Below are 52,527 nucleotides of genomic sequence, written 5' to 3'. Positions count from 1 at the left end.
ACACTATATAGGTAATTACTCAAAATATGTATTAAAACATAAAACCTATATACTTGGTAACAAGTCATGGGGAGAGTAAAACATTGTGAGAAACGGCTCCCTCTAAAGTGGAGTAGTTTTCGAGAAAGAAGTAATTTTCCACGAATTTGATTTCCAAACCTCAGGTTTAGAATTTGAGGTCTCGAAAACGCACACAACTTCGTGTGACACGGGTGTTTCTTCTTTCATCATTATCTCGCAACTTCGGCGACCGATTGAGCTCAAACTTTCACAGGTTTGTTATTTTATGCATAATGTTGAGATACAGCAAGTGAGAAGACTGGTCTTTGACAATTACCAATATTGTCCAGGGTCTTTAAGCAATATAGCTGATTTTCCGACATAAAAATAATGGACAATGTTTTAATGGCTTAAAGATAACATTGTCCTTAGGAGTTTTACACAAAATTAATGTAAACACGTAAATTTTAGTCTGTTTTCAGTAGTGTCGTTTAATTTTTGAGTTGAACAATCCCGACCTTAATGAAATGAAATGAAATGAAGACAAAACTCTTTTCAAGAAACAGCAGTGTGCCAGAGATTGTTTGCCCAGCACTCGGTTTTGATCCCGACCTTACCATAAGCACATTAAGGGACATCAAAATGTTAAAGGCAGTGGACACTATTGGTAATTACTCACTTGTTAGCATAAAACCTTACTTGGTGACTAGTAATGGAGAGAGGTTGACATTAAAAAACATTGTGATTAACGGCTCCCTCTGAAGTGACTTTAGTTTTCAAGAAAGAAGTAATTTTCCACGAATTTGATTTCGAGACCTCAGATTTTGAATTTGAGGTCTCGAAATGAACCATCTTAAAGCACACAACTTCATGTGACAAGGCAGTTTTTTCTTTCATTATTATCTCCCAACTTCGACGACCAATTATTGAGCTCAAATTTTCACAGGTTTGTTATTTTATGCATATGTTGAGATACACCAAGTGAGAAGACTGGTCTTTTACAATTACCAATTTTGTCTAGTGGCTTTAAGTAATTAACATCAAAGACCTGCAATATTAAATGTATTCTGTTAACAGCAAACATTGCTCATTGTAGGCTATTGAATATAGAAATAAGCCGTACAGAAGGGGAAAAAAATACAGACCAAATCGACACTTATGTATCTTTTATAGAAGAGGTGTATACTGCTCGAATAGTCAGGGTCAGTGGTTTAGAAAATCATGAAAAATTCACAGAGACTTGTGTTGGTAATAATTTTGTCCTTTTTGTTGGGAAACAACAAACATTGAAATCCAGATAGGCCTACGCCTAAAACAAGCTGTTCATGATGTATGCACATAGTTGGCCACCGAATACACTTTCATGGCTACATTTTCTTGGCTATAAACTAATAAATTATTTAGAATCTATAGACTGTTTCAGAATCTCAATGCTCATGCCTACGCCTACTATAAAGCTACGGCGAGTTTATGTGCATAGCACCATAACTACCACTGACTGTTCACTGAGCATTCCTTTAAAACTGAGGGAGCGCCCCGGGTAATTCAACTCGTTCATCCGTCTGTTCTCAAAATTTAGAACCACGTAAATCACGACTAATTAAAAATGTATTTTTATGGTATCTCTCTACTTCTTACCTTCGAGGAAAACGTTTCCATACATCAACTGGTTATCGACTTTAGAGCGCTGCTCTTTGTGAATGTTGCAGTGGACCCCTAACCGGTAAACCAGGATACCCAATTGCTATCTTCATAAGATAGCACGTCACAAACAAATGCCGTCATCTCTCCCACTTCATAGCACCTATGAGTCATACTTGCGATGTGATACCGTAGTCACAGTTAAGAGCAGCAAACACACATACACACCATATTATGCACACCCAAGACATGCACAGACGACAATCCTATATCCCACTCAGCGTGAATAATTATTTGGCGCGAATATTATAGTCTTGCAGACCTTTTTTTCTCACGTGTGTGTGGGTGGGTCATGGTACTGAGTTAAAGGGGATTTCCGGCTTGAGCGACTTAGACAAAGAGAAGAAAATGTCAACTCAATAAAGTCACCTTTCTTGAAGACGATCTCACTGACTCAAAGGATTCAGGGTTATGTCTACTTTGAACCATGGAGGTAGACATAATTCTACCTCCATGTTTGAACTGTAAGCATTTTGTTTTTGCACCGTGGTCCCTTTCCCATCTTTAATCACACTGACAAACCTTGCAGTAAACAACTGAGACAATCTAGAAGAGTATTCATCGTGATATCTGAAATTGGAAGGATTTTATTTCTGTAACTTGTATTTTTGTTTCCTTTTTGTCTATTGTTGTTTTGCCTTTCTTGTATGTATTCTCCTTATACACAGGGAAAACAAGTTTCATGACTTTTATCATGCCAATAAATAGTTTTAACCTTGAATGAATATGCATCATAGATAGATATTGACACACTTTGTGCATGTAGGTATTTTATGTAGATTTCTTGGATTAACTTTGTTTACTGATATATTTTTACTATTTATTCATGCCATATTCTCTTGCTTGAAGAGCAACTGTCCTTTCCTCTTGTCCATCGTGCAAAGAAAATATCTTTAAAAAAAATATTATTAAATCTCGGTAAAAAGTGAACAGGTTATTCCATTATTGATGACAATCTGTGCGCCTCATCAGTCTGATTATTTTAGGTCACGGGTTTTGTTTGTCCGTTGGCATCGCAACCGTTTGGCTATTGTTTGTTTAATTTGGCTCACTTCACTTTTAAACAATACCAACAAATTAGGACACAAAATTATAATAGAAGTAAATGAACACTTTCGGTAAACGTGTCGACGGAGAATAAAACTACTTGCTGTAGCTCTCTTGTTGTTTACTCCACGTACCTCAGTGGAAGACTGGACTTGTAAGTTGTACATGAAATAAAACCAGAGTTACTGTGTAGTGGGGTAACAATGTTTCTTCAAAGCATGAATACTATTCTGTTTCATCTCTTGATATTGATGACAATGCAAAGCATTGTTATCGTCCTCTCCTCCTGTCCAACTGGCTGGGTGAAATGGCGTCAGTTTTGCTATATCTTACTGTCTGATAGGATGAACTGGATGCAAGCCGAGGCGGCATGCAAGCGACCAGGGAGCAACCTCATATGGCCTGATTCAAAAGAAGAAAACGAGGTCATCTTCGAGTGGGCAGTAAAAGGGAATGAGGGTATGTGGATCGGCTGCACAGATGCTGCTCAAGAAGGAGTTTGGCTGTGTGGAGGTCAGCCTGCAAGATTCACCAACTGATATCCAAGCCATCCACACAACGACGCAAGTTTGAACTGTGCCCGAATGACTGTATACGATAGTGGGGTTTGGTCTGATGACGTAAAATGCAAGACTGGTGGTAAATTAGCTGCATGTGAGATGCCGGTCCCTATCGTGCCAGTCTACCACACCCTGCTAGGTCCCGATGGGCGTGTCTCTCAATACTGCCCCCTCAATCACGTCATCGACAACCTGGCCGTAGAGGGTGTGATTGCTTGTGGCTGGGCGTGTACATCAGATCCTCGTTGCCGCTCGTTTAATGTTTGGCAGAGCAGCGAGAAAGAGAAGAAATGCTAACTCAATGACGTCACCCGTCTCGATGACGATCACACCGACTACAAAGATATTGAGGGTTGTGTCTACTTCGAACTTTGAAAATCATGCCAACTTTTCATTCTTCCCCAATGACGTCTCATCACTGACAAAGACAGACATTAACCGAGAGAAAGACTATCAGCGGTTTGGTATCTTTGTCTCTGCGGTTTGTGCAAATGTATAACTTTATTCGGACATCGCCCTCTTTTGAATCATCCCCCTTCAGCCCATGTTAATTTCTCTTGAGGGGGCACAGATTCTTGGGGACATATTCCCCTATGAACACCCCTTTCCCCCAAAGTACATCTGGCAATCAACAGTGTAACAATGCAACACACGGGTTTATAAACTCACATAATAATGTGAAGACAAAAAGTCCATCTATTCACATGGTGATTATAATTATGCGATAATGCACTCATGCAGAAGCATCCAATATTATTGTATTATTCTTCGTAAGAAAGTGAAGAAATTAAACGTTAGTGTTATTATATTTTGAGGCTTCTCCAAACAGTATGGTTAAATCACTTCACTGGTTCTACGCTCCCGTTGGCATAGCAATCGTTAGGTTTTTGTCTTCAAATTGTAGTCACTTGACTCTAACAAAACCAACATATTCAGAGGCTGACACAGAAGCGGTTGAACTCGATGAAGGTGACGACGGAGGATAAAACTACCTGCTGTAGCCTCGTGTTGTAGAACTACTCTTTGTACCTCGCATGTTGAACTCGATGCGTCAGTTTGTAACATAGAATCACAGAGTTAAGAGCGGCGTATAACATTAACAAATTTCTTAAAAGCATGAATACCATTCAGTTTCATCTCTTGATGTTGATGACAATGCAAAGCATTGTTATCGTCCTCTCCTCTTGTCCAACTGGCTGGGTGAAATGGCGTCAGTCTTGCTACATCTTACTGCCTGAGAAGATGAACTGGATGCAAGCCGAGGCGGCATGCAAGCGACCAGGGAGCAACCTCATAGTGCCTGATTCGAAAGAAGAAAACGAGTTCATCTTCGAGTGGGCAGTGAAAGGGAATGAGGGTATGTGGATCGGCTGCACAGATGCTGCTCAAGAAGGAGTTTGGCTGTGTGGAGGTCAGCCCGCAAGACTCACCAACTGGTATCCAAACCATCCACACAGCGACGCAGGTTTGCACTGTGCCCGAATGACTATATACTATGGTGGGCGTTGGTCTTATAGCTTAACATGCAAGAATGATAAACTTGCTGCATGTGAGATGCCGGTCTCTATCGTGCCAATCTACCACACCCTGCTAGGTCCCGATGGGCGTGTCTCTCAATATTGCCCCCTCAATCACGTCATCGACAACCTGGCCGTAGAGGGTGTGATTGATTGTGACTGGGCGTGTACATCAGATCCTCGATGCCGCTCCTTTAATGTTTGGCAGAGCCGCAAGAAAGAGAAGAAATGTCAACTCAACGATGTTACCCGTCTTGAGGACGATGACAATGACTCCAACGATACCGAGGGTTGTGTCTACTTTGAACTTTGAACATTTTGTCATGCACAGTGGTCCCTTTCCCATCCTTAATCACAGTCACCTGGAAGTAGTATTTGTCAAGATAAAGCTTTTGTCACAAAAAGATGTGTTTTGATGAGTAGAATATGAATAAACAGTTAACTAAGGTTCTACAAATTTAGTTTCCATTTTATTAACAAATTTAAAAGTAGGCCCGACCCGAGAGGGCGCTGTTCGTGACGTCAATCGAGGCGCGATATTTGAAGCACGGCGGCTCGAAGTGTTTGCTGGAAAAGACGTCGGACCGGACCACTTTGCAAACTGACCCCATTTTTAGTTGTTTTGCTGCCTCAAGCAGCAATACATCAGCAACAATACACGTTGTCGACATTGCCGGAAAAATGCAAGAAATAAATCTTTTTTCGAAACGTACAAACTCACGACTAGGACTTGCATGTACTTGCACCTTGCACGTACGTGTGTTCAATGTTCGATCGAGGCAAAGTCTGCCTCGATTGACGTCACACAATGGGTAGGCGGAGTCACCCCCAAACAACTTTATCTATTTGTTAAACATATAAATCGTTACAAACAATTACTCAAAAAATTATTTTATTGTTCATTAACATATATAGTTACTCTAATGTTTGAAGAAGAAAAACATATATTTCCAGGTGACTTTTTAATCACACTTAAACAAACAAACCATGCAATGCAGTAAACAACCGAGTAAACCTAGTAGAGTGTATTCATCGTGATGTCTGAAACTGCATTTTTAAGGCCTACCTCATGTACACTGTTTCATTGTGGACCACTATTATTTCACTCACAGACATTGTCTCATGAGGAATTTAACGTGAATCTGGGCGTGTGGAAAGCTTGTTTCCCAAAATGAACATCAGCGCGAAACACCTGGGCCCAATTTCAGCTCTGTTTACCGCCGTGAATTCGTCGCGATCACCAATCCACTTCCTACGACCAGCCCTGATTTTGAGGAGGATCCCCTGCGTGCGAATAAGTCACACGCCTGTTCCTCTTGAAAATGCACGCCCTGGCATACATTTCCGGTGTATCATTCGTTGTAAAAACTGTGTGTTTTTTCTTCTTCAGTAATTCATATTAATAACCCTGTTAACAAATTTTAGGTCTGAAAATGCAAGTATTTTGATACCGCAATTATAAATGTGCACAGCAAATGGGGGAAAAACTAGCCCCCATAAATCGGTCCAATCAACTCCGTATCCTTGGCCCAAGCACCTTTGATATAACATTCTTCCGCTTTTTGAAAGAAAAGAAAAGAAAAAACGATCTGCATCATTAAACATTCCGTGTGCTTCTGAGTTTGTAGATAGCCCAACGCCTAGATTTGTTTAAAAAAAAACATCACACGCGTTGGGTACAAATCAAAAGTGTGAACTTTCTCAAAGATCTTGAGAACTGCTCGTTTTCAGCGGAGCGCGCATATACGGCAATCTTATAGTTCCTTCAATTGTAGCTTGTACCATAAGTGGTTATGGGTAGCCGACAAAAAAACACGAAAGAATTGTTTGTAAAATGTGCTGGGGCCAAGGATACGGAGTGAATTGGAGTGAATTGGACCAATTTGTGGGGCTAAGGGAAAACATGACATTCGCGGTACATTCTTACTAGTTTACTCCTCACTAAATGTGTATTTTCCCTTCTTACTCAGCATTCATCCATAATCAAGACAGCTTAACTCTGCTTTATTCAAACACAAACGAGATTGTTCACTCATTCAGGCTTATTCAACTGTAAACTAACATTACTTTTTTGTCACCAAATCGAAATCCAAATGGCCATGGCCGGCGATCTGTTTTTTTCTTAATTCAGGAGAAGTAACCATCACGTGATGTGCAATTAATGCATCAACGGCTGTTACATGTTTATAACATGTTGGCTTTATAGATCAGTGCTCTAAAATGATGTAGGTCTGTTACAAAATAATTGTCAAAAAAAAAAAAAAAAAAAAAAAATCGGTCGTTGATGGGATTGCTGATTTTTTGTTCATGTGAATTTCTACCTGTTGGTTTTATCCCAACAATTTCCTGTGAGTAAACCTGATTTTAAACTAGCATTTAGAAGTCAGTAGTGCATCTCCATAGAAAAATTATGCTATATTCTCTCTCTGCATCTGTTTACAAACCTTTATTATTATTATTATTTTAAATCATGGCTAATAGTTTATTGGGTCTCAGTCCCCTGCAGCCTGGCCGTAACGTGGAATATACCCACACGTGCATAAAAGCAAAAAAAATCCCCGCTCATCCGTGGAATACGCTTGACGTAAGCTCAGAATTCACTGCTTCCGTAAGCGCCAAGTTATTTGCTTACGGTAAGCAGAGCCATTAAATTTGTCCCTGCACATGCCTGGCGGCAATTTGTTCCTATTTATTTGCTTCCTTTGTTTAAAAGACCGATTTAGAAGAACCAGCTTTCCAACTGAATGCACTAACGACAGTGGCAATTTCGTATACGAAAAAAATGCTGCCTGGGGCCCGGGACGGCGTGGTCTTTCATTCTGAAAAAAAAATTTAAAAAAAATCACGCCCCCTCCCCCGGTTTGGAATATCCTGGATCCGCCCCTGATTGCAATTATGGTAATTATGATGTGATTGTTGTGTTTCAATAATATTCTGCCCTCTTATAGGGAGTGTACCATGGATATTTCATGAGAAGATAAGCATATTCGTACCATTTTAACGAGTTTCAAACTTGAGTAAAAATCACTGCAGCTGTAGTTGGAACATTGATTCTGGGTTTATAGCCTATAATACCGTAGTAAAGTGTTATGTAAAACTCTCCCTGAAGGATGGATTGGAGATGCTAGTTCCAATTTTTGGCTGATTTTACCCGAAAATTACGGTTAATAAACTGTTGATATTTATACTTCAATTGATTCAATCAAGTTGCAACATTTAGTGCACGTAAAACTCTGTCAACAAAATCTGTCAATGATTTTGTGGAGTCACTTCCAAACTGAAACTGAATTACTGTCAGCAGCCTCCATCATCCATTTACAACAAATAGTGTGCATGTTTTGTGCACATTGTTAGCGGCATATGCGAAAGTTTAGGTTTATTTTCAATATTTTGGAACAGCTCCATCTGTCAAAATTCGTTTACAAACATCTTTACAAACGTGTTCAACTCTGTTGAATGAGCAAAAGATAATTATTTAAGATGTTTATTCACTCGCTGCTCGTCATGACCCAGGGTCAATTTCATGAAGATGCTTTTAAGCACAAACAAATATGCTAAGCAAAATACAATTATGCTTAACCGAATACGGTTAACAATGAAAATACAATGTCTCTTGTGCTACTTCTGACCTGTATCCCGCTCATTTCTGTTAAAGACCCTGTACACATTGGGAATTGTCAAAGACCAGTGTATCTCAACATATGCAAATAACAAACCTGTGAAAGTTTGAGCTCAAGTTGGTCGTCGAAGTTGCGAGATAATAATGGGAAAAAACCCACCCTTTTCACACGAAGTTGTGTGGTTTCAGATGCTTGACTTCGATACCTCAAATTCTAATTCTGAGGTCTCGAAATCAAATTCGTGGAAAATTGCTTCTTTCTCGAAAACTACATTACTTCACAATGTTTCTCACAATGTTTTATACCATCAACCTCTCCCCATTACTCATTACCAAGCAAAGTTTTATGCTAATAATTATTTTGAGTAATTACCAATAGTGTCCACTGCCTTTATAAGCAGGCAAGTGTAAAGCAATATTTTCTGCTTTAAGCAGCTTTATGAAACTGGACCCTGGGGGCAGCAGGGTTATTGTAAAAAGGGGTGGAGTTACATTTCCTGCAGACTGCTTTAACCAATCAGGAGGCAGTGACCATGGCAACTGGGTCACCTTTCAGCCAATCAGTTGTGCAAGCACTCTGCATGGGATAGGAATGCCACATTTGTGCATCTATTAAAAAGTGTGTTGGGTTGGGTGGGGGGGGGGGGTCTTTACTCGTTCAAGGCTCTCTGTGAGGGTGGGGGCACAACAAATACCGAGAAATGCACAAACACAATTCCTTGGAAAGACAAGTTGTGTTTTGTAGGGAGGCTGAACGAAATCTATAATTAATTGTTACACTGTAATTTACTTCAGTTAAAATCTGTACCGACAAATAATTTGTTTAATAAATTATCTCCTCTGTACAAAAAAAATGAAGACAATGCTGTGAAAAAATACAGATAAATACATTCAAAGCATCCCCAAAAAGACATGAATAAATTGTATCGTGAAATAATTCCCAAATTACTGTTATCAAGTATCGGATTTCGGACTTAACTATTAACTATGACTTAAATTAACTATTTTCAGTGAACGATTTCCCTGGTATAGCAGAGCAAATTGCTACGAAAAATGTATCAGTTGCTACTCAATATTGGCATTCAGTGTGCACAAAATCTGTTCAATCAAAATATTTTGCTCCCTGATTTCACTCATTTCTCAGAAACTATAGCATTTTGTTTTACCTTTAAAAGGTAAAACAATATTTAAAATATAGAAAGGTTTACGGTAACAACATGTAATGACTATATCTAATGAGTTGGGGTTGGTCTGAAAAGAACCGTTGGTTTCAACTCGACGTTTCGTTCAGTATGCTCTGATCGTCTTATTTAAAATGTTGCCAACTTGGCAATCTACTTTACTCCATGTAACATTGTGTTAATCTAGGAATACTTCATTGTCACAATCTTACTAATGTTCTTTTATGCATTCTCCTTTACTTTTATTTGACTCTATCTCTGTTGGCCCACTAGTATATCCCTCATCTAGATTGAGGGTTGCTCATTACACAATTAAAAGAATATTATTACTTTAACCTGGGTTCTAATTTTATAAAGCTGTTTGCCAGTTAGTAAGCAAATTTTGGAGATTACTTTAACAGAACAACATGTGTAAATGAGATATTAACATCGTGCTTGTGCGTTCACAATGGATTTGCAAAGTTACTTCGCTCATCCGGGCCCAATTTCATAAAGCCTGTAAGCAGTAAGCACACAAAATTTCTAAGCAGAGACAAGTATTGCTAAACATAAACAGGTTACCAGCATAAATTACATACGGTTTACAATGATGTGACTGGTGCCTAACTCAATTTTTGCTAAGCGAAGACATTTCTCAAGCAGTTTGTTCCTGCTTCACAGCTTTATGAATTTGGGCCTTGCTTACAAAAACCACTGGCAAGCTAGCGTGTTTTTATTACTTTGCTTACTGTAAATATTGTTTATGAAACAGAAACTCTGGTGAGGGTTGCTCTGTAAGCAGAAATTGTCTGCTTACAAGCTTTATAAAAAATTGACCTTATTTTTTACCGCAACAGGGCTCTTCATTGGCTATTTGCATTACATCACAATTAGAGTTTTTTTATTATTTTGACTGCCTGTATGTTTTTCCGTGTATCCATGGTTGAATAAATAATCATAATAATAACAAAGATGGAAGAGCTAGTCCATCATACTAGTTTTGCATCAAGTACATTTGGTCCACACCTGAGCTAGACTTGTGTACAAGTCGTTAATGGTCTGTCGCAGTGAGATAGTCGAGCTGTAGTGGTGGCGTAATGATTCAGGTTTCCGTTATCGAAAATTTCTTTCGCGAGATCACTGCTCTTGCTCAAAACTGCTGGCTGCTGACTACTTCTCCCCCATTAACCGTAGTCGTGAGCAGTAGTCTCGCGGGGGGCCAGCATTCTCGCGAAAATACCGCAAGTGTCGCAAAGAATCACGGAGAGAGTCGGAACGTTATCATTTAACGACTTGTCCACAAGTCTACACCTGACCTCACACAGTAAAATCTACTGCGAATTGGGCCCTGTTCGCTTCCTGAGCAACACAATCCGTGTTTGTCTGTATTGTTGCTGCCCTCGGTCAGTTATAAGCTTTCTACTTTGTCTAACCGAAGGTCCAGAATGTTGTCGTGACCTTCGAACTTGAAATACCCTTTGAACTTTTTCCCCTTGAGTAACCATGGTATCCACAATTTATCATCTGGCCACATGTCCTTGTATGGAATGGCGTCGTGTGGAAACCAGTGAGGCCTCATTTCTGTAATTAAAGAAGAGATGGAATCATAAGTGGATATATTATGGATGATAAAGGATTATTACAGAATTAATCAGAAAAAAACTCTTCTAAGATCACAGATTCACATAAAACTTACCTGGTCTAATGATGATGATCATAGAAAACATCCCTTGAAACATTTCTGTCCGAAATGTCATATTTGATGAGAAATAAATAAAACTAATTTCCCATTTTGAGTTTATCGCTCAGTGAGCAATTTAATCATTTTTGTTTTGAATCGGTCGATCTCAAAATTCTACAGGGTTGTCAGTTTATGTATATGGTGGATTACATAAAAGGCTTACACTGCCAGCAACTGTTTTGTTAGCAAAACCAATTATGTAATGTACCTTTAAAAATGCATCGGATAAAGAATATTATCTGTGTTTTTATTCATTCACTGACAAGTGTACTTGCCCGGAAGCTAGAGGCAGTTTAATTTTTTCTTTTAGCAGCGGGCACCTCAACCATTTACTAGATGCTATATTGCAACTGTGTATGGGTAAAAACACAAAGAATAGGGTAGACACAGTCCCAAATTTCCACACAAAGTGTAAAGTCGCCATCTTAAAGCCATTATACACTTTCGGTAAACAGTATTGTCCAAGTCCCACACTTCGTGTATCACAACTTATATATAAAATAACAATCCTGTGGAAATTTAGGCTCAATCCGACATCGGAGTCGGGAGAAAATAACGGGAAAACCCACTCCTGTTTTCGCGTGTTTCGCCGTGTCATGACATGTGTTCATAACAAATCCGTAATTCTCGCTAACGAGAATTTATATTGTTGTACCGTTTTCTCAAAAAGTAAAGCATTTCATGGACTAATGTTTCAAGAGAAGTCTTTCACCATTACCTTCTGTAAACCCTGTAAATTATTTGTAAATCTGTGAACTTTTTTTTGTTTTCTGTACCGAAAGGGTCCAATGGCTTTAACGAGTAGTAATTATCCATCATGAACAGAACCTGCTTCAATAACCTCAAATGTTCTAATAATTGTTAAGGAAATAAAAGGGTACTGATGAGGTCTTTAACAGCCGTTTAAAACCTGCAGGGTCAGGGCCGTGTGATAAAGGCCCGTGCCTTTATGGGCTAATGGCGAGGCCAGATCAGCGAAACTGTCTGAGGTATTAATGAATATAAATTTAAAAGGGCAGTGAATCAACATCTCTCCTCTCAATCAATGGATACCTTCTGTTTCTCGTGGTTCTCCCTCGTACTTGTCACCTCTGAAGACGTGGACCTCCAAGATCTGTGGCTCTCCAACAAACTCAAAGTCTAGTCTCCCTACTTTCTCAAATTCTGTCAGTATTAGTCCGCATTCCTCCTCCACTTCCCTTAAAAATAAAAAATAAAAAATGGCAACCTGAGCACTTTCTTCACAAAAATGTGCTTTTTTTTAAGGGTTACTTATTTCAAGTCAAGTGCAACATTTTACAGCAGTTAGGGTGTTCCATTTCGGGAAGCTTTTACCTTGTTTGGTTGCAACCCACAATTATAAAACAAACAAATAAACAAACAAACAAACTTTAAGAGTTCTCCCCTTGATGTTTCAAAACTGTCAGGTATTCTGGACCAAAATTTTGAAGTTTGGCCAAAGCATACTGAATTGAACAAAATGTCCTTGCAATGTTTTCTACTTATAAATATTTGGTTTAAAAGAGCCGTCTAAAGCAATCTTGGACACTTTAAATGAGTTTATCTAGAATTGGTTTTTGTTTATTTGATCGAACATCTGAAAAATGGTTCAATTATGAATTTTATAATCAGTAAGCTTCCAGACTAAACTTAAACAATCGTTTATGTGTAATCACCATTTCTCTAGAAAAAGTTAACCACTTTCAAAAATACTTGTCCATGTTGTTAAAGGAAAATGTATTCATACTATATGAAGAGTTTTCCTTAAGTCTTTCAAAACAAGAGGACAATGGGAGGATAAATAGGGAGATGGTCCTCATTCTTAAGATACAAACCTTTTGGCACCTTCTGCAATACTCTCCCCATGCTCAACTTTCCCGCCGAAACCGTTCCAACGATTGACACCAAAGCCTCGTTTCTTCATCCCTAACAAGATACGGGTGTCTTCCTTGATCATTACTAGCGTCAGCACTTTATTAGGCACTGCCATAATGCTCCATCAAAGGGTTGAGTACTACACCATCTGAGAAATTAAGCACATTAGGTTTTATTGATTGATACCCGCATCAATGATGTTAGCTGTTGACAGACAGACAGCGCTGTGACCTTTGTGGGCGTATCAGTCACACACACACAGCAGACTTGACTGCATGACAGAACCACAACGTCACTACGCAGCAGTAGGCCCCTATGCCCATAATTAAAGGTCACAGCGCTGTCTGTCATGTCAGCGGCATGTACAACAGCTAAATAAACATCATGGATGCTTGTCGGTACAAATTCTGATCCGTTCCGCCTCTGATTTTCTTCATAAATTACACCTAATAAAAGGAGGACACACATTTGCGTAATATTGTGCATGTAGTAATGAGGTGAGCATGGTGAGTGACTGACAACTGGGGAAAAAATCTAGGCATACAAATTGTTGGTTTCTCTTCCAAATATGTTTTTACTACCCTGAACTTCCGAGTAAAGCTACATCATACATGGGCGTAGTGCCAAGAAGAGAGGGAGCCAAGCATATTGGCACATGGGGCTAATGTAGAGAGCATCGGACCAATGACCGACCCCTGTGGCACACCAGATGAAACTGTGCTACTGTTAATAACAGTACAGTAGTACTCAGTACTAGTAGCACAGTGTTATTAAATTTATTAAAAAGTAACTGTTCTGTGCCAATTAACACATGCATCGATGAGTCGGGTACGTTATCGCAACTACTGCATCATACATTCAATTTTGAGCGCGCTTGTTAAATCATATTTTACTTAATTGTACTACATTCTGAAACTCCTACCTATAAAAATGTACTTCACTTTGATAAACGAGCAGATCTATCTTGCCCTTCCTTGTGTTGTCAACAACTTTCTCATTTTAAGCGCGACATAAATTTTACAAGGACGCCCTCAAGTGATTTCTTTTTGCCTCAAAAAATGTTCGGTGGAGGGCGCCCTTTAAATGACTGCTTTTCTAGCTAATTTCACTTCTGTCTCGCTCCGAAACTCAAGTCATATTTGGGAGCAAAAAAAAAAGCACATAATTATCTTTTCGGTGGGTTTTAATTCCTCAGAAACTAAGCCAGTCTACAGCTAGGGTTAATGTTTGGAGACTGAATATGCCGCTTCCTATCCAAATGTTTGGACCGCAGGTAAGCCGACATCATTTAGTCCATGACTTAAAAAATAAGTTGTCCTTTAAATTTATTTTCTTTCTTCAGTCAGAGGTCCCTTTCGAAACCACGGCTTCGGCTTTGGATTCGGCTCAGGCTAGCTTGGCCCCGCGGTTGTTTTGTGACAACTTTGCATACGCGCTCGGGTTTCAGACAAGAGGACGGAGCCTTAAGCCGGTCGAATCCAAAGAAGAAGCCGTGGTTTCGAAAAGGGCCAGAGAATCAGAAAACAGGAAAAGAACATGACGATGTTGTGAAGTAAAACGCTGAAGTGAATGACGGCAGTATGTTGTGAGGAATTCCACGAAGTAGCCCCTAAAAACAAAGCGTCCCGGTCAACTCGGTCCCAAGCCACTCGGTCCCAGTCAACTCGGTCCCAGTCAACTCGGTCCCAAAACAACTCGGTCCCAAGTCAACTCGGTCCCAAGTCAACTCGGTCCCAAGTCAACTCGGTCCCAAGACCGCAACCCAAGTTATTTGAACAATTCGTTTTTTATTTTTGACCAAACATTATTTTCTTTTCTTTATTTTTTAATAATTATGTAATTCGTACTGTTTTTATATTATTTAATTTTAAATGTAAGTTACTGGAAAAGAAATTAAAGAGGATTCAATTATTAATGTTGAGCCATACAGAAAATAATACTCTGGTTGGAAGCAAAGAGACATATGAAGACATTTTTTTTAGTTGAAAATTATTGGCCAACACAATCGGTAATTTTCAATGTTGAATACAGAAACAAATGGGTTTTGAAGGAATCGACTATTTATACCCCGAACATCGGTGCACACTTATCCCGTTTCATGTACAAAGTCAAAGGACATATTTTTTTCCAATTCAAAGAAAACATACAATTACTTCTCGTCAACCATATGGACCGAGTTGACTTGGGACCGAGTTGACTTGGGACCGAGTTGACTTGGGACCGAGTTGACTTGGGACCGAGTCGACTTGGGACCGAGTTGACTCATAAGCAAAACAAACCTTGCCCAATACTGCAATAGAGGCAAAATTTAAAGGGCTAGCTGGGGAGCTATTTTAAATTTAATGATTGGTAAAAAAGTAGCAGTTTTTTTAATCATGTTTCTTGTTTCACAGTTTGCTGTTTTGGTTTAAATGATCACAATGATTAATGGGGTTATGACAATATGATAGTTCACCGAGTTTCAGCAGTGTCGTAGTTGCCGAGAAACCAGCAGAACAAGCGCCAAATGAACAGTTTTAATACCGGTTGTTTTTTCACAAATAATTTGCCAGCAGTGGCTGATAAATAACATTTTTAAAGGAAGAAGAAAATTTCTGATTTGAATTTCAAAGAATGATCTGAAAAATTACACATGTCTTTTCTGTTCAGTGGCAAGCAAATTAACAATCATGGAGGAAGTTGCTATAGAGGTTACTTGGTATTTGGTAGTTGTCCTCCTGAAACTTCCGCTGGGGAACTTGACAAGGAGGTCTGGAGAGCAAGGGGATATAAACACCAAGCTGGCAATAACCAATCTCTCTCACAAACATTGGTTTTAAAACGTCTACGATTATGAGTTGCACAAATCAAGAAATTGTGATTCAGTAACTAGACGACAATAATTATTCTTGTCATTGTGAAATCAGCGGTTAGCTGGGGGATTCGAACCCACAACTTTGTGATTGCAAGTCCTACAGTCTTTTGAAGATTTGGTGGGATTTGGAATCTATGAGGGATTGTTGCAGATTCAGGGATGATGAGATTGTTCAGAATTTTGGCTGAATTTCAGACTTTTTGTGTGGGCCCGGTGAAGAAAATCAGACAATAGTTTTGTCCACAAATAAATAAATCCTGCTCATTGGTCTACTTCTCTAGTGCTGTGGATACTGTTTCCAAAAGCTCCTTTGAATCAATAACCACAGGGAGTACCAAACGGTAGAAATGGCATAATTTCAACATACCTTTGAATTTGTATCAAAGACCAAGTTTCAGACTTTTTCGTTTGTAATGACTCTAACCCCTGCAGATTATTCCATAATTTCAGTGTTCTTGGAAAAAAAGATTTTTCATAGATGATGAGATGCATGGTATATTGAGCTGATTGTCGTTGCCCTTTCTTGCCCTCTGCGGTTTTGATTCTAAAATGTGGTTTGCAGTAAAACCACATGATTAAAATTCTTTTGAGCTGTGTTAGTTCTGAAAAGAACTGTACATGGCTTGTACACACCCTTGCCAACTTATCCCGACTTACAGACATTGTTGAGTATCACGTAGAAGTAGAAGTAGTAGAGGACGTAGAAGTGTGACTAACGACTCAACGTTACGATCAGTCTGCTCTGAATCTGATGGCTTTGGGAGAAAAGCTCAGAGCATACAGATCAAAAAGGTTGAGTCATTAAAACCATCCATTCTTTTCAGAGTCAACACTATCTGTTGAGATATTTACAAGGTGTTCAAATCACAAACCTCTTTTATTTCTACTTCAACAATGCAAAGACTAAAATCCTACTTAATTTGAGGACATTTATAAAGTGATCAACTTGTCTTTGTTCAAGTTCAACACTAAATTATGTAAGAATTTACCCAGTTTCCCTTGTAGTTTATTGCTGGATATTTGAAATTAAAAGTTGCATCCATTAACAGTGATCCCTATCTGCTGCTGCTTCCCAGGTTGTATCGCAAACTTGGGGTCCTACTACTTGCCGTCAACTTGCTCGTTGCCGTCAACTCAACCAATATACATTTAAAAATCCACAAAAGAGGCATAGAACTGTAAAGTATCAGCTAAAAGATCATTTTCATAAGTTTTAGGTTACAGTTCGGTTATTTTTACTACATTTAATTGAGTTTTGTCCTCGTGAAAAAATGATCGCGAAGCTGCAAAGCCGTCAAAATCCATCTTGCTTTTTCAAAGGGTTTGTACAACATGGACAGCAGAGGGCGCTTTCCTGAAAACAGAATAGTCTTGGCCCAAACGTCAATTATCGATATCGCATAGTGTATTATGTACTGCGCTTCGTGTAAATTGATAGTTGACGACTTGGGTCAAGACGTAGTGGTTGAGTTGACGACGAGTTGACGGCACAAGTGAGTTGACGGCAAGTAGTAGGACCGCAAACTTGGATGTGATCCATTGCTATATGGCATTCACAGTACCGGGACTGTTGTTCTTAAAAAATATATTGACAAAACAATTAAAAGGAGACTGCCAATGTTAGTGCTAAAATAGATAGCTCAGTTGGTTGAGCACCGGCATGTTAATCTCAAGGTCCCAGCTCCATGTCCTGCTTTTAGTAATTTAGTCTTTGTTTCACCCAAAATTATTTTAATTGTATCCAGTCAGTTTCCCTTGTGGTTTATTTCTTGACGGTATTGGTTGTTTGATTATTTCTTTAGGGTCAAGTGGAGGCAATGCAGGTCGACATGCAGCCGGAGGGGAGTGACAGCCCTGAAGAATTGACCTACACAGTTGACAATCCCACAATGGTAAAACGTTATTTTGTAAAAAATGCAAACATTGTAAAATTGTTTATAAAAATACAGTAGACCCAATGCAAGAATTGAAAATGAAATGTAAAAAGCCTGGGTCCAATTTCATGGAGCTGCTTAAACAGATACAAATGTTTTAATGGTTCACCAGACAGAAATGAACAGGATACCAGTCAAACAATTAACATGTGACATGGTACCTTGGCTGGTAACCTTATTCTGGTAAGCATAATTTTGTTGTGCTTAACTACTTTTTGGGCTGAAGCAGCTCTATGAAATTGGGCCCTGTTTATACTTCACATGAGCAGCAAGCAAATGCAAAGTGAATTTGGGTGTATTGTGGTCTTGAGCAGGGTGATCCCTTTGCAGCACAAGTTTGGCTTAACTGGGATGGGTGGAGCGTGGTGTCACAGCCGTAAGGTGCAAGTGAAGAAAGAAAATAAACAAAGTGGGGACAAAAAGCTCAAGAAGTTGATAAAATCCAATAAAACTCGGTAGCAGGTTAAAAAGCTTGACTTGAAGGTTTAGAAGAGCCTGGAACCAACCTGTAGCCTCATCCCTTTGATGACAGGCAGGGCGGCTTCCTGGAAGGCGGTGGGTGATGTAGCCAGAACAGCAGCTGGAGGCAACTGGTTCCAAATCTTCACGGTGATGCATTAATTGGAAGTCCAATTTTTCCAAATCGTGACGCAAGATTATTCACTTTGCTTTTGCAAATCACAGGCAGTCAAAACCAGGCAGGGTCCAGGTTCGGAGAGCTAATTGTACCTTTTAACAATAGATAAGCACAACAAAAATATTTTAATCAAAATAAGGTTACCAGCCAAAATACCATTTACACAGACAATATACTTAACACAAACAGTATACATTACACAGATTTCGGCTTGTAATGTGTTTGTGCTGAGCAGTATTTTTTTGTGCTAAGCAATTTATGTGCTTAACAACTTAATTCAATGGCAGGAAATCTTTTAATTATTAAAGGATCACGTTGCCTTGGATCGGTCGAGTTGGTCTTTGAAAAGCGTGTGTAACCTTTTGTTATAAAATGCATATGGTTAGATAGATAATTTAATAGTAGAATATAATGATCCACGCAAGTATCACTTGAAATTGCGTGGTTTTCCTTTTATCTTGTCGACTAACACGGTCGGCCATGTATGGGAGTCAAATTTTTGACTCCCATAAATGGTCGACCATGTTAGTTCGCAAAGAAAAAGGAAAACCACGCAATTTCGAGACAAATTTGTGTGGATCATTGTACTCTACTTTTAAATTATCTTTCTATCCATATGCATTTTATAACAAATGGTTACAAACGCTTTTTCAAAGACCAACTCGACCGATCCAAGGCAACGTGTTCCTTTAAGTATATGAATATAATCAATGTTCTGTCATCTCAGGATGTGGACAGCTATGCGATGTGGTACTCCGGACTGGCTAAGATAAATCGCTTACTGTTTGTCGCTGCTCACTGTCCGACGCTGAAGATTGAAGCTTTACGGTTGGCGCTGAGTTACACCCAAACCACGTACAACACACAGATGTATCAGATCATCCAGAGGAAGTTAACAGAAGCTGTGTAAGTAAAAGAAATCTCTTCTTGTGGTCTGAAGAATGATTAGGGTTGGGACGTTTAACCGATGAGCAGTTTAACCATAAGCCAACGGTGAAATCTGTTCCCAAATTTCTTTAATGGGTTAATTAAAGACACTGGACACCTTTGGTAATTGCCAAAGACCAGTCTTCTCACTGGTTGTGCACAAAATAATAAACCTCTGAAAATTTTGAACTCAATTGGTTGTCGAAGTTGCGAGATAATAATGAAAGAAGAAAACACCCTTGTCACACAAAGTTGTGTGCTTTCAGATGCTTGATTTCGGGACCTCAAAATCTAATTCTGAGGTCTCAAAATCAAATATTTGAGTGGAAAAGTACTTCTTTCACGAAAACTACATTACTTCAGAGAGAGCCGTTTCTCACAATGTTTTATACTATCAACAGCTCCCCATTGCTTGTTACCAAGTAAGTTTTTATGCTAACTTTGTCCAGTGCCTTTAAAGGGTTTTGATACCTTTTGTAGATCAAGCTTTTGGCCATGACATGAATCCCTACTCACTGTGAATGAAGATGTTTGTAATGTTATTTACCTGTACAAGCTTCAGCTTCATTAGTTGTCTAAGTTTTTGAGAGTAATTTTGTCAGGAGTGATTGTAAATCCCTTGCACATGCTCAAATAATTTTCATCTTACTCACTGAGATGAAAACAAATAATAATAGACAATTAGGTCTGACGCTTTTAAATATTTCAAATATTTATAAAAATAACAGGTATTTTGACTTTGAGTATTAAAGGCGTTTTGTTAGCATAAAACTTTACTTGGTAACAAGCAATGGAGAGCTGTTGATGGTATAAATCATTGTGAGAAAAAGGCTCCCTCTGAGGTAACATAGTTTTTGAGAAAGAAGTAATTTCTCACTCAAGAGAGAATACTGGTCTTTGATCATTACCAAGCGTGTCCAGTGAAACATTTCTTAATCTTCCACAGATCCAGTACCTCCATTCTCCCAGACGCAGTCATAGGGGTCGTTCACAACGTACCGCCATTCGATACCCAGTGGGTTGAATCGACCAATAAGAAGGCAGCGTTGAAACTTGAGAAACTCGACACGGACTTGAAAAACTACAAGAGCAACTCCATCAAGGAGAGCATCAGGTAAGTTGCACAATGGGCCCTGGCCAGAAAATAATGCTTACAAAAATCCTGCTTAGCAATAATGAGCAGTATACCAGTCACAAGGTGTACATGTGATATAGTATTTTGGCTGGTAACCTTATTCTGATCAGCATAATTTTGTTTTGCTTTGCTTATTTTTGTGCTTGATCAGCTCAATGCAATTGGGCCCAGGGCCTTCTTTTTCAGCACTGCTTACCACAGAAGTCTGGGCTTACCGCACTGTAGAAAGCGCACGATTCTGTGCAGAATTCTGCACTTACGGCCTATAATGTTTCACAATGCACATCAAAGAACCCAGTTACACTTATTCCAGCCGGCTTATTCAAGACTTGTTCTAAATACTTTCTCTCTTTTTTGAGATAACAATACTGTCTGATGTGCAATTCTTAAAATTATATAATTTAAGACATATTTGGACACAAAATTATGCGAGTTATGAAGTTGGAGTTTACCAAATCAATATTGGATTATGAAATCATACGCCATTATTGTTATTATTTATTCCTTTTGGGTGGATTTTTTTCTGCAGGAGGGGACATGATGACCTTGGAGATCACTATCTAGACCAAGGTGACCTGAGCAGCGCCCTCAAGTGTTACTCGAGGGCCAGGGATTACTGTACGAGCGCTAAGCACGTTGTGAATATGTGTCTCAATGTGATCAAGGTATTTAAACAAATAAATAATTAACAAATAAAAAAAATTCACCGATGTGTGTTAGCACTGTATACTCAGTAATTTCCCGAGCTATGTGGAAGAAAAAAATCACAGCCATATCACTCGGTGCAATTTTCAATTCTTAAAGCCATTGGACCCTTTCGGTTCAGAAAAAATAATAAAAGTTCACAGATTTACAAATAACTTACAGGGTTTACAGAAGGCAATGGTGAAAGACTTCTCTTGAAATATTATTCCATGAAATGCTTTACTTTTTGAGAAAACAGCAAAACAATATAAATTCTCGTTAACGAGAATTACGGATTTGGTTTAAACACATGTCATGACACGGCGAAACGCGCGGAAACAAGGGTGGGTTTTTCCGTTGTTTTCTCCCGACACCGATTACCGATTGAGCCTAAATTTTCACAGGTTTGTTATTTGATATAGAAGTTGTGGTACACAAAGTGTGGGCCTTGGACAATACTGTTTACCGAAAGGGTCCAATGGCTTTAAGCAGGTTCTTACCAATTAGACCCGGTAGGTAGAGGTAGTTCGAATCCTATATTTTTAGCAGTGGGTACCGCAACGATTTCATGGATGGAGGTTTGCATTGGGATATAGAATATTTATTTGTTTTGCTGTTTTTTACCCTTGTAAAAAATGTAAAACAAAAATAATTGTCTTTATCCCGATGCAAACTTCCATTAAACTTAGATTTCATCACTTCATAAAAAAACAAAAGTCCAACCACGTTTATTTTGACACTGTGCCTGCAAAATGTATTTGTCACTTCGTAAAAACTAAAAATTTAAAATATATAGATCATTGGTTAACCCTTGCAAAAGACCGAAACAGTCAATTAATTTGTTTGTTTGTTGTTGTTTTTTGTGTATTTTTAGGTCAGTATTCACCTGCAGAATTGGTCCCATGTCCTGAGCTACGTAAACAAGGCAGAAGCAACTCCAGAAATATCAGAAAGTCATGTAAGTATGAGAGAATCTATTTCCAAATTTACTCAGTGTGTCTGCTGCCACCTGCAGTTTCAAAGTCGCCAGTCATTGACCCAGTTTGTCATTTTATAGAGCTACTTAAGCACAAAAAGGAGCTATAGCCGAAAACACAATATAATAATGCTTTACCAAAATGCAATTTCACATGTACGATTTTGAACCCATGTATACTTAGCAAAAGTTTGTGATGTTTGTGGGCGCAGAGATTAACCCATTTTTTTTCTGGTTCACGTAGCAAGCAGAAGCAACTTTGTTTACAAGTTTCCACAGACTTGCGAACTTCAGTGATTAAGTTCACTTATGAGGCATCCTTGGTCTCATTACCGGAAATATATAATAAAAACAATAAAATGCCAAGACCAGGGTTACAGAGGCCATGGCCTCTTTCACATAATTCCTTTCCTCCAAGAAATAAATCAATAAACCACTTTTATTTTGTTTCATCGACAGAGAGAGTCCAAAGACAATCTGACCATCGTCACTAAACTGAAGTGTGCTGCTGGTCTGGCTGAACTGGCTATGAAGAAATACAAGCCGGCCGCTAAATACTTCCTTCAAGCAATATTTGATCACTGTGAATTTTCAGACGTGAGTCTCTCAAATCATTGACAAAAATTTATCAGGTTTTGCCATGACTGTCTATGATTGTTTGTTGTTGATAGTGTTAAAAACTTAATAAATATATAAATGGGTTTGCTAAAGCAGAAATTACTGAAGGACCATCACTAACCTTGTGCATCTATGTCAATGTTGTTTTTTCTCTCCAAGCAACTTTCTTCACAATTTTCTTAAGAAAATGTTTGCTTCAAACACATTGGACTTTATTTAGCTGGTAAACCGCTGGCTCAGTTTGCATTGCTCAAAATACCTCCTGGTTCACTGGTAACTTTCTTGTGCCTTGCCATACGGGAATGAAACTGCAACCCTTGTATTTAATTTCTTGTTTCTGTATTTTCCCCCTGTTCAGTTGTTATCAGCCAACAACGTAGCCATGTATGGGGGACTGTGTGCTTTAGCTTCGTTCGATAGACAGGAACTTCAGAAAAATGTCATTTCCAGTAGGTCAGTATTAATGCATTAACGCTACTCTCACACTGTGGCGATATTCTTGTGAATATGAATATTTGAAATTCGTGATGAACTCGCCCCAAAAGTTTGGATTGGATAGTGAATATGTTCTCGGTCATCCCTCAACCTCTCCTTACCAATATCTTACACATAATACGCATGCTCTACCAACAGTACCAATGGCTTACCAATGCTTAAGAAAATTGATGGCGAATTAAAGCTTCACAACATTCACTGAAATTTAGGAAGCGCTTCGTATTGCTGCTCTTACAGAGTGGCGAATGTTCTTGCGAAGATGAATATTTGAATTCCGCACTGAATTTGTCCAAAATGGCAGTTGGATAGTGAATATTTTCATCTCGGTCTCACCCCTCGATTGTCCTCGGTCGGCCCTCTCCTTACAAATATATTACGAATGCTTACCAATGCTTGCCAATGCCTTTACGATTTTTGGCATCATCTATGAACCTTAAGCACTTGACGTTCCCTTCATCAGCCACCTGCTTCTTAAGAAAAACAAAAATTCTTCTTGTAACCAACCCCTCCTGTTTTATTCACACAGCTCATTCAAATTGTTTCTTGAGTTGGAACCCCAACTACGTGACATCATCTTCATGTTCTATGAATCCAAGTACGGGTCTTGTCTGAGACTCCTGGATGAATGTCGAGACAATCTCCTCCTAGACATGTACCTAGCTCCTCATGTCAACACGTTGTACTCCCAGATCAGGAACAGGGCCTTAATACAGGTAAGAGGAACGCATATTGTTGGTCAGGATTTTTCTAGAGTTCAGGATATATTTTATGAATCTCACTCCAGGCACTGGACATGCTTGGTAATTGTCAAAGACCAGTGATCTCACTTGGTGTATCCCAACATATGCATAGAATAACAAATCTGTGATTTTTTTTACTCAATTGGCCGTCTAAGTTGCAAGAGAATAATAAAAGGGAAAAAAACCTTGTTGCACAAATTTGTGTGCTTTCAGATGCCTATTAAAAGGCTTTGGGCATGAAGTCTTTTATTATAAGTTACCTCTTTCTACGATACTTCAGAGGGAGCTGTTTCTCAGCTTATGTTTCTTAACAGCTCTGCATTGCTTGTTACCTAGTAAGTTTTTATGTTACAAGTTATTTTGAGTAAGTATCAATAGTGTCCAGTGCCTTAATACAGGAATAGGAACACGGCTATTGTTGGTCAGGATTTTGCTAGACTTCAGGATATTTTATGGATTTTGCTTTGGGATCAACATTTTTTGAAAGACTACGTGAATCTAACATAGCCGACTGTTTACTGTAATTCTAAATATCTCCCTGATTGTTTAACAAAATCTCCCTGATTGCAAGATTCAGATGTTGGCAGCACTGACATTGCCAACAACGGAAGCATTTTGAGCCAAGTCTGTCAATGAATCTTATACTTTAGCAGCAGCTTGCAACAACAGAACGAATTCAAATTGCTGCTAGTTTCAGGGCAAGCTTAGTAGTCTGTTCGACAGAGGACATAAGCGAGTTGACCAATTGCAAACGACGGAAGTACCTTGAGCCAAGTCTATCCTAGCTGTGGCTTGCCACAACGTGATAGTATTCAAACTGCCTTTAACTTCAGGGCAAGCTCAGTGGCCTATTGGTAAAACATCTGCTCCAGCTGCTCTAGCTTGGCAAAGGTCAGGGTTTGAATACTACCCTTCAATATTATGTCTGTGGATTTTAAGTTTTCAAAGAATTCATGAAAGTACTGAGTATGCTTAACACACATTAGTGTATAGGTAAACAAAAGTAATATTATAATGTGTTTATAGTTATGTAGAGTATTTTAAAATATTTTTATTGTACGTTTTGTTTACTCTTGTTAATGTTAATCTTTATTCATTTGTACCTTCTGAGTATTTCAGTCCCTTTGTGTCAGCCGATATGTCCTATTTAAATTTTATTCTTTAGCACTTTCTTTTCAGTATTTCAGTCCCTACGTGTCCGCCGATATGTCCTATTTAAATTTTCTTCTTTGGTACTTCTCAGTATTTCAGTCCCTTTGTGTCAGCCGATATGTCCTATTTAAATTTTATTCTTTAGCACTTTTCAGTATTTCAGTCCCTACGTGTCCGCCGATATGTCCTATTTAAATTTTCTTCTTTGGTACTTCTCAGTATTTCAGTCCCTACGTGTCGGCCGATATGTCCAAGATGGCAACCTCGTTTAACACCACCATCCCTGAGCTAGAGGATGAGTTGATGCAACTCATTCTGGATGGGCAGATCAATGCCAGGATTGACTCGCATAATAAGGTCAGTACAGTGGGTCAGAAAGGTCATATCAGAGTCAAATCTTGAGGGTCAAATACGTCAAATCAAAGTAAGTTTTGGGGTCATGTACATCATCATTCTAGAGAGTGGGTTTGATATGTCAGATCAATGCCAGGTTTGAATCGATAGGGTCAGTATTGTGGGTCAAATTTATTTGTCAAACCAAAGTTAGTTTGGAATGACAAATCAGTTGTGTTTAGTTCAGAGAGTCATATGGATTACTAGTCAGATCTATGCTAGGACTGACTAACATGGTCGTATCAGAGTCAGTTTTGAGGGTGAAATAAGAGCAAGGTCAAGTGTGCACCATGGTTAACTAAAGGTTGACTATTTGACTCCGATTCCAGGCTGGTCGACCATTGGTTGGAACCAGCCTCATGGCCATAGTTTCTTCACTGGTCCAGATAGCCTGTTCCAAGCTAACATGTGTAAAGTAGAGGGGACCAATTGACACCATGAAAATTCCGAAGGCAATGGAGTGTTGAATACAGTGGTACCAGTTGTTGACTAGGCTTCCAAACAGTCATTTGAATGAGTGCGTCACTACGCATGTAAGTTGCTGGTCAGTAGTCGGCTTAATGTGCGCACTAGAACTTGCTCTTGGCTATGGTAAATCTGAAGGGTCAGTTTGATTGGTCAGATCAATGTAAGGATTGACTCAGAATAGTCCACGGTTGAGTCACACATGATTATGTTCCAATTCACCAGGTCTTGTAACTGTTTACTTTTTCTCGCTTTTCGTTTGTGTCACATATTCATTCTGTATAAACTGCTGTTCTATCATTTTTAATGCTGAATGTAAAAGCTTGTTTACTAAACGAGCTATTGTTTTGCTTAATACTTTTTCAATAACTATTATTGTTGTTCCTAAAATGTTATTAATTCACTTATTTACTGAATGGACCAGGGCTCGATTCCACAAAAAGCTATGATTGTCACTATTTCATTATTACGAGTCGTGTGCTAGCCATGCTCTCTGTGTAAAAAGAAATTTATTTTTTTCTTTTTTTCCCTTTTTTTTCTTCTTTTGCGATTTATATTGTTTGAACTTTCAATCTTTTACCATTCTCTCCATATATACTATGCTATTTCTTTTCAGGGGTTTGGTTATTTTTTGTTTGGTCTCTTTTTGATTTTTACCTCATTTACTTTTGAGTCGTTTACTGCAACTAGACTTTTGTTGATTCCAATTTAAATGTGTGTATTGGTTAGCCGGAATCTTGCTGTTTTGACGGTAACTGGTTTCTGTTTATTCTATCTTGTTTTAGAGTTACCTATTAACTCTTATATATTTGCCTTTATTTAGCTTAAAACTGCAGTATGGTATGTGTACGATGGTGTAATCTGCTGTGCGTGTATAGTTTCAATTGTTTTGTGCATGTTTTAGTATCATGCACCCTGCTTTTGTGATGTTATTTATACAATACATAAATATATTATATTTATGCAACGTTTTGTTTAATCTTGTCAGATTTATCTTTTTGGTATACACTCAGTTTTTTATTATTATTCAAGTGTAGCTTTTCTAATTGTGTTACTATTTACTTGTTACCATTGTATAAAGGACCCTCAGGATAGCAGTTTCTAATAAGGCTTAATATATAAATTAATTACAATCAAACAGAGACAGATTATCTAGTTGTGATATGTATGGACAAATACACACACAAAAAACAAACAAATTTGTTAATGGATGTTAAATTTGCATCAGGGATAAAGAATATTAATTTTGGTTTAACCCATTTACACCGATGTGTGTTATAACTGAATACTCTGGAAAGTACTTAGTATACAATGCAACACACTTCGGTGTATATGGGTAAAACCAAAATGAATTAACAAATTATTATTTTTATTTATTTTGGGTGTTTTTTGGTTTTAGATTCTGTATGCCAGAGACGTTGATCAGAGGAGTTCCACTTTTGAGAAGTCACTGGCCATGGGTAGGGCATTCCAGAGGAGGACAAAGGTATGTCATAAATAGGAGCATTGGGGTTGAGAAGGGGCAAGGAGATTTCTTTGATTAGTGGTAATCTTTTCTGTACATCATGTCTAAAAATAGGTTTGGTATAACAGTCTATTACACTGAGTTCAAGCTCTAGGTTCAATTTCACAGTTGCTGTTTAAGCAGAAAATGTTTGTCATTAACTGTCTGTTACACAAAATTAAGCACGATACCAGCCACATATACATGTAGATGGTGCATATGTGTCCTGGCTGATTGACTGGTAACCTTGTTTCGGTGAGCACATTCTTTTATGCTTATCTTTATTATGCGTTTTAGAATCTCTGTGCGAAATTTCATGAAGGTAGTTGTTCTTAAGCAGATAAGAAATATTGTTTAACAAGGCAGTGTGCTCGTCCTTTTCATTTAATCATCTTTTTTGTTCTTTCACAGGCGCTGATTCTTAGATCTGCAATGCTGAAGAATAACATACAAGTCAAGGTAGGCACCAATTACTCTTGATTACATGCTTCAATCTTAAACACAGACTCCCTAAAAAATTCTTTTACTTAGGTCCTGATGAGGCTTGGATTCCTAACATTATTATTAGTGTTCCATTTAAAGGCAGTGGACACTATTGGTAATTACTCAAAATATATATTAGCATAAAACCTTACTTGGTAACAAGTAATGGGGAGCTGTTGGTAGTGTAAACCACTGTGAGAAACGGCTCCCTCAGATATAAATTAGTTTTCGCGAAAAAAGTAATTTTTCTCGAATTTGATTTCGAGACCTCAGATTTAGAACTTGAGGGTTCGAAATCAAGCATCTGAAAGCATCCCTATTCGTGTAACAAGGGTGTTTTTCATTCATTATTATCTTGCAACTTCGATGACTGATTGAGCCCCAATTTTCACAGGTGTGTTATTTTATGCATATTATGTTGGGATACAGCAAGTGAGAAGACTGGTCTTTGATTACCAATATTGTCCAGTGTCTTTATTAAAGAAAATGTTAATAATTGTCAAATGTAAATTTATTAAACTGTCCCCATCTTGTTTTTCTTTCATTGGGTTTAATGCAACTAAAATGAGCCTGGAAGGGACACCTTTTTGTTTTGATATCAAGTTTTAAATCATAACTTGATATTTGAAATTTAAAAAGTTGCAACTCTGTCCCCTGGCTGCAGCTTCCCAAAATGTATCGTAAACTTTGGTTTGATCCCTGGCTACACTATAGTTACAAGTTGAATGACTTGCACCCCTAAACAAAGATATTGACTGATAGGCAGACCCCTTATGTAGAGCTAGATAGCTCAGTTGGTAGAGCGCTGGCACGTTAATCCGGATGCCGTTGGTTGAAATCCTGCGCTAGTAAATTTTTCTTTGTTCAACCCTGAATCTGTTTTATATTTTTGAGAAGTAATGTTTTTGAAGAAAGAAGAATGAATAAGATGGATGCAGCCAGAAAATAAAATTCTTTAAAAATATTTGACTTTGGTTCTTTCAAAAGGTCATCCATTTTAGGTTGCCTTTTGAGATAACCTAACCCTGGGGGTGTAAAAATTGTGTTTTTAGTTTGTGCAATTCAATTGAATTGAGTTGGGTTGAATGAATAATGACTGAGGGAAAACTATTATTTAAAGGCAGTGGACACTATTGGTAACTACTCAAAATAATTATTGGCATAAAACCTTTCTTGGTGACGAATAATGGGGAGAGGTTAATGTTATAAAACATTGTGAGAAACGGCTCCCTCTGAAGTGCCATAGTTTGCGAGAAAGAAGTAATTTTCCACGAATTTGATTTTGAGACCTCCGATTTGGAACTTGAGGTCTCGAAATCAACCATATAAACGCACACAACTTCGTGTGACAAGGGTTATTTTTTCTTTCATTATTATCTCGCAACTTATTTTATGCACATGTTGAGATACACCAACTGTGAAGGCTAGTCTTTGACAATTACCAATAGTGTCCACTGCCTTTAAGTTTTGGTTTATTCATGCTTTGGCTTGGCTTGTGAAGGGCGCCCTCACATGCCATACTCCTCAAGGATTTTAATCATTGCACAAACATTCTCAGTCTAGATTTGTTATGATCTTTCTTAATACTTCTTTCCTCCACCCAATATGTTTAACTTAGAAAACATTGGCAAAGGGCAGTTATTATTTTTTCAGTTTGCTTGAATGTGGAAAGGAATTAACTTTTAATATTTGCTGATAGCTGCTGTATCAGGGAATCTGTTAAAGGGTCTATGTACTTTTTGTAGGACAAAAAACACAATGTCAACTGAATTACACTAAACTTGCACAGTTTGAAGATAATGGTAGTAGAAAGCTTCACTGAAAATATTACTTGCTTAGGTGCTGTAGTTTTTGAGAAATGAGTAAAACAATGTCATGAAAATAATTTTCGTCTCAGTGATCATGAGACGAAAATTATTTTAGCATGTAAAAATGTATTTTAATGACATTGTTTTACTCATTTCTCAAAAACTAAAGCACCTTAGCAGCTAATATTTTAAGGTTTGCTTTCTACTATCATTATCTTCAAATGGTGTAAGTTTAATGTAAATCTGTGGACATTGTGTTGTGTGTTACACAAAGTACCCAAATCCTTTAACACATTTGTTTGAAAGGCTGTTAACTATAACATTGCTGTCCAAACTTTAAAACTCTATTCTCAAAAAACTGACTCCGATACATGATTAGGTATTGATTTTAAATCAATTTAGTGATACAAATTGTAATGTAATTAGGTTGTTATGTGTTTTTTTGGAGAAAGAAATAATGCCCCCAAATATATTTTGACTTTTCTCAAAGGATGGAACAACTCAATGTTATTTAAATTTCCTGCAAGTTAGATTTCTGGATTTTTTGTTTTTGTTTTTTTAATATAAATAAAAGCCCTTTCCCCTATAATGGTCTGCCCGTTTATCCTTGAATCAAGTTGACCACCAAATTTAAATCATTCGACTGCATGGGATGCGTATAGTGGCACAACTGTGCCGCAAACTAACTGTGTACTTTGTAGATGCATTCTGCACATGATTTCATTTATCATAGGCTGGCCTAGTTTATCCATCATTCAAAACCACGGTAGATGATATTAAATGTTCACACAGTAGGAGGATTGACTGTACTGTATAGCTACATTCACCACACGATACCATTATGCAGGCTGGTAAAGTTACTATGTCATTCAAAACAACATTAGATGCTATTGAATAGTCACTCAGACAGTAGAAGGGTTTACTGTGTACTGTGTAGACTGTAGATGCATTTACCGCATGATATCATTATTCTAGACTGGCATCTATCCTTCAAAACCTCAGTAGATGATACTGAATGGTCAGACAATAGGAAGGTTGATTGTGTATTGTGTAGATAAATTCACCACATGATATCATACTATAGTATTGTAGGTTGGCATACTTTATCCTTAAACCCACAGTGTATATTGAGTAGTCCAACAGTAGGAGGGTTATACCATAACCAACCCCTACTCAAGCAAAGCACAGTTGTTACAATTATTTCACTGAACCTTTTGTGTGTTTCCACCCACTTCCCGTCTCCTGACCTAATATAGTTTGCTAATGTGAGTGTGAACGGAGGTGAGCACATATCCATTTTCACAACCCCGAACCCTTGTTGTCCATCTAGGGGTGTGGCCATGTGACCAAGCTACAGGGGGACATTAGTAACCCCACCCAAAAGCACATGTTAATTAGTCTTTGATTAAAGTCAAAACAGATATTTTGGCGAAGATATTTTTGGTAATTCGTTCAGTAGAAGAAAACAAAATTGCTCAGGAAGTTTGTTTGTAAAGTAAATTTATCTGCTAAGCAAAAGAGTTTCAGTGCACCAGTTATAAACATTAAACTTTATATTGCCGGTAACCTGTTTCTGCTAAGCCAAAAATTGTGCTTTACTTGAATTTTATGTGTCAGAGCTGTTTAAGCACAAACAGGAAGAAATGTTCTTACCAGAAAAGAGTTGTCGGTCGAAGCACTAGGAAAACGCCATCATATGTACTGTGTGCAGCTTGTTTCCTGCTTATTTTTGCTCAGTAGGAAACTGTCAATAAGCACATTTGGCTGCCTAAAGCAGTTCCATGCGTGGGATGAGATTGTTAGCAATATTGGTACCCTCCCTATCACTTTGGAATCAACATGGCCGCACTCATATAGATATTGGTGTAGTTATGGTATTGCATGAAGTTGTTTAAGTTCAAAAGTGTCATGTTGGAGAACACTACAACTGCTAAATAAGTGCTAATTGTTGTTAACTAAATTTTGACTATTTTGGGAAACACAGAAGTATCTAGCTTAGTATAATACTGCAGGATTGAAACTAGTAGTTTGCAGTTGAACCAGTAATATTCTGTGATGTAAAATGTGTAGAACGTCAGTTTGTTTTGAGTGGATGTCTTTGCCTGTGTGTTGATTTGTTACCCCTGTGACTTTCCTTCTGGTTGGAGTTCTTTGACAAAATTCTTCCTCTCCCCAAACATTTGTCTTAGTGACTTCTTGTAAAGAATGTATTCCTGTGTTAGTACAATGCTGTGGTTTGTTGTGGTTCAGTCAGTTATTCTATCTATCTTTGCTTAAAATGTGCCAGAGCTCTGATCCTGTTTTACAGCTACTTTAGCAAGACATTTTTTTAAGGGAAATTTATTTAAACTTGTTTAAAGAATGTTTTAATTTATCATTTAATTGTAATTTTGATATTTTTTACACACTTTTTGATATTTTTGAGCACTTATTTGCAATAATAGAACAAACATCAGGCTCCAACCTCAAGGTTTTCAAATGGTTATCCAGTAGAATGAGAATCAGTATTCAGTGATGCTCTAACACACTGGGAGTAAGACTGAGTATGGCGGTAGCATCATCAACTTAAAAAAATTAAGATTTTTTTTATAAATTAGAGTGTTGAGTCTTTGCAATACATTCATTCAAACGTACTGATGAAATTTCAAATTCCCCCTGCAATTTCTAAAGCCTCCCTTCCCAAGTAACTTCACAGCTTTCCTAACCACTTTTGAATAAAACAAAATTCCTAAGCACTACTTCCTTGACTTTTCTTTAAAGGAAGAACAGAGCAGAAGTCCTTTCTGAAGCACTTAACCACCAACCTAATTAAGAATCGTGTTCGGTTTCATAACTTGGCGTCACTGTACATTATGACAAAATGTTCAGCCATTCAGACTGTCAGAAAAATTTTCATGGCCAGACTTGATTGCCGTTTTATTAAGTTCTACTCCTCTGCCAAAGTAGCAATTATTACACCAACTAGACGCATCATGTCTTAGTTCTTGGAACAGAATCGCCCTGGGATTACTTTAAGACACTTCTGCTATCATGGGTAAGATTTTTCTGCAAGTTTGAAGTAACCATTCGGGTCCATTCAACTTAAAGGGTTCTGTGTGATATGTAATGTTGTATTGCTGTGTTAGTAGTGTGTGTTTACCACAAATTATATTGTATGCATAGTTTATCTATCATTCTAGACCTTATTGGGTATTATTGAATGTTCAGACAGTAGGAGGGTCGGCTGTGTACTGTGCATTCACTGCATTACATCATATTGCAAGCTGGCATAGTTTATCCATCATTCAAAACCACAGTGGATGATATTGAATGGTCAGATGGTAGGAGGGTTGACTGTGTACTGTGTATCGTTCGCCACATGATGTTACTTACTGGCTATCGTAGTTTATCTATTATTTAAAACCACAGAGAGTGATATTGAGTGGTCAGGCAGTAGGAGGTTTTAGGAAAAATTTATGCTCTTGATTTTCCATAGTTATAAAAAAACAAGTTTAAAAAAAATTGTATTTTCTACAAACATAAACAAAATCAAACTCAGAATATTTAGACCCCCGAAAACCCAAAAGCTCAATAAAAAATTAAAATCAATATGTATGAAAGATTTTTTAATGTTTATAATTTGAGAACCATTTTTTTTATACTAAACTTCCAAGCATCGTCAAACTTTTTTATAAACACATCTAAATTTATATATTTTTTTAATTGTGTTGTTGGGGAGTGGACACTGTAACAGTTACACAAACACATCTTCAAGTGGTTGATAAATGTATGCAATATTCTAGAAACGTGATACAGAGAACTGCTTCGGGCAAAAGGGTAAAGTATCCAAGCCATATAGACTTATCCTCCCACTTACCTGTGGCGGAAAAAGGGCCCCAGGTCTAAATCAAAAAATTTATCATCCCCATTTGCTACAAATTCCTCATCACCGATTGGTCAGTGCACAAGGTCCGCTTGAGGAATTTTATGTAGAGTGCTGGTTTGTACTTCAACAGGGTGTGTGTAAATTGCCAGGGATGTGATTTCTCCGTTTTTAACTGGAAATCAGATGATTCAGTGTGTTTTGGGTTTTTTTAAACCCTCGCCCCGAAAAAAAATGGGGGAAAAAATTGTTGTTGTTGTTTTAAGCTTGTTTTAATTGTTTTCATTAAATATAAGATCAAATTCATGTGGAAATTAAGATAAAACCATAATTGAACAACCCAGATTGCAGAGTAGAGCTTTCAAAACCCAAGATAAATGTATGTAAGCAAAAGGCTTCTCACTAGGAAGCTTTCACGCTCAGCCTATCACATCCCTGAACTGCTAAGAAACCACTGTCGTGATATCCTTGTGTGTTTTTGGTCATGGTGAGGTGGATTACCCGACGATAATTGATCTATCACGGTGAGGTTGCTTCAAAGGGAACTGCGCGGTTAAATTGTCTTTACTTTTTGTGTGCTGTGTGCGATTAAATACGGCAAATTGCTGCCCGGCTATCATGAAGCTTTTAGTAGCTATGTCAATGGTTGTGTAACCTGGAATGAAAGAGATGTGATGGCTGGGGGAGGGAGTAAAGCCTAAGATAAGGTACAATTTTTGTTCAAAGATTAACATAAAACTTTACTTATAGTTGGGCAGATAGTGGAAATGTTTTGGGGGATTATGCTTTTGATGATCAACATCGAATTTGGCATGCGGTCAGAGTATGTCATGAGAAAGTGTTAGGCTGTAGGGTTGTCACGGATTTGTCCTTCAAAAAAAATATAGGAAGTATAGACCTATCTTTTTTAGCCCACAGACACAAGTGCTGCACGCTGAGCCGCCACTGCTGGGATGCTGGCAGTGCAATATTTTACACATAAAGATATGGGAAAACAATTTACCCAAGCCCCAATGATTACCTCCCGAATTCCCTATCTATACCCCAACCCCAATCCCCTACCTCCCAACTCCCCTAGCCCCTAATCCCAAATTCCCTACTCTTACCCAAACCCTGATCCACTACCTCCCAAATTCCTTACCCTCGCCCAATCACCAACCCCTACCTCAACCCAAATCCCACTCATCCCAAATCCCCTACCTTCATCCCAACTCCCATAACCAACCCCCAAATCCCATACCCTCAACCCCATCAACGATCCCCCTACCTCCCAAATCCCGTAACCTCACCCCAATCCCTCACCTCCCAAATCCCCCATCCTCATTACCAACCCCAACCCCCCAAAATCCACTACCCTTACCCCATCCCGGATCACCTACCCACCCTTCACTCCCCCTTCCCCATTTTCTGTCGCCTCCTTCCTACCTCCCAATTCTCCCACCATCATCCTCATATTCCAAATCCCCTACCCTCATCTCATGCCCCAATCCTTACCCTCACCCCCAAACCCTTCCTTAAAAATCCCCTACCCTCACAACAACCACCATCACCTACCCACCCTACACTCCCCTTCCCCCTCCACAATGCTACCTCCTCCTTCCTACCTCTCCATTCTCAACCTACTCCCTCATATCCCATTCCTCTACAACCCCCCCCCTTAATTTGCCACACTCTTTATTGATCTACAAACCTGACACTGCAACTGTACTGCAACCCCTCCGGGCTCCAATTGTGGGGGAAAACTCCAAAAGCCCTCTGGGCTTGTAGTTTAAATCTGAACAATAGAATCAAAATGGAAAAAAAGAACTAACTACACAGCTTAAGATGTAAACTGTTTTTGAACAAATAATCTTTTTTTGTTTCAAAAAGTAAAGAGAAAATCTTTATCATTTATCTTAAGAACAATTGTAAACCAATTTCTAAAAGAATTGAAAGATGTTTATCAGAATGAAAATCCACATTTGAACATTACAACAATTGAAAAATGCAAGACTGTCCAACTCATTTGTTAACTGGCCCGGGGCTAAAAATCAATGGCCTCAGACCTGCGGTCCAGTGTTAAATTTCAAGCCCTACCTGGAAATACTGAAACACATGTAGCTTCTCAATTCCTCTGTACTGAAATATTCAGAAATTAATTACAAATAGGAAAAGTTTTTTTTTTTCGTGTCAAAACATCAGGGGCTAAAAATGTCTATTTTAATCCATCCCTACCAGGAACATGTTAAGATTGCATCTGTCTGAATCTGATGAAGATTTGAAGATACAAAAAGCCTTGAATACTCATACCAAGAAAAGAATAGAAGAAGAACAAAAATAAAAGAAAAATAGTCTCAATTTATAGTCGTAGATAGGATCAGATTCCCTGGGGAATGGGAAGTGTTTGTTTATTCTAAAATGGCTTTCTCTGTATGTTTAAAGCACATCATTTTTTATTTTGAAAATGGCAATGGCTCTAAGAGAGTTCCAAAAATCATTAGCTGCATCCAATATCATGCCTGTGCTCATGTAAGCTTACAATTGTGTTCTCACAAAAATTTAATGCAGTTTTTCTGCCCAACTGCGAGAAAGAGAAATGTCAATGCAAAAGTTCCATTCTAACCTGTGAAATACATTTGCACTGGATTTTTTACTTGCTGGTAAGCAGAGCCATACAATTGATTAATATTACTGTTTAAGGACAGCATGTTTGCTTAGCACAGACAATTTTGTTTAGCAAAACTAGATTACCTGCCAAAGTACTGTGTAATAACATTTATACATTACCAGTGACTGGTTCCCAGCAAATATTTTCTAAGGAGTTGTTTTCCAGCTTAGCAGGTTAATGAAAATGAGCATTGGGCCCAATTTCTTAGAACTGCACAAGCTGAAATGGTTGCTTAACAGTTTACTGCTAAGCAAAACTAAGCAAGAAACCAGTTATAGGTGGGACCTGTGATGTGTTATTTATGGCTGGCAGCCTTATACTTTCTGCTAAGTAAAATTGTTTCATGCAAATTTAAGTGTGAAGCGCAAAAATATACACCTTTTAAGTTTTAACGCTGAACTATCGCGAGGGAACCCTGTAGAATTGCTGCCCGTCATCCTGGGTGAAATTTGACCCATTTTTTCCTGCTCCTCAAGCAGTGATGTTTTTGCGGAGTTGAGTGGTGAGGGAATTTAGACTAAATGCCAGGCCATAGGTCGAGTGCCGTCTGGGGCTCTAAAGTGCTTTGCCAAGTTACGTACTTTTTTTTCATCGACAAGTTTTAGGGCAAAGATATGTAGAGTAAATCAGACATTTTCGGAAATTGTTATGTTTTATGCATACATAAATGTTTCGTTTCATTTTTTCTGGTAGATTATTTTTTGTTGTCATTAAGGGTATGTTAACTTCTTACAGTTGATTGATGCAGTTTGAGTTAGAAAATGTAAGCCTGTTGCGTCTGTCGGTAGAGTTCCTTGACCCTCCTTCTCCTATTCAATTTACCGGTAGAGAAAATAGAACTATATGTTGCAAACTGCTTACAGCCAAATAGACTCATGGTATCTAGTTAATGAGCTCACGTTTTGACCATAGAAGAGTCTTTCTTGAGGTCTTAACTCGAGAAAGACTCTTCTGGGGTCAAACCTCAGGCCCAGGCCTGATAACTTCACGGAGGCAACGGAGGCCTCTGTGTCCCTTGGTCATTGCCTTGGTGCCCTTGAAATGCTCCAGTACAAATTTGCAATTTCATCATAGGGTGCCCTATACCAAGAAGAAAATGCCTTGGTGCCTTTGCCCTTTCAAAAACGAAGCATACAGCCCTGCAGGCCATTAACTGTTTGTTTAACTTATTACTAGTCGATTAACTAGACACGTTCTACATGATCTAGTGAAAAATCTACCCCGCATGCTTGATTAAAATTGCAAATTGAAATAAGGTTGGCTCACACAAACTTGCTCATATCTTTCCTGAAGTACCTAACGAGACAATTTTAAAGAAATCTACACTTTTGGTTCAGATTGAAATATTTCCCTGGAGGATTCCAAGGGATTCCAACTCTAAAAAAAAAAGGCCACACACACTACAGGAGCACTTTCTTGGGTCGCTTGTCATGATTATCTCTGGATTAGCATAGTAGACAAGAAAATGCCCACGCTAAGTGAGTTATTAAGTCGGGATTGTAGTGAAATGTTATTGACGAATATCCCCGAAGCGTTAGATCTAGTGACATAATTATTACCATGGAAACTGGGAGCTATTGGATTTCTTTTTTGTCAATACTGACGTAGGGTAATGATTCATTTTCGATGAAAACAGGGGACTTATATAAAATAGATGTTAAACTTGCATCGTTGGATAAATAAATTTTGTTTTTTTACCCATACACCGATGTGTGTAAGCACTGTATACTCAGTACTTTCCTGAGTCCTGTGAACAAATATCACAGGCACCTAACAGGTTAACACACACACACACTTATCCCATCGAACCCATGTCCACCACTTGTAATATATTTATCGACACGTCGCGCCGGGTGTTTTCATCTTGGCTTTTTAACTGCATCATCACTTTATAGAAAAAATGGTTCTAGTATGAGCGCCATAATCAGTAAGCTTTCAGACTGAAAATAAACAGAAAATAGAATTAGCTGTTGCAAACAACTTACCAACCAAATGGACCGATGGGATCAATGCAAAAATAAACGGTGATGTTTTTTATTCTAACCAATCCTGTGTAATACCTTTTAAATGAAAACAATCATTCAGACATAAAAGGAAACAGACAAATGACGTGTTGTTAAAAAAAAACATAGTGGCAGCTTCCATGTTGGTACAGATTAAATTCTAATCAACCCACAAACACACACACACACGTATCCCCGCGAACCAAACGTCCACCACTTGTAATATACTTATCGACACGTCGCGCCGTGGTGTTTTCATCTCGGCTTTTTAACTGCATCATCACATTTTAAGCGGCAAGACAAACAAGCAAGTCAATACTACTACCGTGATGTCAATATATATTAACGGACACGACCAGCATCCACTCTGATGTGAAGATGGGTCTGAGGACCGCGTCGGTGTTGAGTGACGGGTGAATCAATACTGGTACCCCGTCTACTATCCCCGGTTTACCAAAGCCCAGGCCGGACAAGATGAGACGACTGTTTTCTCACGAGCTTCGGAACTGTTTTGTCGAGATATATTCGTTTCCTCAGGAGATGGGATTATGTTGTATGTTCTGATGAGACCAGAGTACAAGTCGTCGGTTCAGTTCTCAAGAATGATTGATCCATTTTCGGGGGAAAAAATTAAATAATGGATTTTCGTTTTTTAATTTATTGACACAGCTGATCTTAAAAGGTTGTAGTAAGGTTTTATGATGTAGTATTATTTACCCCAAAAAAGAGCTAATGGTCTGACGTTTGGACCCAAGCAGAGTCTTTCTCAAAGGCTGAACAAATATTTAAGCCCTCGATTTTGTTAGCCTTAAAGAAAGACTCTGCTAGGGTCGAAACGTCAGGCCACTAACTATTTTTTTCTTTTATACCATAGGTCCTTTTTGGTTTGTGAGCAGTCTGTAACAACAAATCCTATTTTCCCGTATTGTTATTTGGATGTGGAAAAAGTAAAATCGATTTATTTATGTATTCATGTTTAAAACAAGCACGCCATTGTTGTCTAGAAAATCTTTCAGTACTAAGACACAAATTCCTGGATACTCGGCTGTTGGACTCAGTACTTGAATATCAGAGTACCAGGTACGAAACACTTCTTGTACTTGATGGCCCACGGAAAAACAACACACTTTAATGGGCCCCAACATTCAAATTCACGCCAGACTTGCGCCTCTACAATGAGGCTATTGACCTTTGGACACGCCCCCATAGCTGAGGTCAAATAATGCGCGACAATCAGCCAATGATGTCTCTTCTTTTCAAAGAGGGAACCATTTTTACGCTTTTGATGCATCTTTCGTTATAACGCCTACGTGGGAACTTCTTAGAAAAAAATATCCTTACCATGGGTTGAAATACAATCAATGACCTACGTGACTGCACAAGTGAAAAGACTGCTCCGCATTTACATGTAACACTATCAAAAGATCATGCTCACACATTAGAGTTGCCCTCAAATGTGCAAATATCCAAATGAAATAGCTTAACTTTACTCTAGCGCTGTTGTGAAATGTATTAAGTAATAATCATCCCATAAACCACAACAGTTTTCGCATTTGTTTCCAAAGAAAAGTCAAGCGGATTCTGATTCGTCTTGTTGGTGGAAATTTAATTTAACTTCATCAATATTGTTTTTAAGCAGACTGAATCTGTTTTGCCATCTCAAAATAGTGTTTGTGTAAATAATATGCAGTGACATAACTAGGGGCACAGGAGAGCCCCCCCTACCACTATTGATGTTTATTGCCAATTGCCCTCATTGCCCCCACCCCAACCCAGTTTGAAATCTGGACTTAAAACTCAAAATTACTCAAAAAATAAGTTACATTTTAGGAGCTTTTAAGTAGTATTTTCAGTGTTTTTTTTGTTTGTTTTTTTTTTTCACTTTTTATTTACATGACAGTCAATGAACTTGCTTTTACCTCCAGGGCAGATTATCTAGCAAAACATTGTAAATGAAATAAGAGTGCTGAAAGAGTGGCTTGTTAGGAATGGAAACTAGTTTCAATGGGAGACTTTCTGGGACGATAGAGGGCAGCAGACTTACCGGGTAAATCCATTGTTCTCAGAATTATGCGCATGTTCAGAACTACGTAGACAATGGAAATTTACCCGGTATGTCTGCTGCCGCCTAGCGTTGGAAAGTCTCCTATTGGCCGGATGTGCTCCCCTAGGAAAAAATGGTGCAGCCCCCTTTTACCCACGTTTCGTCACTCAAGTTACGTAAACAGCAACCTTTTTTTCCTGTTCTGTATTATTATTATTATTTATAATTTTGTTCAGTTAAAAGCTTCTTGTTTTCTTTTTGCTTGTTTGCCTTTCAGTTACTTTTGTTTTTTAGTTTGAGGGGTTGTATCCTTTTTTTGTTGTTATTTTACAGATTCAGCCCCAGGGTCAGGCACAGTCTTGAAATCAGAGTAAAAATAACCGGAAGTAAGTTCATTTTGTGTTTTTTTCTTTTCTTTTGCTTTTCTGTTTGTCTTCTGAGCTTTTCCCCTCTTTTTCTCCAAGAGAGTTTGAAGATATTCACTCAATAATTGCCCCCCAAAAAAATAATGGCCTGACACTTCAACCCTAGTGTAGATTTTCTTACAGGCTAAATGACAACATATCAAACATGAACATAATATTCTAATTGTTACAGAAGTAGTATAAAGTGCAAAAACATAAATAGAGAGAGGGGGGTGGGCATAAACCACCCAGAAAACAGCAAGGGGTAAAACAACGAATAAAGATCTAATGGGTTGGAGGGATGGGGCTGGTTTGACCAAGAGTTAAAAACACAAAGTACCGAATCAAAAGTGGGGAAAAGGGAGAAAAAGTAATAAATTAGTGAATGAGGCAGATATCTAAAATGGAGGATATCAGTGGGGAAAAGGAGAGGCTAAGACAAAAGGTTATTGTTTTAGTCATTTCCTTTTTTGATGTTCAGACCATGGGGTTGAATGGTCTGAAGGCGCCTTATCCTCAATTATCTCGGAGATCTCCCTTACTTAGACAAACATTCTCAGTTGTCACTCGATAATTCTTACACTTGTAAAAGTATATTTAATTAATGTCAATTTCAAAACTGTTTGCGGCCTTTTATTGTTTTTATCTCTCTATGGTATGTATTCCCCCCTGTTGGCTTTCGTGTACATGTACCTCAAAGTTAAGTGGTCCAGATTTTCATTTTACTTGAGTATGACAGATATGTTGGCCTTTCTCTCCTGTTTTGTCAGCCATTTTGTCACCTTTTGTGCTTCTCGACTCGTTTCGTGTGCTGCTGCTGAGCGATTGGACTTAATTCAATTCAGACAGAAACACAATAAATCCTTTGGGAAAGATAAAATTGAATCATTTCTTGTACAACGACTTCTTCGTTGGTCACAACTGAATGGGGATGTCGAATTCATCAGATTACATCTAGTGTTGTTTGTGTGTCACGTGGCTCAGCTCAGAGCAAGCCTTTTTGCATAGCAACAGCCAGACGTTTTTTGTTATGCAATACACAATACACATTCGTCGAAAATTGTTTAAGGGCGTTCAAGGATTTGCAGGCCTCAAAATAACCCATGGCACCCACAGCAATTGATGTGGTGCCTTGTGCTTTTGCTTGACCTTTGCAAAGCTCCCAAACCAATTTAAAGTATCCTCGGCTGTGTAGGCAGGGAACTCCGTGCTTAAGCGTATTACATAGATGTTTGCTTGTACACATGCATACTTCGTGCTACTAGGCATTAAACGCTTACCCAGCTAGGGCAGAAATTTGGCACTGGTACAGTAAGTAGAGAATGATGGTTGTGAGCGCAGAATGGGAGACTTTCTGGGACGATAGAGGGCAGCAGACTTACCGGGTAAATCCATTGTTCTCAGAATTATGCGCATGTTCAGAACTACGTAAACAATGGAAATTTACCCGGTATGTCTGCTGCCGCCTAGCGTTGGAAAGTCTCCTATTGGATAGTCGCTGAAATTGACAAAGTTAAGCGGAAACCTTGATCTGACATAGTTTGAGGGGTTTCAAAATGAAGCATTCTGTTGTCACCAAACAAGTCAGTGTACCAGACATTATTCAAATTTGAAGGGATGAAGAGGTTCATTAGAACTTTTGCGGTGATTTACGTTTCATAAATTTTCTTCAAATCTACACCCACTCCATGAATGATTTAGGAAGAAGATATTTTTAAAGTAATTTTGTTCATGATTTGACATGAGCGAAGGTATCTTCACTGCCGTCCATCCTCTTAGAGTTCTACTTTTACTGTCGGCAACGTTGGATGGAATCAATTGAAAATTGCAATCCCCTGGAGGATTTTGGGGGTTGGCAAAATTCAAAGTCACGTCGCTGTAGCCGTGGCATATTTACAATGGACAATGGAATTGAATTTGTGGAACACTGTATTGATTTTTACATTAAACGTCGAGCGTATGTGGGATTAGAAAATTTAATTTTAGCGTCAGGGCGGTTGTTTTTTTCAGTTAAAGATCCACTCAAGGTCTTCTGATAAAGAACAAACAAAATCACCAAACAAAAGCTGGGTTCGTTTCTGTGGTAAGACTTAACAAAAATATTGTGTGTGGATAGTACTCTATGGTCAGAATGTATTAATTACTTGGTCACAAGCTGTTGATAGTGTAAAACATTGTGAGAAACAATTCCCTCTGAAGTAACATAGTTTTTGAGAAAGAGGTAATTACTCACTAAATTATTTGAATCTGAGTAAGACTTCAGGCCTGAAGCCTTTCTCAGGTATCTGAAAGCCCACATATTAATTGTGCAACAAGGGTGTTTTTTTCTTTCATTATTTTCTTGCAACTTGGATGACCAATAAAGCCCAAATTGTCACAGACTTGTCATTTTTGAATATGTGTGGATACACCAGATTCTTGGTCTTTGACAACTACCAAAGGTGTCCAGTGCCTTTAAGGTTTTGTTTTACTTCAATCCCCACTCTGCCATAGACCTTTTCGCAAATACCGGGGCGCGCGCGTAAAGCTTGGAATTAGGTGCATTGTGGTCTAGCTGGTATCCAAATTTGATCCATATATATCCCACAATGCACCTCATTCAACAGTCTGCACTTGCGCATTGGTATTTGCGATAAGGTCTATTTGTGGACGTTTATATCAGTCACTGACGTACACATTGGGGGGGGGGGGCACTCTCACGACAGTTTTCTCCTGGTTGTTCCACTTCAGAGGTCTACCTATTTGTTTGTCGCTGTATTTACAGGATTCTGTTGCTAGGTTACAGTCAAGGATACCACATAAGGCCTCCGGGGAGGCTATCAATCTCTGGTAGAGGCTTTTGTCCGGCTTCGTTGAGACGGTGGATAAACCACTGATTGCGAGGTCCCTTTGAAACTGTACCCCTTCATCCGAACCCGGCTGCAGATTGGTCTCTGTATGTCTTGCTGTTAGGGACTCGTATCCAGTCTCAGGCGGGAATTGATAATTTAAAAAGTATATATGTAGATCTAGCTGTAGTGGGATTGGAAACTCGGGAGAAGGTGATTTTGTGGAGGGCGATGGGACAGAAGACGAAATTGGTTCATCTTTTAACTAAATAGTGGTGAACTTGTAGCAGGAGTTTAAACCAAGATAAACACCAAGTAGAAAACATTCCATAGACCTCATTTCAATTCAGCGGCCTTTACCTAAACTTAAATTTGCTCCAGAATGCCCCACAGTTTTGAAAAAATCCTTGGGAGCACCCTGATGAGTTTCAGGCTTGGAATTTCATCTTTGAGAGGGAAAGGTCGTTCATTTCACTTTGCGCGGGTCGTCCACTTTAAAACCAGCAAGATGGGACACTTTCGAAGGAACACAAAGGGCAAGACCACGGGGCAACAGAGGCAGTGGCCTCCATGAGTTTAAACATAAAGTAAACAAAAGACAGAAATAACACCCGTAGAAATCACTCTATTGTGGGAAACTACAAACATTCTCTCTCTATATCTTCATCTGTCTGTCAACATCTTCCTTTACTGTCTGGAAACCTCCTCTGGGGTCCTATATCCCACATTGGTCGACGTGCAAAAAAGCAGGTGCAGACAAAACCCAAGGCATACAAAAAGTCCCAGATATGTAGTGCTAGTATATGAGCGTTTATTTAGCATTCTGGCTCTACTTTTTTTACGTTCCCAAAGAATACAAACATTCCCTTATGAGGGGTAGAAGCCACTGCCCTAGAGCTATCTGCACTGCCATTCAGGTAGTTTTTTTAAAGGGGCTAAAAAGCACTAAACTTAGAGATCAAGCAGTGGGTTGTACTTTAAGCCTTTTTGAGGTATGGCTGACAGGATAAGAGTTTATCTTTGGTTTGGGTGTATACAGACAAATTCACCCAAACCTTGTAGTGGCATTGTGTCCGCCATATCTCAAGAAGGCTTATAGCAGCCAAGAGGGCTAACACTTTCAAAAGACAGTATTGTCACACCATCACTAAGGATGTTCCCCTTAAAGTATGTTTGTTAGGCTCGTCTAACCTCTTGCCAAAATGAAGACTTGTACTAAGAATGGATTTATTTACCAAAGTGGATTTCAAAATGGAGCCGGATATTATTAACATTTAAAAAAAAATTGCTAGGTAAGTTGACCCCCTTTTTCCTGTGGTCAGAGACCCTTCAGTATCCACTTTAATACTCCAATCTATAATAACTCAACACCCAGTGTTTGGACTTGATGAGCAATTGTTCATTTAGGCCCAAAACTCTCACAATCGAAATCTTCTTTTACTTCCCATTTGTGCTTGTCCCCTGCACACCGCACCTGTACACAGTATGACCGACGAGCATTTACAAACAGTGCACCGACAATCTATGTGTACCTATTCACATTTATTAAAGCCATTGGACACTTTCGGTAAACAGTATTGTCCAAGGCCCACACTTTGTGTATCACAACTTATATATGAAATAGCAAACCTGTGAAAATTTAGACTCAATCGGTCATCGGAGCCGGGAAAAAATAACGGGAAAACCCACCCTTGTTCTCCGCACGTTTCGTCGTGTCATAGCATTCGTAATTCTCGATAGAATTGATAATATTGTTTTAATGTTTTCTCAAAAAGTAAAGCATTTCATGGAATAATGGTTCAAGAGAAATCTTTTACCATTACCTTCTGTAAACCTTGTAAGTTATTTGTAACTCCGAAAGTGTATATTGGCTTTAAGCATCGGGCCTGATCTCTTGAATCCTTTAAAGCTATGTTATGTGTAATTTAAGTCAAATTTAAGTTAATTTGATTCAGGTTAGAACTATTGTTGGTTGCTCTTTGTAATATCCTTTGTAAGTTCAAATTAGGTCGTTTAGAAAAGCACTTTGGAACCATCGAAAAAGGCAACTTATAAATATTTAATATTTATAAAGTGCCTTTATTATTGTGGTTAATATGATTATCTGCTGATTCTACTCCGCACCAGTAAAATAATAAGCATGACAAATTTGCAAAAGAACATAATCTATCCAGCAAGTAGATACACACATGGTGTTGTCGCAAACCAAATTTTTATTTATACCTCACCATGCAATATCTCAAAACCCATCAAATATTATTGTTGTTATTTAGCAGTGACATATCCTACATATCCAGATAACTTTCTGAATTGCATTTGGACGATGATCTGAATTGCATTTGGATGATCGGGATCTTTAAAGTAAATATTGTTATAATGGGTGTATTATTAAAATATACCCCATTAAAGCCATTAACTTTCGGAACATGAAAAAAGAAAAAGTTCACAGATTTACAAAAAACTTACAGGGTTTACAGAAGGTAGTGGTGAAAGACTTCTCTTGAAATATTATTCCATGAAATGCTTTACTTTCTGAGAAAACATTATAACAATTATCAATTCTCGATATCAAGAATTACAACCTTTATTTTAAACACATGTCATGACAAGGGTTGTTTTTCCTGTTATTTTCTCCCGACTCCGATGACCGATTGAGCCTAAATTTTCATAGGTTTGTTATTTTATATATATAAGTTGTGAGACACGAAGTGTGGGCATTTGAACAATACTGTTTACCGAAAGTGTCCAATGGCTTTAAAAGCACTGGACACCTTTGGTAATTGTCAAAGAAGCCTCAGGTTCAGAATCCTTCTCTGAAACTACATTACTTCAAAAATGAGTTTGTTTCTGACAATGTTTTGTGATATCAGCAGCTCTTCGGTCCTCTTTATCAAGAATGTTTGTTGTGTTTACCAAAGGGTATACCGACCCTTTATAAATCAAATATTTGCACTGCATCTAAATAATTTCTTAAATTGATAAATTACACAGGGATTGATCTCTCTAACAGTAAAACGTCAGATATATATCAATCGTCAGAACGTGGTTATATACAGAAAGTGTTGATTTCCCAAGAGATTTCATTTCCGTGTAGATTGCACTGTGGTGTGGATTTCTTGCTTTTTCTGCTTCAAAAATTCCACTCGGAGCATGTACATGGCCCCCCAACCCTTTCTTTGCCAATGTCTGATTGCATGTAAGATTGAATTCTTTTCACAACCCCTTTCACAATCAAGAAAAATATTCATCGGTGAGTGACTGTGGACGATTATACCAGGAAAAATTAGAAGTATTCACATTGTCAGCAAAAAGACTTGAGTGAGTGTCGCAAGTTTTGAAAGACTTAAAGGTGTGATGCATTTTTAAAACCAAAAGGGAATTTCTGACCAGTCAAAGGCTCGAATTCAATGCTGTTTTGATAAAATATCATCAGAATTCAAGAATAAACAGAAAATTTATTGTACTTCATACCATGTATTTGAAATTAGATGCCATCAAACGAATTTAGATTGACAACAAATTGCACTTTAAGAGTGGCATTTTACATTATTTTATGGGAAAATGAGTGGATCACAAAACTGAATTTGAGCTCTTTACAGTTTTGTTTTAGGCTCTCTCGAACCTTTAAAAGCCAGTCCCTACATAACTATCAAAAGTTTAATTAATTGTTTGTGGTTCTATCCGTCCTAGGATAGTTCCATCTTTGGAGACCAATTCACTGTTTCTCAGGTTTCATGGCTGGACCACAGTCTTCAGAAATCTTGTTTTTTGAGTGATTTTCTAGACTTGCCATTCCGAAATTTGTCATTATAAATAATAAAAATGCAAAACATCCCCTCAGACAGAAATCATCATGATCATTGAGGAAGCCAGGTGTCTGCTACCTTTTGTTGATGTAACTTGAGTATTCTTGTAGTTGCCCTCCGGTTAAAATATAATGGAGACGATAATTATATCCCACAATCTAGCTCAGCGCTGTACTCCAGAATAAGGCTATCAAATTTCACTTTGTCATCCTGACAGAAATGAGAAATCTTTGATGGTTTTATCTGCATTCAGACCGTTTTCTTTTGTGTGCTTGTTGAAAATAAGTAGGTTTTTCTTTCTCAAGGTATAGGAGAGGACATCAGTAGAAGCCCTGTGGGTTTTATATAGACAACCCTCCCCCCCCCCCCTCTCCCACAGCATTCTCCTCCTATCAACTGTCATGTGAATTTGATTGTATAAAATGTGACAAGAGTAAAAACGAAAAAAGAGAAAATGGGATTAGCTGTTTCAAACTGCTTACCAACCAAAAGGGCCTATGGTATACTGCAAAAAATAGTTAATGGTCTGATGTTTGGACCCTAGCTGAGTCATTCTCTTAAATTTAAGATCGCAATTCAGTTTTTTTTTTTTACTGCCAGTGTCTTTTTTTAATAAATATTGTTGAATAAATAAACCATTAATATTAAAATATTAACTCAGTCATTGTCTTTTAAAAAATATAAGCATCTAGCCATTAACTATTTTTTGCAAGTATAACTCAACTAACAAACTACTTCTTCTCTAGGAACTAGTCACGTGCTGGATACTGTTTTCAAAAGCTCCTTGAAATATATAACTGAATTGGTAACCAACAGGGTGGGGGAGGGGGCTGGTTGACTGTTGGTTGATAGGCCTCAATTAAAACTAAGGCTTCTGCTTTGCTCGGGCCTCAGATTTGTTACAGAACTTCGAACACCTGGTCTCAATTCATTACTTTAAAAAAAATTTCTTCAAAGCAGAAACGAGCAGGATACCAGTCAAAATTTGTACTTGTGACTTGGTAGTTTTGCTGGTAACCTTATTCTGGTAAGCGTAGTTTTGTTATGCTAAATAGCTACTTTTTGTGCGTAAGCAGCTTTATGAAAGTGGGCCCTGGATGAAGCCTAAGCCATAGTTTTGAAAACGACCAGATTCTGCTGTACAGAACATATTAATTTTCAAAATCTTGTCATTATTCTTTGAAACTGCTCTGCTGAATTCCAAATTTGTTGATGTGTTGTATAATTTGCAGTTTTAATGACTTCATATGTTTTTAGGAACATCTATTAGTACGTCTTGCGCTCGTTTAATATTCCGATCATTTAAGCCATGTGTGGGTTGCCTGTCGCCGACTTCTACGTTGATTGTTCTTTAATTTATGCAGAGAGCTTCTTCAAATTGTCTGTTATGCCATTCTAACGTAGACTTGTTGGTTTTTATCCTCAAGCCAAAATGAATAAAAAAAATAGCAGTTATCTGCTGATTCAGCACCTCTATATCTTGTTCCCCGTATACCATAGCAATCTTGACTACTGATTTTCATTATATTCATAAACAGAGCCAGACTGGTATCCCTCCCAGTCATTGAATTGACCAAACAAAATGGCTTTTCCCCCTGAGGGAAGCTTTCTTGTTAACAAATATGAACAAAATTTGATTTACAAAATCTATTGCTCAGAGTTGTTTATCAGACATAAATATTTATGTTGATGAATAGAAAAGATTAAGTTAAAACACACAGACCGAGGTGTCGCCGCTACACTGTCCATATTATAGCAAATGTGTATGCTTAGGGTCTTCATGATGACATTTGCTAACTGATAGTGCGGGTCGACTGTTGCCGCCAGACCTTTTTGTTTTGTTTGCAGACCGGTTTTAATTGAGTAAGACGGTGCGCAGGGGTTTGTTTTCGCTGCTCCAACCGGGAAATTTTAATGGCACTGCCCCCGACCGGCCGGCGTTAGATCTTGAGATGTAATCTGCCCCCCAGACTGATGTCATCTCGTCTTATGGGAAATGATGTTTTTATTGTGCGGATATGATCATGTCGAGTTGACTGGCATGTTTTTTATGTAAACACAGGTCCTTTATGCATTTGGCTTTTACTTTTTTTTTTATATTTGCGGGAGAGATCGTTGCTGACACTGTTTTTTGTTTGCACTTTTTTGATAAAATTGTGAAGCTTCACATGTTGCAAGAGATGAAATTAGTAAGTGGGTGACAAAAATACTATTTGTATTTTCTGCAGGGATGAACCAGTACTGAGTTTTTTAACAGTTAATTTTCCTCAGTTTTTAAGAGGTGAATTATGGACTAACAGAATTATTGCTTTCTTATTCTGGTATTTAATTGTAGATATATTCTTTGTCCATATTTGTTATCCCGGTCTTTTTTCTCTTTCTTTTTTTCCTTCTTGCTTGTCATAATTTTGTTTTATTGTTATTTTTTTATTCAACCACTGTTGTAAAATAAGTTGCAAATCATCAGTATTCTACTATGATATTTGAAAAAAGGCCCATAAACCATATAGTCAGTTTTACACACAAGCAATTTTGAACATGATCCCTTTCCTTTGGTAAAACTAGGCACCTTTTTTCATGCAAATTGTATATAAACCAGCAACCAAGTCATGAAAATAAATACCCAAAAGGGCTAATTAATAGACCTGTAAGGTAGGTACATCTCAATAAAGAACGTCTAAGACATCACACCACACTGATGTCATGGCTTATCTTTCAAATGTCTTTCATTTTAATGGCACTTCCGAGAAGTGCCTGGTTTTGTCTCAAGGCATCACAGTTCAATCAGAACAAATCTCCCCTCACGGTATTTCAATCGGTTTCTAAGGGATTTGTGTGTCTTTACGTTTTCTTATTCAGAGCCCACCAAAGGATGGATGTAATGCAGCAGATACATTAATCACAATGAGTACAGCCACGCCATGACGACAACACTCTGAAGCTTTGTATACGATAATCAGCCCTGGTGAAGCTATACTGTTCCAAATGGGATACAAAGTTCATTTTTTATTTATTTCCATTCTAGCAAAGACATCAAAATCACTTGAGGAGAATTGGAAACAGGGGCATAACGAGAAGAAGCCAAAGCTTGTGGTAGGAATGCCCAGTCAAACTAGTTACCCCGATTGGAAACTCTTTTCTCCCGATGGGGGTACCAATGGTTCCCAATTGGGGCGAGTCGGGGTGACAACACTTACCCAATTTAGGCCAATATGGTTATTGCCACCCAACTATCCAGAATGGGGTATACTGTGTTGCCTTGTTTGGAACCCTTGTCTCCCAGTGGAGGTATTAATGGTCACCAATTGGGAAATGTAAGTTGGTGACAAACACCTGTGCGCAGTTTAGGCTAACACTAGTTGCAGGATCATTGTCATCTAAGATATATCCCAGTTTGGATATACTGTTACCCCCCCCCCCCCCCCCCACCCCCACCCTCCCCATTGTAACCCTTGTTCAGGGTTTCAATTGTTCCCAACAGGGTAATTCAAATGTAACAAAAACACCTGCCATGTTAATACTAACAAGATCATTGTCTCCATACCCATCCGATTTAGTTTTACCCTGATTGAAACCACTGTCTCACAGGGAGGGTATCAATGATTTCCGATTGGGGAAAACCTAACCTAACTCCTTCCTAAATAATGTTAACAGGATCATTGTCACCTACACTATCCCAATTAGGTTCTCCTTTACCTTGTTTGGAACCATCAACCCCCAAAGAGGATATCAGTAGTCCCCAGTCAGGATTTCTTTTCCCTCGCTAACAATTCCTTATTTCAATTTCAAACTTCACCCTTTCAGATTGTACATAATGTATTATTATTAATATTTCTCAGTGTTAGACTCATAATTGTGCAAAGGGAAGCAATTACACAAATGACTTAATTAAGTGTTTGAATTGTCAAAGACATTAACGTATTATTTCAGAAGTTGGAGTCCAAAAGAAATAGCATGTTGCATGTTACCTCAAGTTCACACACTGTACAGTAACACACTGGAATAGCGCAATTAAGAGTTACTGTTGATGATGAAGTTGAATGCATTAGGTCATACAGGGTTTGCCTTTAACTTTTTCAGTGACTCGCCAGCATGATCAATCAGTTGGTCATTTCACCAGTCGCCAAGCTTTAAATTTGTCCAAATTAGGATGCTGTAATTTAACTCTGAACCGGACCACAATTTTGACTGATCCTTGGGTGTTTTACTTGGCATTGGGCCACTGTTCCATCATTCATAAAAGTAGGAATGTTTCTAACACTGGACTATCCAGCCAGACTATCATTTGAAGAGAATTGTGAGAGGTCCCTCATGTGTTTTAACGGGTTATTGGCCAGCGAACTATTAATGAAAGTCACTACTTGAAAAGCTTTGAAGAAACAAGGGGCTTGCATTTACAAGTAATGAAGGATAAAATATTGAAGGTTCTTCAGGCAATCATTTAGGTTAGAAGCTGGAGTTTTAAATATTCATAGATACTTGCCATCTCAAATATTGATGTATTTATGAAATGACTTTCATATTCGTCAAAAGATGACAATTTAGTTGGCGAGTCGATGCATCACAGGGGTGGGCGTCTGCTGTACATGGTTTGCGCTACTTAAGGCTCCAAAACTGGCATGTGTTTCTGAGTGATTTTACCCAAACTCTGTAATAACATTCTTCACTGGCGTTTCTTGTAAAAGAAATTGATAAATCTGAGAGGAACTTGCAAAAGAGAGGAACCTGAGAGGAACTTGTGTATAAAAAGGCACAAATATTTTCCTTTTATGCATTCATTCTCAAAGAATCGCTTTCTATGAGTTTCTGGGCCCAATTTTATAGAGCTGCTTAAGCACAAAATATAGCTAAGCACATCAGAATTATGCTTACTAGAATACATTACCAGCCAAAATGCCAATTCTCATA

The 52,527-nt window shown here is 38.2% G+C and overlaps 3 protein-coding genes across 6 annotated transcripts; 2 read left to right on the top strand and 1 right to left on the bottom strand.

Moving 5' to 3' along the window:
• Positions 1-4,424: 4,424 nt before the first annotated feature.
• On the top strand, positions 4,425-5,138 carry LOC117292427 (perlucin-like protein). Its single transcript, XM_033774458.1, has one exon. It carries the CDS (start codon positions 4,425-4,427, stop codon positions 5,136-5,138), a length of 714 nt encoding a protein of 237 aa, XP_033630349.1.
• A 4,538-nt stretch (positions 5,139-9,676) lies between these two features.
• Positions 9,677-14,197, bottom strand: LOC117293104 (7,8-dihydro-8-oxoguanine triphosphatase-like). Its single transcript, XM_033775320.1, has 4 exons — positions 14,143-14,197; positions 13,181-13,368; positions 12,399-12,544; positions 9,677-11,185 (listed from the first exon to the last, which is right to left on the bottom strand). Exons 2-4 carry the CDS (start codon positions 13,333-13,335, stop codon positions 11,013-11,015), a joined length of 474 nt encoding a protein of 157 aa, XP_033631211.1. The 5' UTR covers positions 13,336-13,368; positions 14,143-14,197; the 3' UTR covers positions 9,677-11,012.
• Positions 14,198-14,300: 103 nt separating this feature from the next.
• LOC117292510 (COP9 signalosome complex subunit 1-like) lies at positions 14,301-51,046 on the top strand. Of its 4 annotated transcripts, XM_033774578.1 has the most exons (15): positions 14,301-14,493; positions 17,877-17,966; positions 19,373-19,551; positions 20,519-20,686; positions 21,237-21,372; positions 22,266-22,349; positions 22,827-22,964; positions 23,344-23,438; positions 24,007-24,193; positions 25,592-25,729; positions 27,630-27,716; positions 28,146-28,193; positions 31,282-31,306; positions 40,915-40,967; positions 50,479-51,046. In XM_033774578.1, exons 1-14 carry the CDS (start codon positions 14,461-14,463, stop codon positions 40,953-40,955), a joined length of 1,449 nt encoding a protein of 482 aa, XP_033630469.1. In that variant the 5' UTR covers positions 14,301-14,460; the 3' UTR covers positions 40,956-40,967; positions 50,479-51,046. The 4 variants fall into 4 exon arrangements, with proteins under 4 accessions (XP_033630469.1, XP_033630472.1, XP_033630471.1 ...); XM_033774581.1 differs by lacking the exon at positions 31,282-31,306; XM_033774580.1 differs by lacking the exon at positions 40,915-40,967.
• The last annotated feature ends 1,481 nt before the right edge of the window (positions 51,047-52,527 follow it).

This window comes from Asterias rubens, chromosome 7 (assembly GCF_902459465.1).
Source record: "Asterias rubens chromosome 7, eAstRub1.3, whole genome shotgun sequence".
Classification (NCBI taxonomy): domain Eukaryota; kingdom Metazoa; phylum Echinodermata; class Asteroidea; order Forcipulatida; family Asteriidae; genus Asterias; species Asterias rubens.
This window is presented reverse-complemented; position numbering and strand designations above follow the sequence as displayed.

Excerpts from the sequence above, each read along its gene's own strand:
- LOC117292427 (XM_033774458.1), top strand. The coding sequence starts at position 4,425 with ATGAATACCATTCAGTTTCATCTCTTGATGTTGATGACAATGCAAAGC.
- LOC117293104 (XM_033775320.1), bottom strand. The coding sequence starts at position 13,335 with ATGGCAGTGCCTAATAAAGTGCTGACGCTAGTAATGATCAAGGAAGAC. Across the intron at positions 12,545-13,180 it reads ATTGCAGAAGGTGCCAAAAG|GGAAGTGGAGGAGGAATGCG; the intron begins GTTTGTATCTTA and ends TTTATTTTTAAG. Across the intron at positions 11,186-12,398 it reads AGAACCACGAGAAACAGAAG|AAATGAGGCCTCACTGGTTT; the intron begins GTATCCATTGAT and ends CTTTAATTACAG.
- LOC117292510 (XM_033774579.1), top strand. The coding sequence starts at position 14,461 with ATGCCGCTTCCTATCCAAATGTTTGGACCGCAG. Across the intron at positions 24,194-25,591 it reads GGAACAGGGCCTTAATACAG|TATTTCAGTCCCTACGTGTC; the intron begins GTAAGAGGAACG and ends GGTACTTCTCAG. Across the intron at positions 27,717-28,145 it reads CATTCCAGAGGAGGACAAAG|GCGCTGATTCTTAGATCTGC; the intron begins GTATGTCATAAA and ends GTTCTTTCACAG.